The sequence below is a fragment of the Bidens hawaiensis genome, unplaced genomic scaffold (assembly GCF_021521415.1).
Source record: "Bidens hawaiensis isolate Kalapana, Puna unplaced genomic scaffold, B.hawaiensis_p1.1 tig00024293_1, whole genome shotgun sequence".
Classification (NCBI taxonomy): domain Eukaryota; kingdom Viridiplantae; phylum Streptophyta; class Magnoliopsida; order Asterales; family Asteraceae; genus Bidens; species Bidens hawaiensis.
This window is the reverse complement of record NW_027493830.1, coordinates 239,344-292,439: the sequence shown is the minus strand read 5'-3', so window position 1 is coordinate 292,439 and position 53,096 is coordinate 239,344. Positions and strand designations below refer to the sequence as shown.

The 53,096-nt window shown below is 35.4% G+C and overlaps 2 protein-coding genes and 1 pseudogene across 2 annotated transcripts; 1 reads left to right on the top strand and 2 right to left on the bottom strand.

Moving 5' to 3' along the window:
- The first annotated feature begins 4,760 nt into the window (after nt 1–4,760).
- On the top strand, nt 4,761–5,901 carry LOC143569037 (putative F-box protein At1g47790; annotated as a pseudogene).
- Nucleotides 5,902–23,384: 17,483 nt separating this feature from the next.
- LOC143569036 (protein ENHANCED DOWNY MILDEW 2-like) lies at nt 23,385–31,558 on the bottom strand. The gene is made up of 18 exons (XM_077055042.1): nt 30,820–31,558; nt 30,643–30,739; nt 29,755–29,805; nt 29,503–29,669; nt 28,945–29,059; nt 28,723–28,821; nt 27,766–28,013; nt 27,560–27,652; nt 26,439–27,029; nt 26,148–26,295; nt 25,932–26,033; nt 25,684–25,776; nt 25,524–25,565; nt 25,262–25,375; nt 24,940–25,011; nt 24,734–24,852; nt 24,412–24,481; nt 23,385–23,744 (listed from the first exon to the last, which is right to left on the bottom strand). Exons 1-18 carry the CDS (start codon nt 31,227–31,229, stop codon nt 23,385–23,387), a joined length of 2,991 nt encoding a protein of 996 aa, XP_076911157.1. The 5' UTR covers nt 31,230–31,558.
- Nucleotides 31,559–37,761: 6,203 nt separating this feature from the next.
- On the bottom strand, nt 37,762–44,808 carry LOC143569024 (fimbrin-1-like). Its single transcript, XM_077055032.1, has 14 exons — nt 44,722–44,808; nt 44,088–44,258; nt 42,940–43,172; nt 42,300–42,471; nt 41,988–42,026; nt 41,815–41,883; nt 41,618–41,734; nt 41,333–41,544; nt 40,542–40,697; nt 40,053–40,252; nt 39,259–39,410; nt 39,080–39,176; nt 38,127–38,218; nt 37,762–38,001 (listed from the first exon to the last, which is right to left on the bottom strand). The coding sequence occupies exons 1-14, from the start codon at nt 44,806–44,808 to the stop codon at nt 37,762–37,764; spliced, it is 2,037 nt and encodes a 678-aa protein (XP_076911147.1).
- Nucleotides 44,809–53,096: the final 8,288 nt, after the last annotated feature.

The window sequence follows — 53,096 nt, the reverse complement described above, 5'->3', positions numbered from 1 at the left end:
CGAAAAATCTGAGATGTTACAAAAGCATTCTCAACCGATCCCCAATCCCATCTCTTTAATTACATTAAAAAACAATGTATTTCTCTCTCCTTTTTAATTAAATAATAATTTTTTTTGTACCTCTCCACCCTATAATTTACAAAAAATTACTATCTTTTCTCAAATTTACAAAAAATCACTACATTTTTTCTCTCCACCCTATAATTTACACTCACAACCACTCAAAACCGCATCCTATAATTTACAAACTCCACTCATAAAATTTTGGGGGATTGGATAAGAATGCTCTTAGTAATTAATTTTTAATCTTTATTTTTTATTTTGTTACATTGTTAAATTAAGGGGATAATTCCCAAAAGAGAGATTCCTTTTATTTCCTCAAAATCTTAAAATTCTAGTTACATCCCCATGTTAATCCACGATGAGTTTGATCTTTCAATCAAAGAATGCCAGGTGGAACTAAAAAATGCTTCCCCACATGTTTTACTTGTCCCCATGTGACTCACTGGCCTACTCTTCCATTTCCCATACTCTGAAGCCCTATACAAAAAGCTGAACCACCCGTCATTGTTTTCTCAAATATCATCACTAACTATCCCTCAATGGCAAAATATGACTGGAAAAATAGTTACACAATTGGAACATCAAAGGAGTAATCCGTCACTGCAATAATCTCCGACGACGTAGATATCATAATTGGAACAGAACCTTGGTTAGGATTTCTGCAATTCGGAGCCATAACTGTTGCCGGGCATAATTCAATCGTCCTCCACTCCTCCGTGAGGCCTCCTGGTTTGAATGACACAAACATCAGAGAGTGTGTAAAGGCTGACGGTTTTATCGAAGACCTGCACCACCAGAAACCGTCGCCACCTCCGTCTGAATTAGTCTCTACAACCCAAACCCAACGACCCTTCTTGTTAGTCACCAAACGCGTCGACAGTGGTGAAGAAAGCAGGATAAAGCCAGAGCCGGCAATGGACAACGGGACTTTAACGTAACAGGTCAGAGATGCCGAGTTTCCTGCAACGTGGAGCGTTATCACTGGTGTTTCAAAACACATCGTTCACACAAAACAAGTTGTTGTTGACGACCAGTTTCATGGGGATAGTTTTGGAATTTTATTTTTCATGGGACATATATGGAAATTGAAGATGATAAAAGGGCATTTTGGGTATTTTTCCTAAATTAAGTGTGTTAATTTAATAAGTTGGGAATTAGGCAAGTAAATTAACTAAAAAAAGGTAGATCAATTTAATAGTTACTGAATTTTTTAGAGTAAAGTGTCATTTTCGTTCTTGTGTTTTGGTAAATAATGCGAATTTAGTCCAAAAAGTTTAATTTTTTGCATATGGACCATCCACGTTTCCCAATTCTTGGCAATTACATCCAAATCACTAACCCTGTTAAATTTAATCGTTAAGTCTGGGGTAGACATGTCTTTTCACTTTTTCTTTATTATATGAGCGAAGTACCAAAATCGTCCCTAAGGTTTGGTCGCATTTGCGAATTTCATCCAAAATATTTTTTTTCGCAATTAGACCCTCGATATTTCCCAACCGAAGCCAGTTTCGCCCAAATTTTCAACGTTAACTCAGGGGTGCTATTGTCCTTTTACATGTTTGTTTACATTATTATTACATTAAGCTAAAACCTTTATTTGACTAAAAATAAAGAAGAATAAACAAGCGGATACTATATTGGATTCAACATAGGAATTGTGAGATGTTATATATGTCATCGAACAAACACATAATAATAATAATGTAAACAAATATGTAAAAGGACAGTAACACCCTTGAGTTAATGTTCAATTTAGACCGAGTTAACAACTTGGATGAAATTGGCAACAGTTAGGAAAAATCGAGGGTTTAATTGCGACAAAAAATATTTTCGACGAAATTCGCAAATGTGACAAAACCTCAGGGAAGATTTTGGCATTTCACTCATATAATAAAGAAAGAGTGAAAAGGCATTTCTACCCCTGACTTGACGATTAAATTTAACGGGGTTAGTGATTTTGATGTAAATGACAAAAATTGAAAAACGTGGATGGTCCATATGCAAAAAATAAACTTTTTGTACTAAATTCGTATTATTTGTTAAATCATAAGGACGAAAATGACACTTTATTTGCTCGACAAATGAATAATGAATAATAATACATTTTTTTTACCTATGAGGATTAATGTGAGATTGATAAGTAACAAAACATTTAGATTTTTTATTAAAACTTAAAAGTGTAGATTTTGATTTGATTTCCTTGAATACTTATAATACAAATCTCAATATTAGTTTGGTTTCTACAAATTCTATATTTTAAAACATAGTTAACAAAACAAATTCTATATTTTAAAACATAGTTGACAAAAAATACATTTGTTTAAACATAAGGGAAAATTCTCAAAATAAGCATTTATGAAAACAAATTTCTAGTTTTAGATATTATTTGTAAAAAAATTCCAGAAATAGGTATTATAAACTACTCGTGACGAGTAGTTTGTAGGAACCAATTAGAACTTGACACGACTAAATAAACTAACCGTAACGAGCACGTTCACTAATTATTTACTCGTCACGACTAATAAGTTTCATGCCTTGTAACAAGGTTGTAAAAGTCGTTAGGCGGTCCTAGGCGATCGAATGGGGAGTCGCGACTACTCGGGAATAGTCGGGGATTACTCAGAAAATACCTACGGAGTACTCGGTCGAGGCTGGGAGTACTCAATCTAGGCAGGGAGTATTCGGGGAGTACTTGGCCACCTAGTCGGGAGTTTTACAACATTGCCTCGTAATCAACGCCCACGAGTAATTCGTAAGTCATTTAGTCGCGACGAGTAGATTATAAGGTTAAACTAGTCGCGGCGAGTTAACTACTAATAAACTACTCGTGTAGGGAATGTAAACCGGGTAAACTAGTCGTCGCGACTAAAGGACTTATGAATTACTCGTGGGCGTTGATTACGAGGCATGAAACTTATTTATTCGTGACGAGTAAATGATTATAGTGAACGTGATTGTTACGGTTAGTTTAAGGACACGCGACAAGTTTTAATTGGTTCACAAACTACTCGTCACGACTAGTTTATAATACCTATTTTTGGAATTTTTTACAAATGATACCTAAAACTAGAAATTTATTTTCATAAATACTTATTTTGGGAATTTTTTCATATAACAGAATGGTATGGAACTATGGATTAGAAATATTACGATAGAATATGGACTAAATTACGATCTTTGTGCCGCAAGGCCTCTCAATGGGCAAAGTGGCAGACCACCATTGGTTTATGTTTTTTAGGTTTTTTTATTCTAACGAATTTAAACGAAATGGAACATATATGCGTTGATCGCTGCCGCAACACCTCGTACCAACAACACTCGGATTTTACAAACTCACTGTCCCAACACTTATGACTGACAACGCTCAGGTTTTTACCGATCGACTAAACGTGGTTTTAATTATTTTATTTTTTATACGTTAATTTAACGAACGTTTGGGTTTTATTAACGTTGTTTATACCATAATGAACGTAATCACTACTACCGAATTCGCGTCGAATCTCCATCGTAATGCTCGGTGTTTACCTGCAAAAGTTTTATCAACGCCCGGGTTCTAATGCTCGGATTATACCAACACATAGGTTTTACAGATCGAATAAACCTTTTTAAATATAATTTTTTTCATATGTTAATCTTTTTATATGTTTTTCGACGAATTTATTTTTTTAGGTATGATTGTGGTACCGTTGCGAACGTAACCGATACCGACTGAGCACGCATTGACTCGCCGCTACAATGCTACCAACGTCTAAGTTTTACCGAATGAATAATATTTACAAGTATAATATTTATATATTATTAGTTATTTTAAAAAAAATATAAAGCTAAACTATATATCTTATGTTTCAATGAAACTTGGGATGAAATAAAATTATTCTTCTTTAAAGCCTCAAAGTTCTTGCAATTATGGATTCATGGCGTATACGTAATAAAGATTCCGTTCTCGTACATGATGTCAAATCTTGTTGGACAATAATTGTTTTGTACTTTTCTGTCTTTTGTGTCTTTTGAGAGTTGTGGGGTTTCATAACTTCATTTGGTGTTGACGTGTTGTAGTTTGGACAATAATTGCTTGTGCGGTTTTAAAGTTGATGGGTTTGAAAATAATGGAGTTGTAGTAAAGGGTCGGTATCTGATATAAATATTTATAAAATGTGTATTATAATAAATATTTGGTAGTTTTTATAAAACACTTTCAATTAATCACATTCAATTCCTTAATAACATAGATTGTATCTCTCGGATCCTCAGTGTTGATATCAAACAAACAAACATATCCAACAGAATAGACTCATACATTGTATCTCTCACTAAGATTATTGTTTTATATTAAGTTTTTTGATTTGGGTGGGCCAAGTTAATAGAAAATAAAACCAAGTTTCATGGTTCAACTTTTATTTTGAGAAATCATTGATTCATAAATAATAATCACTTCTAAGTCATATTGAGCCACATACTAGTCATACCCGGTTAAGATCAATAAGATCATAATAATAGACGTAGTTGTTTGTAATTTGTAAAATCCACGTACATGCCGACTAACCTTGACTTGGGTCAACGTCCAATTCTACCAGGTCCATTAATGTTAGCGTTAGCCTATAAAAGGCCATTGGATGGCATATGAAAGAAATGAATTCGGTATACATCATAGTCCGTCTACACAAAGTTTTTCTTCCATACCGAACCCCACAAGAAAAATGGAATCCCTAAAACGATGGTGTTCAAAATTCCTTATGTTTCGAAAACCCAAAACCCGAGAAGAACAACATTCGCTCCCTAGCGAAATCATCAACGAGATCCTCTCCAGGCTCCCCGTCAAATCCATACTCCGATTTAGATCCGTGTCCAAACCATGGCTCTCGCTCATAGCTGATCCCTCATTCACCAAACTCCAGTTCACTCGCGCCACCGCTAGCCACCCCACTGCCTTTTGCATGGTGGCTGCCAATAGAAGAAGTGGCGCTCGGTACTTTCTCTCTGCCTCTCAAGACGGTGGACCGGCCACTCATTCCCCGTTATATGGGCCATCACATCGTTATGGATTTAGCACAGAAGCCGAACACTTGAATGGGCTAGTATGTGCCACTCGTGGGACTGCTTTTGTTGAATGCACTGACGCTTTTGTTATTAACCCTAGTACACGTAAGATGTTTAGACTTCCTGCCCCTGCTGCTAATAAAATTCAACGTTTTGGCTACTTTTTAGAATCAAGAAATGAACACAAGATTTTGTGGATGCATGCTGTTGGGTCAACTACCACATTAATGGAGGTTATGGTTTTCTTTTTCTCTGATTACTCGTGGAGAAAGATCGATGCTACTTTCGACATCAGTCCTAATAACGACATCAAAAATAGCGTTTGTGTTAATAGTGTAATACATTTTCTACTTCTAACTACGCTTGAAATTCTGGCATTTGACTTGAAAACCGACGAGTTTTCAATTATTAAGCTTCCTTTGGATGAGGTGCATCCCCGTGATCGTTGTGACCCTTATGCGAGCTCATATATAATTATCCTTACCTCATAAAGATCAAGGGCTCTATAGGGGTTGTTTGTCATCATGGTACGGCGGAAACCAACAAAATGCATATCTGGATCGCCCTCTCCCAATGGATTCCGTTAAAAAGGACGAGATTGTCTTCTCCTTGAGGAGGTTGTCTAGGTATGTGATTAGTGCGCCTATTTACAACCTGAAAAATGGTTGTTTTAGATGGGTACAATTCACTCTTGAGCATCCATTACTGTATAAAACAGACACCTACTTCCATCAAATCAGTTGTTATGTTGAAAGCGTCATGCCTTTACAAAATGAGACGGTGATGTTCCCAATCCCATAGATCCAAGTTCAACCACGGGCAAATGTTATCTTTCAAAAAGTTGTCTCTACATTATACTATACTTTAATGATATTTTGTATTGACGTTCCAGTAATTAATATTGAACTTGTCCCGTTAGTATTGTACATTTAGTTAGAGAGCGTGTTACTGCAAGCTGAGGTTAGGCTTTTTACATTGCCATGATCTTTCAGATTTAGTACAAAAATTCTGACAGATAATTGCTCATTGTATGCATCAACCCTTCTTCATCCCATGCTTGAGAGAGACAATAAGAAACCAAAAAGATAGGCCAACATAAGATATTATTCTTCATTCCGAAAAACAAATACGTGATATTTCTTAAATTTAAAGCGTATATCTTTAAAAATTGCAGCAGTAATTCAATTCAAAATCATATAAATCTTATCTTACCTTGAGGTTGTTTGCAATTAAACCACTCAAATAAACTAAAATAGTGGATAGACAGAGTTTGAAGATGAGTGGAAATAACCAATAGTGGTGAACTAACCAATAGGATATCAGTTACGGATTACTAACGAGTAGTGGTGTTTACTGTTTGATTTAAAACCATGAAACCGGCCATCATTTTACTTTCATGGTTGGTTTTTCTATATTACTTTTGGTCGGTTGGTTTTTAAAACTTCAAATCATAGTGAACGGTTTGGTTTGCGTTTGTTTCCTAAAACTGGTCATATAAAACCAGAGTAGATGATTTTGAATACAATTTAAACTTTTAATATATTATAATTAAATATATTTAAGTACTTATATTACACTTAATTATAATAAAACTAAGCTAAGTAAAAGTACTTATATTACACTTAATTAAATATATTTAATTATAATTAAAGTAACCAGATCATTAACAACCCTACTATTGCTTTAAAATGCCACACTACTAAAATTGTAATCAAAACTAGATTCAAGAAAACAAAAGTTAGGGATGACATTTGAACCAAAATGATCAAAATATGTGGCATTGGTTTTAGTTACAAATTTTTAAAATTGGACCAATCCAAAAAACTGATTAATTTCCAAAATGTACGTGGATAAAGAAGTTGAGGTGTCAAGTAGAGATGCATAAATAGGGTTTTTCAAATAGTCGGTTCCGGATAAGAAATTGGGCTCGAGTATGAGCGGGTATTGAAAAATCGGGTATTGGCAATATCCAGGTCGGGTTCGGGTCCGGATATTGTCTCTAAAAATCAAACCCTATGCATCAAGTTCGGGTCAAGTATAGAACGAGGGTATTATAAAACCGGGTATTTGAATAACCATATTTCCGGGTATTTAAAAACCTTATTTTTGGGTTTTTATTTAAATACCATAATACCGGGTATTGAAAATAACCCTATTTTTTGTCGGGGGGGGGGGGGGGGGTTCGGGCTTTTTTCCGGGTATAAATTGAGTTTTTTTAAGGGGTTGCACTTGTTTGAGTATTTTTCATATATTTTTCGGGTATAGATCAAGAATTTGAAAAGCCCAGTTTCGGGTATCAGAAAAACCCGGTTCTGGGTATGGAACCAGTCCCAGTTTTCGGGTCTTACCGGGTACAATCGGGTCCGGTTCCAGGTACGAATTTTGCTAATGAAATGCATACCCTATCCGTACCCTACGGGTAAGATCGGGTACGGGTTCGGGTAACAGCCCGGGTATAAAAAACCCGATTCGAGTTATTTTTAAGGTTCGGTTCCGAATTCAGGTTTCTTTTCACCTCTAGTGTCAAGTGTGCAACAACATTCGTATCAAACTTTCATTTGTAAAGTTAATGGGCCGGTCTTACATAAAGTTTCAGTTACTCACAGATTGTTATTGTGCTAACCCAACATAAATTTAGATTATGTTCGTGAGAACAAAATTATATATATTAATTGTAAAGTTTCAGTTAATCACAGATTGTTACTGTGCTAACCCGATAGGTTTTCAAGCATCTGGTACAGTTCCTTAAAGCGTTAATGTTGGCAGCTTTGTATGTTTTGGGCGATGCTTCTGATTTGCATATTGAATTTATATCTTATTAAAGAAAAGTTTAGATTGCATCGAAACAGAAGGTAAGCGGGCAACAAGCTGCGCCGCTACCCCTTTTTGAATCAAAAAACCCAATCTTTTAAAAACTATATTTGCTGATCTTGGAGTCATAACATTACTATGCATAACCCGCTGAACACGGGTAAGTAGCTCCACAGCTTCAGGCTTCTGATTAATCCACCTTTCCACGAACAATTCTTCATTGTTCTGGTTATTCTCGCCATATGTTGTCACCATAATCCTTGATTCCCGCATGCTGTTTTTCTACCGATTGCTGCCACCATCGCCGATTGTTACCGGGTTCAGTTTATGATACTTATTGTTGTTTAATTATTAATTTTTGTAGTTGAGATCATGTATTAATATAAGTTCTCTAGCATCGATTGCATTTTAGATAGTTAGCAGTAAGATAAGGGCATCATTTTGGTGAATTTGTGATTGTCAAGGGTATAAGGAGCGGAGTTGTTTGATATGGAAGATGGATCCAAACTGTTAAACAGAGGTGGTAGTGAAGGAAATGCGGACGGAAAGATTGGTGAGGGATTTATTGATTGAAGTAAAATGAGACTTTTGCTTTGTGACAATGATACAAAGACTTTTGAAGAGGTTGTTTGTTGTTTTTGCTACTGCTTCAAGAGTGATGTTGTAACCAATCCTGATATGAAGTTAAGGTATTAAGATCACAGCCTCTGTATTTTTTCATAACTATTAGTTTGAGGCTTTGATTGGACTACACATTAACTGGGTTAGGTTCAGGTTCATCTTCAACTTTCGGGTTTCTGTTAGGCTGAACCTGCAAACACGAACCTCGTATGTTTTAAAATTATTTTGTTTTGTTTGGATTGGTTTACACATTAAGTGGTCGGGCTCAGGTTCATGTTCAGCTTTCGAGTTATGCCAGTTGCACCTGCCAACCACAAACACTGAACCGCATTTGTTTTAAAATTATTCAATTTTTTTGTTAGTTTTAGGTAAAGTTTAAAAGTTTAAAACTTAGTTTAGTTTTTTTAAAGTTTTAAGGTTTTAAAATATTATTTATAGATATGATAAAACTTTGGACAAAACTAGATCCCGAGCGTCAATTATCAGAGTATAGAAGTGAACTGAAAGGGGCATTATTGGAGTTATACAAAAAGAAATTAGATTACTAAAGGGTATAATTGGTGTTAAAAGTTTTGATGGTATATTGATAGATACTAAGATGTTTATAAGATACTCTAAAATTGTTGATAGATAAGGTTTGTTAAACGTCTTATACACACATGATGCTGAACAATATGTTACATGAAATTTATTTGTATGTTTTTGTGTTGATGGTTTCTTTTTTAGAAACTGAATTTTTCTTTACTTTCACATAAGCATCAAACAAAACTCCATCCCAGTCAAAGTGAGTTTTTTGAATGGATATTTCTACTAAAACGGTTACTTTGGAATCTGATCACTCGGCTAGCTACTATTGAAAGAGGTAAAAGTGGTAGAGGCTTACGATTGCGGTCGACAGCATAGCTACGCTTGGATATTAGGTTGACTTTCGATGCTGACAATAAAAATATCAGATTGTATTACTATAGGATCCGATATGTTAATTACTACTAAGACAATATTGATAGAAGTTGCACACGTTGCTGTTTCCTCTATATAAACCATGTATGTAATATTGATCAACCAAAACAAATGAAGTACAAGCAACTCTACAAAATATTACCATAGTTTGATCTGAATTAAATCCTAAACTAAAAACAGCTAAAAGTGACATTCAATTTGCAACTAATTCACACTTCTCCCCCGTCATAAACTCAAAGGGATTTTCAGGAAGCATACGAATCAGATCATCATCATGCGCATCCGCAACGTCTTCAAAACTTTTCACACTTGATTTCTTCTCCATCAACTTTTCAAATGCTAGTGGTGAGGAAGGCTTGGGGTCCTCAATGTAACATCCTCGGAAGAAAGGATGATGAAGCGCTTCCATAGCTGTGGCCGCGTGTATGGAGACCATGAAAGAAGTGAACCGATCAGATTAACCGCTTCAGAGCTTGCCATCGGTAACGAATTAGATAACCGCGCACCTGGAAAATTTGGACACTCATACTTCATGTTTCTTGCAAGTTCAAGTCCCTCAAACTAGGAACATTTTGTCGAGGCGCCTAACACATAGCAGATTCTATGGAATACGCGTGGATCGGAAGAACCTTGAAACAATGGTTTGTGAATAATTCAGCCATTATCGCACCCATCGCCCACATATCAACAGCCGAATTATAAGTCTCAGAATGCAGAAACAGTTGGTATAAGAACACGATAACTAACAGTAATCAAAAGACTCATATCTGGAACTTGTTTATAACTTTGAAAAAGTGCATACATCGAATGAAAACAAACAGAACTATAAATAGCCAAATAAAGTAACTGACCCACTACTGCACTACTTAGACTCCTAAAGAACTGGACAAATAAAAGTCTTAGCCATAGCCTTATTCACATGATAATACTGGAAAGAAATGGCCACGTCGGAAATAAATTCGAAGTCATACCCACGTGCACAACTAACTGCATCAAGTTCCATAAAACACTCTTCAAGTTTGAATCATTAATTAATATCTCCCCTTGATTCAAACTCTTTAACTCCCAACCAATGCCTGTAGTATACGAAGTTCTCGCTTGTCACACCCCGACCAATGAAGGCGGAAACGTCGAGGCGCGACATGATTGCTCATTGCACAATGACACTATAAAGTTACAATATTTAAACAACTCATTTAAATCCATATCATCATAAATAACATAACAATTGTACATACAAAATGCCAAATAGATAGATAAACAAATAACTTATTCTTTTATTTTCTAATATCCTAAAGCCAAGATAATAAGTTTCTTCAAGTAATCCAATCAAGCTAACATCAAACCTGTAACATTGCATAAAATAGAGTTTGTCAACACGAAGGTTGGTGAGCAATTTTCATAGTTTTGGACAATAAGTATATAGTATGAAATCCACAACTAGTATATGAAAACAATAAATAATAGCAACAATTTAGATAATAAAACCGTCAATAAGAATACATCGACGACAATAATGAATCGTCAATAAGAATACATTGACGACACCTTTCTATATGGGGATACCATATATACTCGGAATTAACGTATGATCATACTTTGATAAGGCTACCCGCCTTAGCATTCAAGAGGCTACCCGCCTTAGCATTCAAGAATTTGCACATAATCATGTAAAACATATAACACCAAATCGAACATTTATTTAAGTAAACATATACAATACGTGTTGTGGTTTAAGACTGAAGTATAAATCATTTGAATTTGAATAAGTATGCAATGCCACCCCCAAAACGAAAGATGGAAAACGGGGGATGAAAAAGTACTCACATTAACAAGTAACTTGAAAGATAGTGTCGTGAATAATCGGAGAGATCGGTTTAACGAGCAAGACCTATATTAAACGGGTCTTGTGTTAGTAGGTAGTCTTGGAAGGGTTTAAAATAAAATACATGACAAATAAAGTAAATAAATAAAGTTTAGGATTTAAAATGTAAATATTTGAGAAGTTAAAGAAACGAGTTTTGTAAAATAAGTTTACTCGAAACCGGGTCTCGTTATTCTATTCATTAGTTTTTTTCTTTTTTTTTACTCAACCTATGTTAAGTAATAATGTGGGTTAAAATGCGATATTGCAAAACCCTTGATTATAAGAATACCCAAAATGAGGTTTAAACGAGTGTTCGGGTTTGTCGGTTCGAGACTTGATAATTGACCAAGCTCACAGTTAACTTCCCAAGATAATAAATGTTATGAGATAACTCAATAAAATCAAAATAGACTTAACCAAGTATGTAGTTCTATCGTGAAGAACCTTAACGTTCGTTAAGCGAGTATACGACCTTATCGGTTCGAACTTGTTATAAGATCAAGTTGGTTACCGACATGCCAAGTATGTTTAGAAACTAACTAAAATTGATTTAAAATATAATCTTGAAGAAAAATATGAGTTTTGGTGGCTAAAAACACACTTGTGTGTCTTAAGCGAGTGAACTCGGTTTAGTTCGGTTTTTGGTTCGGTCTTTGACTCGGAATAAGACCGAGGATGGTTACCACATACCCAATTACCATGGAACTTGTGAAATAACTTATAAATAATAATACTCAAGTTTTACATTCAAAAAGTTAACAATAAAGCTTTTAAACAAAAGTTCAGTTTTTGGTTCGGTCCTTGACTCGGAATAAGACCGAGGATGGTTACCACATACCCAATTACCGTGAAACTTGTAAAATAACTTATAAATAATAATACTCAAGTTTTACATTCAAAAAGTTAACAATAATGCTTTTAAACAAAAGTTCGGTTTTTGGTTCGGTTCTCAACTCGGGATGAAACCGAGGCTAGTCACCACATACCCAATACCATGGAACTTGACAAATATGAACAATAAACTAAAATATGTAGAAGTTAAGCAAGTATAACAAGTTATATGGTTAGATTTGTTAAATATATAAACAAAGACTACAAAGTCCTCCATGTGACCTTGCCTTACTAGCCCGACATTTCAACTGGCCGAGACCGGAGAAATGAAAGACCGAAGGTAAAAAAGGAGTGTATATTATATATATATGTTGTAACATCAAGCTTTAAGTATTGAGAAGTTAGTTAAAATGAAAGATTAGCTTATGAAGAACAACCTTAGAATTCAAGAATTTGAGAGAGAAATGAAAAAATGAGCAAGCACAAATGAAGAAGATGGGTGTGTGTATATAGGGTAAGTTGAACGGGTCTTTCATAAAGGGTGTTTCATGAAAATGGGTTGGTTATAGACCCAAGAAGCACAAACTACAAATGGGTCCTTCAAGTCTCCATTTTGGTAGTTTTAGTCCCTGGAGTTCGTTTTGAGCGTTTTCGGGGAATTTTAAGAACCGAAAAGGGTGTTTTTTTATCCAACAACTATAAAACAAAATTTAACATACAATTCATCATTTTGATAATATCGAAAGGTTCGGGATACAAAACGGGTCGGGTTTACATTAAGAATACAAGTATAAAATAACCCGAAATTGACAAATGTCACAGTATCCCCTACTTTAGGAAATTTCGTCCCGAAATTAAGATGATGTAAATAAATATGGATATTTCTCCTTCATCGAGTCTTCTCTTTCCCATGTAAACTCCGCGCCACGCCGTGATTCCCATCGAACTTTAACTAACTTAATGCGACTTCGCTTGGTTTTCTTTTCATTACGGTCCATGATTTCAACGGGTCGTTCAACCATAATCATTGATTCATTGACTTGTACTTCGTCGAGAGGTATATGGAGACTACCTTCAGCTAAGCACTTCTTGAGATTTGAAACATGAAAGGTTGGATGAACACCGGTGAGTTCTTCCGGTAGTTCGAGTCGGTAGGCTACTTTTCCGACTCGCTCAAGAATCTTGAATGGGCCTACGAAACGGGGAGCTAGTTTTCCTTTATTTCCAAAACGAACAACTCCTTTCCAAGGGGATACCTTGAGAAGGACGAGATCGTTAACATTGAATTCGATCGGTTTTCGCCGTTTGTTGGCGTAGCTCTTTTGTCGACTTCTAGCGGCAAGTAGGTTCTTGCGAATTTGGTCGATACGATCGGTGGCTTCTTGGACCATTTCGGGTCCGGTAATTTGAGCTTCACCGATTTCGTTCCAACTAATCGGGGAATGACATTTGCGACCGTAGAGAGCTTCGAAAGGAGGCATACCGATGCTAGAATGGAAACTGTTATTGTAAGAGAATTCAATGTAAGGAATGTGAGAATCTCAATTCCCACCGAAATCGAGTACACACGCTCGAAGCATGTCCTCAAGTGTTTGAATCGTACGTTCGGATTGTCCATCCGTTTGAGGATGATAAGCGGTGCTAAGATCAAGACAAGTTCCCAAGGTTTCTTGAAGTGATCGCCAAAAATGAAACGTGAATCGAGCATCGCGATCGGAGATGATAGTCAAAGGTAAACCGTGGCGACACACGATTTCACGAACGTAGATTTGGGAAAGTTGCTCAATAGAGTATTTTTCTCGAATTGGAATAAAGTGAGCGGACTTGGTTAATCGGTCAATAATCACCCAAATGCTATCGTTGCCTTTTTGTGTAGTGGGTAGTTTCATTATAAAGTCCATAGCAATGTCTTCCCATTTCCATATAGGGATTGGTGGTTGCTTGAGTAACCCAAAGGGTTTTTGATGTTCGGCTTTGACTTTAGAGCAAGTAAGACATTTCGAAACGTACGTTGCTACGTCTTTCTTCATACCCGGCCACTAAAAGGTAGAACGAAGATCGAAATACATTTTATCCGCACCGGGATGAACAGAATATCGTAACTTGTGAGCTTCATCGAGTATGCAAGTACGAAGGTCATCGCGATGGGGAACCCATAAACGATTGAGATAATACAATAAGCCATCGGGTTTTATTTCGAGTTAAAGCTCGGCTCCACATGACATTTCGTTGTACATGTTGCCTTCGTCAACGGAGGTACGTTGGGCTTGATAGATTTTGCTTGGAGATCGGTTTGAACGGTGACGCTAAGAAGCAAGACGGATTTGACATTAACCTTTCGACTAAGGGCATCGGCCACGACATTCGCTTTACCGGGATGGTAGCAAATTTCGCAATCGTAGTCACTAAGTAACTCAGCCCATCTTCGTTGTCTCATGTTGAGATCTTTTGGTCAAAAATGTGTTGAAGGCTTTTGTGATCGGTAAAAACCACACATTTCGTTCCGTAAAGGTAATGTCTCCAAATTTTGAGTGCGAAAACGACGGCACCAAGTTCAAGATCGTGAGTCGTGTAGTTCTTCTCATTGACCTTGAGTTGCCTTGAAGCATACGCGATAACTTGACCTCGTTGCATGAGAACGCAACAGAGACCTTGATGAGAAGCATTGCAAAATACTACAAAGTCGTCATTTCCATCAGGAAGGGTTAGAACGGGAGCATTGCAAAGCATGTGTTTAAGAGTATTAAATGCTTCTTCTTGTTTGGATCCCCATTCATAAGGCTGTCCTTTGTGAGTTAGGGAAGTGAGGGGTAAAGAGATCTTGGAAAAATTTTGGATGAAACGCCGATAATATTCGGCCAAACCGAGGAAAGATCGAATTTCCGTGGGTGTAGTCGGAGTCTTCCAATCTTTGACGGCTTCGATTTTTGCGGGATCAACATGAATACCCTTGTCGTTGACGATGTGTCCCAAAAATTGAACTTCCTCTAGCCAAAATTAACATTTTAAGAATTTGGCGTAAAGTCGTTCTTTTCTTAAGACTTCGAGAATGGAACGCAAGTGATGCTCATGCTCGGCTTTGGATTTAGAGAAGATGAGAATGTCATCAATAAAGACAATAACGAATTTATCTAGAAACGGTTTGCAAACGCGGTTCATGAGATCCATAAATATCGCGTGTGCATTGGTTAACCCGAAGGGCATGACCAAAAATTCGAAATGTCCATATCGAGTACGGAATGCGGTTTTCGGAATGTCTTCTTCGCGAACACGCAACTGATGATATCCCGATCGAAGATCTATTTTGGAGAAACACGTTGCGCCTTGGAGTTGATCGAAGAGGTCGTCAATTCGTGGCAAAGGATAACGATTTTTGATAGTAAGTTTATTGAGTTCACGATAACCGATGCACATGCGAAATGAGCCATCTTTCTTTTTCACAAAGAGGACGGGAGCGCCCCAAGGAGAGGAGCTTGGACGAATAAAGCCTTTGTCGGAAAGTTCTTCGAGTTGGTTTGATAACTCTTGCATTTCCGACGGGGCTAAACGGTAAGGAGCCTTGGCCACGGGCATTGCGCCGGGCACAAGATCGATTCGAAATTCAACCGGACGAATGGGTGGAAGACCGGTAACATCATCTGGAAAGACGTCGAGGAAATCACAAACAATGGAGATATCTTGGATTTTTCTTTCCTTGTGGTCTTTTACCACCGCTTGGGCTAGGAACGGAACATACTTTTGGCGTAAGTATTTTTGCGATTGTGAACACGACATGAGATTGAGCCTTTTAGGAAACATTTTGCCGTAGATCTTGAGAGTTTTACCGTTGACAAGCGGAATCCGAATGACTTTATCATAACAAACGACTTCGGCACGGTGCAAAGATAACCAATCCATGCCAACTATGACATCGAAACTTCCCATTTGCATCGGAATGAGATCGATGGAGAATTTACGCTTACAAAGAGTGAGAGAACAATTACGAAGGACCGAGTTTATGGTGATAGAATTTCCATTGGCGACTTCGACAGAAAAGGATCGAGAAAGTTTAGTGCGAGGTACGGCAAGAGTAGATTCAAACTTTAATGAAATAAAACTTCTATCGACACCCGTATCAAATAATATAGAAGCCAAATGCTAGTTCACTAAAAACATACCGTTCACAACATCGTTTGCCACTTGAGCTTGATTAGCATTCATCATAAAAGCCTGTCCTTGGTTACCGGGATTTCCTTGAGGTGCATGAGGTGGTGGAGGAGGAGGTGCTTGGATGGCTTGCATGGGTTGGATGAGTGGTACATTTAGTTGGGGAAGTTGAGGTTGGTAGGTTTGGACTTGGTGGGCTTGGGTTTGATAGTAGGGTATGGTTACGGTTTAGGCTTGGTTTGCAAAAGTGAGTCGTGGGCAATTGTTGCGGAAATGATTTGGGTCACCACAGTTAAAGCAAGCTCGGGGTTGTTGAGGAGGGTTTTGCGGGTAAGGTGCAAAGCGGTTTTGGGTGTTTTGTGGAGTGGTTCTTGGTTTGTTGGGTTGAGTACGTTGTGTGGAATGACATGTGTTATTTAGATGGCCAAAACGGTTACAAATGGTGCAATGGCGACAAGGTAAGTGAGATGGGTGATGAAGTTGAAAATTGTTGCATAGTGGAAAAGTACCGGTATAGGGTTTTCGATTTTGTGGGGGAGCTTGGGGTTGTTGTTGCGGTTGCGGTTGGGTAACGGCATAGTTTCGGTGGTTTTGTTTGGGTTTCTTTTTGTTGTTGTGGCGGGAAGAGTTTGAGTAGTTGATGGCTTGAGGTGGTGGGTCAACTTTGGCTTGAGGTGCGGGTTCGGTTTTGCTTTTATCACTTTTCTTCTTGATGGTTAGGGTACCCGCCTTAACATGGTTCTCCGATAGCGCACCGGCTAGAGTAATTGCATCCTCAAGGTTCTCGGGTTTGCTACTCATGACTGAGTCCCGAATTAGCATGGGTAAACCCCCGATGTATTTGTCGATTTTACGTTCGAGCGGGGTAACCAAATGAGGTACAAGGGTGCTCAATTCATGAAAACGGAGCGAGTAAGCGGCATTATCACTACTTTCTTGTTTCAATTCCCAAAATTTGGCTTCAAGCTTTTGGAGCTCGTGTTTGGGACAAAACTTCTTCATCATGAGTTCCTTAAGTTCGGTCCATGGAAGCGCCATGGCAATTTCCGCCCCTTGGAGATGCATAACACTACCCCACCACGTAAGAGCAGTTTCCCCAAACATGCTCGAAGCGAAATTAGTTTTCTTCGCTTCGGGGCACTCGCTATGTCGGAACACACTTTCCATCTTTTCAAACCATTGCAACAAGGTAGTCACACAGTTCGTACCAAGGAATTTGGTTGGGTTAGCACCGGTAAATTGTTTATACAAGTAGGGATCGGGTGTGGGTTCAACGGGTGCTACAACGGGTGGAGGTTGGTTTGCTTGCAAGTGAGTTAGGAGTTTGGGAATCATAGCGGCGACTTGTTCGGCTACTAAAGCGGCCATCTTGCGTCTGGAGTCCTTGCGGTAGTGGCGTCGTAGCGGAGGCATTCTAAAAATTATAAAGAATTGTAGTGAGTTTGAGGGCATTGAGTTTAAAATAGAAGATGCATGTAACAATTTTTTTTTACGTGAATCCTAGTGTCATAAGGATGAGAATGTTAATAGAAATAAAGTTTATACATAAACCAAATGATAAAAACGTATATATAAGTATATGTTTCAAAGTTTTGAGAATTTAAAATTTGGATGTTTTGAAGTGTTGAAATTTGTATATAGTCGGAAAAATCGTACATGAACCACCATGATTTGATATTCCGAAAAAAAAAATAACAAAATTTCTTGTAAACATATATATAGTTGGGAAAATCGTACATGAACCACCATGATTTGATATCCCGGCAATAAAAACTTATGTAAAAGTAATATATATGGAGTCGAACATGTGCACATATCACCGCGTCTTTCATGTTGTTGACTCAAATCATGATAATAACATACAATAAAACAGAGATACAACGAGATGTTAAAAACACTTGTCCACGTATCACCGTGGCTTTTATGTTTTCAACACCAAAAATAAGGAGGCGACCGGAACGCTCGCATACGACAACTTAGAGTGTCGGCTCATATAACTCGAGTTGCTTGACCTAGAAACCAACACTAAACCCAATCTTCCCAGGTAAGTAAATCACCTTCGATTCTTGGAATCTTTTTGTCAAATGATCGAATCAAATGTTTCATTCCCTATGGTCGTCACAAAACAAATTATAGAACATAGCTTTAAGGAGATTGTAAACAACGAGATCCAAGTTAAGCTTGTGATCCATAAAACACAATATAAAAACTAATGTTTTTTTTAAGGTAAAAATACCTTAGAATACTATTGAAAGTGTGTGTATGTGTACATTTATGATGAGATAGATTTTTAAACAAGTTTATAAATAATTAATAAATGCAATAAACAATCAAGTAGGGTAAACACGTATGAGCACACGTATAGGGACCCTAGCGCATAAACTATACTAGGCTGTTACGTCTAACCACCTATCCTATATTCGATGGCTTTGATACCAATCTGTCACACCCCGACCAATGAAGGCGGAAACGTCGAGGCGCGACATGATTGCTCATTGCACAATGACACTATAAAGTTACAATATTTAAACAACTCATTTAAATCCATATCATCATAAATAACACAACAATTGTTCATACAAAATGCCAAATAGATAGATAAACAAATAACTTATTCTTTTATTTTCTAATATCCTAAAGCCAAGATAATAAGTTTCTTCAAGTAATCCAATCAAGCTAACATCAAACCTGTAACATTGCATAAAATAGAGTTTGTCAACATGAAGGTTGTTGAGCAATTTTCATAGTTTTGGACAATAAGTATATAGTATGAAATCCACAACTAGTATATGAAAACAATAAATAATAGCAACAATTTAGATAATAAAACCGTCAATAAGAATACATTGACGACAATAATGAAATCGTCAATAAGAATACATTGACGACACCTTTCTATATGGGGATACCATATATACTCGGAATTAACGTATGATCATACTTTGATAAGGCTACCCGCCTTAGCATTCAAGAATTTGCACATAATCATGTAAAACATATAACACCAAATCGAGCATTTATTTAAGTAAACATATACAATACGTGTTGTGGTTTAAGACTGAAGTATAAATCATTTAAATTTGAATAAGTATGCAATGCCACCCCCAAAACGAAAGATGGAAAACGGGGGATGAAAAAGTACTCACATTACAAGTAACTTGAAAGATAGTGTCGTGAATAATCGGAGAGATCGGTTTAACGAGCAAGACCTATATTAAACGGGTCTTGTGTTAGTAGGTAGTCTTGGAAGGGTTTAAAATAAAATACATGACAAATAAAGTAAATAAATAAATTTTAGGATTTAAAATGTAAATATTTGAGAAGTTAAAGAAACGAGTTTTGTAAAATAAGTTTACTCGAAACCGGGTCTCGGTATTCTATTCATTAGTTTTTTTCTTTTTTTTACTCAACCTATGTTAAGTAATAATGTGGGTTAAAATGCGATATTGCAAAACCCTTGGTTATAAGAATACCAAAACGAGGTTTAACGAGTGTTCGGGTTTGTCGGTTCGAGATTTGATAATTGACCAAGCTCACAGTTAACATCCCAAGATAATAAATTTTATGAGATAACTCAATAAAATCAAAATAGACATAACCAAGTATGTAGTTCTATCGTGAAGAACCTTAACGTTCGTTAAGCGAGTATACGACCTTATCGGTTCGAACTTGTTATAAGATCAAGTTGGTTACCGACATGCCAAGTATGTTTAGAATTTAACTAAAATTAATTTAAAATATAATCTTGAAGAAAAATATGAGTTTTGGTGGCTAAAAACACACTTGTGTGTCTTAAGCGAGTGAACTCGGTTTAGTTCGGTTTTTTGGTTCGGTCCTTGACTCGGAATAAGACCGAGGATGGTTACCATATACCCAATTACCATGGAACTTGTAGAATAACTTATAAATAATAATACTCAAGTTTTACATTCAAAAAGTTAACAATAAAGCTTTTTAAACAAAAGTTCGGTTTTTGGTTCGGTCCTTGACTCGGAATAAGGCCGAGGATGGTTACCATATACCCAATTACCATGGAACTTGTAAAATAATAATACTCAAGTTTTACATTCAAAAATTTAACAATAATGCTTTTAAACGAAAGTTCGGTTTTTGGTTCGGTTCTCAACTCGGGATGAAACCGAGGCTAGTCACCACATACCCAATACCATGGAACTTGACAAATATGAACAATAAACTAAAATATGTAGAAGTTAAGCAAGTATAACAAGTTATATGGTTAGATTTGTTAAATATATAAACAAGGACTACAAAGTCCTCCATGTGACCTTGCCTTACTAGCCCGACATTTCAACCGGCCGAGACCGGAGATATGAAAGACCGAAGGTAAACAAGGAGTGTATATTATATATATGTTGTAACATCAAGCTTTAAGTAGTGAGAAGTTAGTTAAAATGAAAGATTAGCTTATGAAGAACAACCTTAGAATTCAAGAATTTGAGAGAGAAATGAAGAAATGAGCAAGCACAAATGAAGAAGATGGGTGTGTATATATAGGGTAAGTTGAATGGGTCTTTCATAAAGGGTGTTTCATGAAAATGGGTTGGTTATAGACCTAAGAAAGCACAAACTACAAATGGGTCCTTCAAATCTCCATTTTGGTAGTTTTAGTCCCTGGAGTTCGTTTTGAGCGTTTTCGGGGAATTTTAAGAACCGAAAAGGGTGTTTTTTTTATCCAACAACTATAAAACAAATATTTAACATACAATTCATCACTTTGATAATATCGAAAGGTTCGGGATACAAAATGGGTCGGGTTTACATTAAGAATACAAGTATAAAATAACCCGAAATTGACAAATGTCACAATAATGATTTGATTTCAACTTGTATTATTTCTTTTGAACTTGTGTTACTTGGCTTATAAATGAATTAATGTTATTATAGTCACCAAATAGTGTCATGTGTGTTTGAACAATATGTACGTCACACTCGGGCGTTTCCGCTTAAGCCGGGGTGTTACAATTTACTAAATATCATATTTTCTTAAATTTATTTAACCTACCACATTAGCTCTCCATCTTTGTTTTTATCTCAATTACAAACTATTATTTTCTTTCACCACATATATTATAGACGTGATGATAATAATTTTTTATAGTTAGAGTATTACTATTAATTAAAATCTAAGTATATAGATAGAGACGGAGATAGAGAAGCTGATAGAGATACAAAATCTGAAAATCTACATATTTCAGATATAAATATAGATATAGAGATGCTAATGTGAAAAGCAAACTTAATTTGATAAATTTGTAACCAAAGGGTCTTGATATAGTCATATTAAAATTTTGGATGAGGCTTCATCTTTTCAAGTAGTAAAGGTTTAAATCTCGTAATGATAAGAAAAACAGGAAATTTTTTAAAAAGTTGCTAGCTTGTAGTTTTTATTTTTAATTTTTTTTACAGTAATATCCTTTATATGGCTGTTTATATAAACCACGCTGAAACCGAATAGTCAAAAAGAAAATTTTAACTTGTGAATCATATTTGTTGTATTCGGTCTCCCGTTTATCAATTTATCTCATGTAAAATAATTATTATTAGGTTTACAACGAGTTCAATTGAACACTTTGGTTAGCATACCTGATTACAAATTTATGTTGCATAACCGCTCTCATACTTACTTCTTATTATATATTTATTTTTTGTATTCGCTAATCATTGCGCGTTAGATTGGTGATTTTCTTGGGGGAGGGGGGGCGAAATAGTTACCCATCAAGTTTGTTTTCCAATACGGTTGCAACGTCAAGTTCTGTAACCTTCGAAAAGGATTAATTGGCAAAACCACATGAGGTGAGACTCCAATTCACGAGCTTTCATAAGAAAAGTTAATGTGGCCGCCGAATCAACCGGTCTTTGATGCCTTGTGTTTGTCTATTGTTAATCAAGATATAGTTGTATTATTTGATATTTGTTATTAATATATATATTAAATAGGAGATTGAATCCTCCTCACAAATTTATTATTCAATTTACTATTTAAGAATTTAACATTTTATTAATTAGTGTAATCATTAAATCACTAGTCATAATTCTATAAATAAAAATAATAGTTTTTCTTTTCTTTATTTTATTTTTTTAAAAATATTTAAAAAACTATATTTTTAAAAACTAAACTTTAACAAGTATCGGCTTTACATGTTTTATTAGTCGGTTAAACGATTTTCTTAAACGTGTGAGGGTTTCATATCCACGTTTCAAAAAACCTCGCCTTTAAAATATTTTTTTTGCCCTACTAATTTATGTTTACGAATTTTTGTTGGTACTGTTGATACTAACCAAATTTGTGTTAGTTCGCATATGTAATGTGCCGGTTTTTTTGGTTCTACATATGATAATTTGTTGTAGTTTGGCATTGACGAGTTTATTTCTTTTGTTTAGTTTCGATGTCGCAACTTGATATAGACTGACTTCGCGTCGACTTGCAACGGGTTTATCGTTTAACTTTTTTACTTGTCTTTTTTTGTTCGGTTTCATTGTCCCATCGTAAAGCGCGGGGTCCTAGTTTAAAATATTTTTTTTTTGCCTTATATGATGTTCTCCACCACTGATCCGGTAGTCCTTGGACGCTGTTTCAACATAGGTTCTTAGTTTGGCTAGGTTATTACACTTTAATCTAGTTTGATCAGTTATTTAGGTTTCAGTTAAATTATTTTTTTTTTCTCACCCATAATTTGAGCATGTAACCCTCACACGCCATTTAAGAAAATTTAATAGATACGTGACACAGGCACTTACATATGAGGCGCCACAATATACGTAAGGTATATGGAACTCTCAATACAAAGCCATAAAAACATACTTTGCTAAAACGTTAGGTTAGTCCACTACCCGAACGTGTTTAATACGATATGGTATTCCATACCCATAGGATCCATAGACATACTTACCCAAAACTCAAAATACCATAATCCATCGGTAGAAAAGTACACGGATCACTCGTCCAACCAACGACCAAACGAGTTCTGCTGAGAATATAGGTGGTTTGGACCTGGTACAAACCCAAAAGAACCCATATGATATGACCCTATCCATTTAGAGGTGGACCATAACCACCAACACCACGACTTCCCATAGGCGGTTCATGCCGTCCCACTCCACTCATTCTCGCACGCTTCATCTCTGGTCCATAGATCTGATAAGTTTTTTTGTCCCAGTTATGTGTGGTTCGTTTTAACTTGTTACAACCTAGAAGGCCCAATGCAGGCCCGAATGCACTGGGTTGTAGTGGTTCTTGAACTCGGGGTATGTGGCCATGTTTCTGGGCTATAGTCATGTGTTTATTGGTCCAATCGGGCCGACTCCAAAGGTATAGTGGTGGTGCAATGTTGTTCCATTGATCTACTTGCTTGCCATTCACATCAGCAGATCCAGGAAAATAAAATGACTGGAAACAATAATATAATAAACATTATTACAAACATTATCTATAAGAATGAAGAACTAGCTTTACAATTGTTCAAATTTCATGGCTGTTTCAGATCCGACGCTTATAATGGCAGGTCAAGGGGATTCGCTAACCAGGGGTGCGAACAAGCCCAGCCGCTCGTGAGCTACTCGAGATCGGCTCGCTAAAAGCTCAAATTGAGCCGCATATTAAGACCGAGCCTGAAAATAAGCTTGTTTAATAAATGAATCCAAGCCCAAGCTTTACTTATCGAGCTCAAGTTGGCTCCCGAGCTTAAACAAGCTTATTATAAATATAACTGCTATTTATTTAATATTTAACTATTAAATATATATTTATTTAATAGTATAAAACTATAATAAAGACAAGTAAATAATTCATATCATGGTATATAAAAATTATAACTAAAATATATATAAAAATAATTATAAATATACATAAAATAGTTATTAAATAATACACAAGCCGATCTCGGGCTCCAGCAAGTTAAATGAGTCGAGCTTGGGCTTGACTTGGCTCGCTTGTACCCCTACCAATGACCACGTTCACCATCATTCTTTGATATTTCTAAAAAATCTAAGGGTCTTTTTAAACATGAGCTGGACCCCTAGAAAAATACGGGCAGCCAATAGGATTAAATACATACCTTGCCAGCTAACAAGTCAACATCCTCCCATATCATATCATATAGGGGTCTCCTCCTTGCACTATCTAATCTGGTAAAATATATGAATATGAGTATGCATAAATGAATATACATATGTGTCTCTACACGTATGTGCGTATTACCGGTGAGAATACACCCTTTTCATGAGAACCACCAAGGTCACTTTTTACCATGTTAAGGTGATAAAAGTTCCACCTCCACACTACAACAGATATGAAAAATTATTGCATGATACTAGCCCACCCACATGTACATGCATGTGACACGTTGGGGGGGGGGGATGAGTTGTGGAGGTATCTACCTTTCTGTTTCTGGAGGAACAATGAGAATAATAAGCTTGGGCTTAAATAGAAGAGCTTTATCTATAAACTTGTTTGCAAGAGCAGAATTCACCCCAAATGGAGGGTTGAGTCCCATGATCTGCTTGCTCAACAAACATTAATAATGTTAAAAAGTATGACAACGATTTAAAAAAATACTTATCACATGAAAACAATATCGTCTTACCAAACGAGACCCGGAAGGCAATTCATTCGGGGAAACCGTCATCCAATCCCTCTTCTCAAAGTTGAAATCCCTCTGCATTCAGGCGAATAAATATTATAGAACCCGCCAAGAATTTTATAAAAAAAAAACAAAGACTAAAACTTAAAGAAATATATATACCAAATGAAGTGGACAAGAGTAAAATTGGAGATTAACTAGAACATAAACCTCAAATCATTTGAGTTAGAAAGTTAAATAACTATCGAAAATTATAATCTCTGTACCCATATCCAATAACTAATTATCTACAAAAATAGAATTCAAACGTGCTAGTATAACCTACCTTCGGTTGTGCAATATCATAATTTTTATATAAGCAATTCTTTTTCCCCATTTCATCAAGCCGTTTCTTCACAAGGTAACTAAAGTCATTAGCCCCACAGCAAAAATCAACTACCTACACAAGGATAAAAAAAACCTTATATATCCAGAAAAGAATATGTTATTGGCAACTACGGTTGTGTCATATCATATCATTAACTTAATGTAGGTAAAAAAAAATGAAATATATATAAAAAAAATACATATTCTTGGCGACTTCTTACCATGTCACCGTCTTCAATATACCATTGAAGCTTATCAACTATCTGCACATTCAAAATTAACACAGATAAGAACCGCACTGCCATTAGTGATTAGACAATCACAAGTGAAAATAAGAAAGTAATGATTATAAATGAGTGTAAATAGAGCAATAGTCGGTACCTTTTCCAGCTTTTCTACTTTTGTAAAATGGCGACCGAAAGATGTGTATCGCGTTCCATGCAGAAATGGTGCAAGGTACACTCTGAGTCTATCCTACATGGCACAAACAGAAACCATGGAAAGTGTACTCAGAATTCAAAATGTATTTATCAAACCAAACAGCATATTTATAGAGATAAGGCAATATAAAATCAGAAAAATTACTAAAGAAGAAAGAAAGAGAAAAAAAATCATGTTTTGAAATCTACCTTCCACCTCATTAATTGATCAATGACACTAGGGTCACAGACAGCCTTTGCATCTTCTATACTGCATCCTTCATTAAGCTTCTGTGCAGCCACATTAACAGCCTGCAGTAATAAAGTAGTTTAGTTAACTATTTTATCTTAGCCTATTTGACCCATTAAGCATAAAACATAACCCATAATGACCGGTTGGTATGCAAACGGGTCAGGAAAAGATACCTCCACAGCCCCTTCCACCCTCGCTAAAATAATTGTTTTATCCACTGTTGATGAATGTGCATGTGTAGATGGTACTTTTTCTTGATGGTATTTCTTTACCTCATCCAGTGTAACAGAAGAAGTAACTTCTTTCACTAAATCCAATATTCTACAATGTAAAAAGTGGGTTTTAAGTATTATAAGTTCATAACCCACAAAAACTGATGGTTTAATCCAGTTCAACCTGTTTGGCTCATTTTAAATGTTTTCTTTAATAGCTAATAGGGAGAAAATGAAGAGACAAAAGAATACCTCTGTTTAGACTTGCCATCTAAAGGAGTTAAAATTTCGGTCTGTTGAGACTTGGCTACCACAATTTGCTTGTAGTCATCAACTGAAGTGTTATCTTTCTCCAATTTGTTCGATGCTGTCTCGTTATAAAAATCAAATAATCTACTCCCTAAGGTTGGTTGACCAGGCTTCTTGACTTTTGTTGGCAAATTCCTCCTCAAAGGGTTCTTAGAGGTATCTGCAACTCTCTTTTTCTTAAAAGATTCTGGATAAGATGAAGGTTCTGCTATCCTTTTGAAAGAGCCTTCTGCTTTGATGGTAGAAGATTTTTCAGCACCTTCTTTTGACTTCAAAACAGACTTCTTGGATGAGTGTTCTGATAATGAAGGTTCTGCTCTCTTTTTGGAAGAGCCTTCCGGTTTAATTGCAGAAGATTTTTCAACACCTATTTTTGACTTCAAAACTGACTTCTTGGATGAGTTTTCTGAATTGCCATCTGTTAAGTTGACCGTGATTTTCTTCATGTTTGGTTGCTGTGTCTTTATATAGAGAATATTCTGAACTATTATGGTTCTTGCAGGACAGTCGAGTTCAGGATCAATCTTGTGGTCTCTGATAAGTCCCAAAATGAAATTAGCTCAAAGTAATTGGTCATACAAGTTGGTTCGGGTTGGGTTGACCCGAAGCATTCATCTTCTACAATCTTTTATTGTGTTATCAGTTATTAGTGTAACACATGCTTACCTAAACCCAATTGTGTTCAAAATTTCCGTAAAAATCTCATTTGTTGAATTTTTTTAGCACATTTTTTTATTGAATTAAATGCTTTAGGGGAGTTTTCTTTAAAAAAATGTAACTTTGAGCATCTTTCAGCCATATATACTCGTATCCCTTTTAGCTAACTAATTTTATTGTATTCAACTCAAATCATTCATAAGTAAACAATCAAAATAGCTTCGGGTGGAAAGTAGCAGTGTAAATGAGGTTTTAGAATTTTATTTACTAAACTACACTCTGGCCAACTTTCAACCCATTTTCTCCTTTTTATCATTTTAAGCTAATTAGTTTTGTTTAAGAATTGGCTCATTCATGGATGAACAGGTTTGAAACTGCTGCCCTTAGTTAAGAGGTTACAAACTTACAAGCAATATATCAATGCACGAGATTTAGGTAAAAGTCCATTCCAAGCTCTGACTTCATCATCATCACCAGTTTGATGATCAAACATAATATCACTGCAAAAGACCAAATAACACAACAGGAATGATGAAAACTTAAAACAAGACTATGATGAAAAGTTGAAAACACCTTATGAAAAGAATGTATGAGATGAAACAGAAAAAACTACCATGGTAAACACTTCCTGTGATATGATTTTGGACACCGCCTGCAAGTAGCAAATTGCAAATTTTCCACCTTTTCGTCTTCTGTTTTCTTACAAGCAGCACATTTGTGAGCTGGACATAAAAAGGGTTCCCCTGCAGCAATTTTTTCTTTTAGAGCCTGTTGTTCTGCTTTATCATTTCTGTGGAGAAACTTTGCTGCACACTGTGGGTGATAAAAATGGCCACAAGTTGCAGAACAACAACGAAATACCTACAAAAAGAAAAAAAAAGTGGAAAGACCAAAAGAGTATCACAACAATAAATTAACACACTAATTCAGTGTAGACTGTAGAATTAGACTTCAAACTCCAATATTCACATTAAACTCTGTAATTGTTAACAATAGTAATATAGTAGTAGACAAATTACACAAAATTTGGTGTAATACTATTCATTACACCAAAAAAATTTAAAAAGTTGACTTGACACTTAAATTTTATGAGATTTTATTTTGAACCCTTCATGTATAATGAGTGCAACTGCAAGCATTTAACAATTTTTAAAAAAATATGTTATTACAAAAATTCATTAATGCCCCTTTAGAATTATGACATTTTATGTGTTCTTAACAATCATTTATGATTGTCATTTATAAGTTTTTATAGCTAATTTAACAAAAGAAATGAGATACATAATTATGTAATTAGAATTAGTTGGTGTACATCTTGGGGCTCAAGGAATTCCAAAATGACTCATTTCTTACAGTAAACTCGTGTAAAAATTGGTGCTGACATTGTAGATGCTCTAATATCACTTCTTCTAGTTGATTAAAACGCATAATGCAAATAAATATAATTTTCAAGTAAATATAACAATAACAAATCAAGAAACAAAAGCTCTCTCAAGCAGAGCATGTAAACATACACTAAAGATGATCAAGAACAGACCATTAAAATAGATTTTCCTCAAGTATTGCATACCTCTGTATTCGATGATTTATCAGAAGATCCTAGTTTAGCACAAACAAAGCACTGGTGTATACGATACTTACAATTCTCGCATTTGTATTGCGGTACACCCTGCAAAAGGATACATATAGAAGATGACTAAAAAAATAGCCAACATAAAAACAGAAGAGACTGTAAAGAACAATTAAGAAAACCACACAATTACAAAATTCATATCATCCAAAACTAATATACAGTTAACAGACCCACCAATTCTTTAGATGTTAAACAAAGAGATTCACACGTGGAATCTTGTGCCTCCTCAGAATCCGGGGTTGCATGAAACGACCTAAAGCATTCCCCTTCACAACTGCAATGGATCACAAAGTCCATCAGTAAAACCATGAAATGAAAATAACACATGTAATAGCCTCCTAGTAGAACAGATAAATTTTAATGCCGGTCAAAATGTTCGGTTTGACCCTTCAGCATTTCTGTTCCTTTTCCATTAAACTGTATTAAGAACTAGAAGTATTAAATGCGATTATAGAACTATATTATAAATGCATTGCTTTACTTTAACAAAATGGTCTAAGATGTTATAAGCGTACAAATATACTCGGGGTGATATTCGACAGTCTATCAAAACATTGGTTTCTACAAAGTCTCTTCAATATGGTTGATATGCCACATGTATAACAAATGAAGTTACTAAGCATACATTTGTAAATAAGGAATTCATTCACCACAAAAGATGGGAGAAAAAAGATGACAATAATTGTTATTAGTTGGTAACAAAACAAATAAGCTTACCAGGTAAGTACACCACCATTATCACATATTGCACAAACTGAATCGAAATGATCATCTTCCTTATCAGATTCGCTATCTTCAATCTGATTAGTGATGGTGTCATCATCTTGCACTTCACCATTCATATCGTTCACTATAAAGCTAGGTTTTGCAGCAGTTTTAACATCCTGCAAACCAATAACTTCAAGAATGTGAAAACATCATAATAAAGCAATGAGGGAGATACGGAGACAAACCAGAGCCATAATATACCTCATCAGGGGATATTCTCTTTCCGGGATTATCCAAAAATGTAGCCAAAAACTGTTCCACGCATTATAATTAAACACAAACCAAGTTTAGAAGATAAATAATAACCAAACTATACAACACTGATATCAAGTCGTAACATCTAGTACTAGAAGTTCACAATTCATGAATAAAATAGCCATAGATTGGGGACATAAATTAATCAACAATATATACTCCAAAAAATGCCATCTTGCACTCTTGCTTATATCAGACATTCAATTAATGTTGATTGGAAATCTGGAATAAAAATCATGTACCAAACTCCTTTCAGGTTATAATCCTGAGCTAGAGGTTTCATCTATATTAGATACATCAAGTCCCTAATACCATTTGCCGTCAACTTACTACCAAAGGTCCAAAACCTGTGATTAGACCGGGTTGGGTTGATCCAAACCACTTATTGTTCAAAAAGATTGATCTTTTGTAAACTATTAATGCGTCAAATATGAGTACTAAATTATTTTATTTTTATAGTAATCTAAATTTTTATTTGAGTAATTTAGAGTATTCTGTGCACTAAAATAACTTTGGGAAACGTCCTACACGTTCGAACTATTTCTTTTTAAGCTATTTTATTGACTTCACCAGTTAGACCCATTAGAGACAAAATATAACCCAAACTACCCTTTCACAAGTGGCTTGCTAACAATGTTAAAAGACAAATGACATAATTAATCCTATCCAAATCCTCCCCTCCATAAAAATATTAAGTGTGATGACTAAAGTTGGCTTGAAAGGTCAGTATGATTCAAGATTAATAAAGAAAGACAAAGGTGAACTGCCCTAAACAAGTAATCATCCAAAATATGTTTAGTAACCAAAACAACACAACAAATAAACAAGACAAACCTTGGATTTTGCCAATGTTTCATCCCTCTTTACAGCTTCTCTAATGAAGCTTCTATGATGTGTGAGATCATTCTCTGACGGGTTTACATCATACGAACTGCAAAATGGAAATAAAAAATCCTAAAGAATTCATACAAATAAAGATTAAAAGCCTATTAACACCGTAACTAGAGATACCTGAAAACTTTCGAGAGGTGATTCCATAAAGATTCCCCTGATGCTTCTGCATTGCTTTTCAAAAACCAGAGGCAATGCACAGAGATCAATATTGTCCAGATTAATTTTTCATAACATTTTTTAGGCTTTCTTAGCTTGATCCAGTGATTATCTTTGAAAAGCACTGAAATCTCAGGAATGGTCGTCAAGATATCATACTTCCATGCTTTCACCTGCTGGTAAAACTTTCTCAGACCGTTGTCAACAAACCCATTCAAAAAAATGGGCCCTGAATTAGCACTTGATCTCTCATTTTCATTCCAATGCACAGGTAACTTTAAAAATGAAACGGGTCTGTCATCTTTATCATAAAAAATATAATCCAGGATAACATTTGGAAGTGTGTTTTCCTCATCATCTGAAGACGCCATGTTCTAAACTTCCCTCAGTACATTAGCAATGAGAAAATCACTTAAAACACGTTAAATATTTCACACATACGAACATCCAAGTCAAAAAAGCACAGTTAAATTTGATAAAAAAAAATAAATAAATAACCCCAATGACCATTTTTAAACCAAACAATGAATTATTCAAAACTAAATTTAGCATTAATTTTGGTAAGATGGTGAAATCAGCAAACAATGGTCCAGTTTAGTGTGTATGAAGTATATAATTAATCTTTCAAAAGAAAAATGTAAGCAAGACACAAAATCCACCCAGGTTTTATAAGTTGCACGGTTTGGTTTCCTATAATAATGTAACATTGTGATAAAAAAAAAAAAAAAAAAAATTGGTAGCATCAAGACTCAAGAAAATCAACTTACACCACCATAGGAGCCACATGCTAACAAACACAAACATGAAATAGTTCAAAAGTAGATATGATACACAAATAACACCTGAGAAAGCTTTATAATACACACTACTAGTGATTAAGACCGATAAAGGCAATGTAAGAGTCTTTCAATCGAGTTGGTTTAAATGGTTGGCCTTCAAATGTGAAAACAAGGGGGCAAGAGATCACAACATTGCACCGAAGCATTCAGTTATCAGTGTTAACAAGTGGACATTGAGCTTTTATTAACAATTTATGGTTGCTACTCGTATTTTTCCAATAGTTTTCAAGACCCGATCAATAATCAAACACAAGCAAAACGAATAACTCTTGTTTATAATATCAATCAGAAAATATAACTAAAAAAACTAATTACAATCTGTCACTGTCAAACCCTAACTTGGTTGCATCTCATGTGTTATATGATGTGTAACCAACCATACCTTGGTTTATATATAAACAACTATGACAGAGTTGTCAATGTTGGTCCCTCAAGTTGTGACAACAAGTTTAATATAGCATAGGGTTTATTCAACAACATATGTAATGAAATGTAACGTGATGTAATGCATGAATAGTAAAACAACAACCACAAATGTCTGGAACCACGAGTAACTACTAACGTCACAACAGAGGAAATGAAGAATATGAATGAGTAGTTGAATAATCGTTGATCATCAAAACCGAGTAAGAGTAAGAAGTATCGAGTTTTCACGAAGCCCTAATTTTCAGAGCTAGCATAGGATTGGATGAAATGTGGTTTGAGTATCGTAAATTAAGGCTTCAGTGTTGAGTCGGAAACCTTTAGAAACGACGTACAGTTGTATATAAGCAGACGCGTAAGGTAAGATAAGATGATCCCTTCAGTGTTTGTAAAGGCTTTTGGATATGGAAAAGTGAATCGTCGAAGAATCCGGGGGGTTACCGAGAGCGATGAATGAATATGAATATGTCGCCTTCAGGACTACGCTCTACTCTCTAGACTGGAGAAACCGCCAGAAATGAGTTTTTTATATTTTTTTAATTTAGAAGGACCACAATCATCATTATTCACATATTTTTGAAATTGAACATCCAAACCCCTCGGAAAATGTTTGTTTGTTTTTTTCCTAATTGTAAGGGAACCGTTCTGCTCGGTTCGGTTTGTAAACGAGCAAAGGTCTGCTTGGTTCGTTCGGCTCGAATATTTTGAATTTATCTTATATATAATTGTATATGAACAAATATATAATAAATATACTAGGAGGGTGCCCGCGCGATGCGGCGGGTGTTTAAACGCAGACCCTGTTAATCACGTAACACTTATGAGTGTTTATGGTTATGGTTTGGTTTAAAATTGTGAAACAATTTAAACCGGATATCGGTGTGGTTTCACAGTTGATATTTTTACTTTTGGTCGGTTGGTCAGTTTCAAAATTTTCAAACCATATCATTGGTTTGGTTTACGGTTTATATCGAAAACCGGCCATATGAAACCAGACTAGACTGTAAGTGTTGAATGCATTTTAATTTCTTTTATTATTTAGTATTAGATATGTTTTGTTATATATATTAGATATAGTTAAAATACAATTGAAAAAAGTAATTTTAAATACATGTAAACTTGGATATAACAACTTTATATTAATCTAATTCCAGTATGATTTGTAATGATGTTTGTTCTTGCTATTATTTCGTGTCTTTGGTCTTTCATTTATATGGCTAAAATTATCATTTTAAATATTATGATCCTCTAAGGTATAATATCTTGTTGATGTTTAGTTAGGATTGATGGTACAATTAAATTAATAATTATTTTAAACATTTATTATCATAGGTTAAACTGTGAAACCAAACCGGAACCATACCGTAAGTTACAGTTTGGTTTCAATTTTCAATGACTCAGTTTTGGTTTTGGACGCCAAAAAACCATACTAACGTTAGGCTCACAAGTTTAACTTAAAAACCATTAGAATCGGCATTGAATGCCCCTACATAACATATTAATTTGTTTAAATTTTAAAAATTATAACAATGTCAAATTCAAATAAAAGAAAATAAAATGTTCGTTTTTATTGTATAATTTTTCTACAAAAATATTAACGTATGAAAAAGTTGTTGTCGTTTAAAAATCATGGATGAGAAGTTAGTTTAAAACTAAATTAAAAACATAATATGGTTAAAGATGAGGGGGTAAACTTGTATGTTGAATAAGTTATGGTTATGTTTAAAAGACAAGTTTACCTCTGTTAAAACATGTTTTTTATGCATTAAAATTTGTAAAACTTTTAAAATCAAGTGTCTTAGTTTACCTTTTTCTCATGTATTATATATAGTATAGATATAAATAAACTTGGATATTACAGCTTTATATTAATATAATTCCAGTATGATTTGTAGTAATGTTTGTTCTTGTTATTATTTCGTGTCTTGGGTCTTTTATTTATATGGCTAAAATTATCATTTTTCATATTATGATCCCCTAAGGTATCATATCTTGTTGATGCTTAGTTAGGATTGATGGTATAGGTAAATTAATAATTATTTTAAACATTTTTTTTATCATAGCTTAAACTGTGAAACCAAACCGGAACCATACCGTAAGTAACAGTTTGGTTTCAATTTTCAATGACTGAGTTTTTGTTTTGGACGACAAAAAACGATACTAACGTTAGGCTCACAAGTTTAACTTATAAACCATCAGAATAGGCATTGAAAGCCCCTACATAACATATTAATTTGTTTAAAATTTAAAAATTATTACATTATCATATTCAAAATAAAGAGAATAAAATGTTCGTTTTTATGATATAATTTTTCTACAAAAATATTAACGTATGAGAAAGTTATTGTCGTTTAAAAATCATGGGTGGGAAGTTAGTTAAAACTAAAATTAAAAACATAATATGGTTAATGATGAGGGGGTAAACTTGTAAGTTTGATAAATTATGGTTATGTTTAAAAGACAAGTTTACCCCTATTAACACATGTACTTTATGCATTAGAATTTGTAAAACTTTTAAAATCAAGTGTCTTAATTTACCCTTGTCTCATGTATTATATATAGTATAGATAAACAACACACATAAAATATAAGTATACAATTTTTTTAAACATTTTAAAATTTTTCCTATTATGTCAATTTTATAGTTTTATTAGTTTGATTCAAGTTTTAAGCATATTAAAAATTTGTTTACATGTTCATTATATCTCACTTCAAACTTCTTTCTCTTAAAAATTTACAACATATTATAAATTTGTCTAAAAACTACTAATTTGTTTATAAAATATATTATCTACAGCATTCAAACATGTTTCTTATTGAAAATTTTAAAGTGAAAAAAGAAATAAACAATGCTTGAAATCGCTCGATGTTCGATCAAAAAATGCTCGATTCGATTTTTGCTTGTTTCGTTTTTCGCTCGGTTCGAATTTCAGCCGCTCAATTCGGTTCGGTTGTAAACAAGCAAGCCTTTGCTTGGTTTGTCTCAGCTCGTGAACAGCCCTGGTTTGAAACCTAAGAGTTTATTCCGAAAAGCATACCCTGGCTTCCGGGGTTCTCCTCATGCTCTTGGTCACTTGACACCAGTTGCGTCATCCACAATAGTCGAAACTCTCTAGCGTGACGCAGACAAGATAAAACTTCCATGTGGCTTGGATTCAAACTGTCATAGCCAATTGAGTTGGCTAGAAAGTTGAATTTTTATATCTATATAAATGTTTATAAATTGATTTCTATATAGTATTTACTATGTTTTTAATCTTTGGCACCCATAAAAGTTATATATAAATAAAAAAGCATATGAAATGGCATTTGGCTTTGCTTTAACAATACGCTAGATAATATTTTGCATTTCAAAGAAGGGGGGTTTAATGCAGCCAAAAAAAAGGTACAAACACCAAAAAGGTGTCTACACGATGCGATGATAAACACATGCATAGGTAATTACATAATATGTTAACTTTCTTTAACTAGAAAAAATCTATAGTAATGTTTAAAGAGCCTAAAAGTATAAGAGACAAATATGCCAATTAGATACTCTGACCACATGCGTTGAGTATTACATATAGCATCAAAGGCTATATTACTTAAAATTTAAAATGGTTACGGTGCTCCATTATATGCGTTAGGATAATACAAATAGACTCTATTTTAGAAACTGTAGCGGGGAGCTGGCAAAAATTGGGACTCGTAACAAGGGAGAGAGGTTGGGACGGAACCCGTGGTAGCAATGAGGGTGAGTGAGGGATAACGAAAATGAAGTGAGTCAAATGGGAGATTGCATCGTGGCAATATAGCATTTATCCTTAAGCAGCTTGGCAAGGCTAACAACCAATTGAAATGTGGTGGCCGGGTTTAAAACTACAAACTCTTGTTGGATGTCCTTGCGAAGACCGGAAAGGAAACGATTGAGCAAGGCGTCTGATGGTTCCTGATTCCTTCAAACTCCTTAACATAGAACATATATAGGAAGTGATGGTGGTGATTTGTTGTAGTTTTTACAAAGTAGCCTAGTGACTATAGAACGAAGAAGGGCCGATGGTGGTGGTTTGTTGAAGGTTGAACAAAGTAGCTAGTGTCTTGGATTTTATAAGAGTTGTTTGGAACTTTCAGGTTGAAACTATCTAGTGGTTCTCCAAATATTTCTATCGGATAAAACTCAACGAGATCAAGAACTTCGTATGTAGTTTTTGAGGGTGAATTAAGCAAACCAAAGAATGAGCATGATTAGTAGTTTAGGGCTTGATAAATGCCTTAAGTAGTTACCAATTTGAATTTCAAAAGTAGTTAAAATTCCCACCAATTTGATATAACAACAATAGTCAAAATTAAAAATTTCCAACAAAGAGACAAAATCCTTGGGCAATATGAATCTATTGTTACAATGCTTTAAACAGAGAATGCAATCCTAATCTATAGACTTAAAATACGTGACTTATAATATCAAGTGAGAACTTGAAGAATAATTCGCTTATGGTAATGCGATTACTTAAAGTTTACATAGAGGATCTACGCGATTGGTAAATAGGGGTCTTTGATTGTTCTTATGATGTGTGTGTGTTTGTGTTAGCCAACCTATTTGATTATCAATACAGTTATACATCTTTATCATTTCTGTTTGTTTGATTGATTTTACTCCACATATCCGTCTCGGTTTCAATTCGAGAGCATTTTGTTTGGATACGGGCTTTATAGTGAGAAGGGATCATGCAAACATACCAAGTCTTGGGTCTTTACTGGGTCGTGCGACTTTGCAAGGCTGCTATGCTTGTAGACTTGTAGTCCCAGGTCCAGGATCATATCACCCTTATTCAACGAGAGGGTAATCGATGTGGTTTCTTCTAGAAAAAATTGAACATAAAGTAGCCAAAGAATCAAAGATGCATATATCCCTATAAGTATTCATACTTCAAACAAATACCAATTAGCTTATCAACCGAACATATAACAAGGGAGAGATAGAGAACCAAAAATGACAAAGACAATCGACCCAAAATCGAATAAGTGCTGAATCGCTTGGAACGACCGAGGGGTTTCCACCAGAATCGCCAAAATGTCGAGGGTTTGGGGGGTTTGAATGACATTGAATGGTCATGTATACAAGGTATACAGGAGCGTCCGAGGGTTTTGATCGAGTTTACCTTGAATAAGTCGATGGTCTTGATCGATGTTGGATGGCCGAGGTTTGATCGACGATGCCTCTTTAATCAAAGATCAATGTGATTTTAGTTGAGAATTTTGCGGAAGATTGAAAAAATGTGACATGACACGTCATAAAGGTAACCTGGAAACATGATAATTGCGCTAGATAGACACAAGTAATAAAGTTGGGTGACTTTGTAAAGAGAATTAAAGATTGTGTGACTTTAATAAAATATAAGAGAAACTTGATTACAATTATGTGAAGTCTCCCTCTATATGCCTATGAATCTCAACCTGACATAATGCCAGTGCAATACAAACTGCGTTTAAAACAACTGTAAAAGGCAAGTTTAAACTCCAAACATTACTTACATGGAAGAATAAAGATTTAACAACCCCCACACCACCCAAAAAACTGACCTTGACCTTTTGTACTCTCATCAAATCTACAGCTTTAGCCTATTTAATTATCTGTTCACAAATGTATGTAGACCAACAAGATTTACAGTGAAGCAATATCTTCAAGATTTGAAGCATATGTGGTATCTGAGGCTGCATCATCAATGGTCATGTTGAAATGTTCATTCGCGAAAATGTCTTCGTCGCCATTGATAGAAGGCCCTGGTGATAAATCGGGTGTGGCTGGAATAGATGACGTTGCGGATTCAGGTTCTTCGTCGGTCTGTTGAAGGTAAAAATACATAATGCTAGCTGTCAGCATGAGCATCATTTTCGGGTGCACCTGTCGAAACAACCGCCACATAAAGCTTTAAACCACTATATTAGAAGTTTAGTTTATTATTATTTTTGTAATAATAGGATTTTGAGGCAGTTCCAATGATAATTTACATAAAGGCTGCAATATACCTCCATGATGTCTTCAGGCAACAAGAAGATTGAGCAACCAAGCTTTCGGGCAACACTGATGATGTAAGTTGCATTCAACTTCTTCTCTTCATCTAGATCCACAATTAACAAATGATAATCAAATTTCAGCATCATGAAAAGATGGTGGTTGAGAATCAAAAACATAGTTGATGTATTAAGAATCAAAAACATAATATCATCATCATCATCATCATCATCATCATCATCATCATCGTACTCAGTATATCCCACCAATAGCAAAGCCTAGTAGGGTCTGAGGAGTGTAAGATGTAGGCAGCCTTACCTCTACCCCATAGGGATAGAGAGGCTGCTTCCGGTGAGACCCCCGGCTCGATAGTAGTTTTGCATCAAGCCTTGGACATAAGGCACATAGCACTCAATCATCGGGACACCGGCTGATCGGTGCATGTACCCTTATCTTTCAGCTATCAACGCCACTACATGATGCCTGATTAACCGTCCGTCACTTTTAACGTTATTTTCACGAGATTAGTAAAATAACGTCAAAATTAGTGCAATTTCACTTTTGCCCACCCGAGGGTTCACACATATATACATCATATGTGCGCACCGCAAGCAGGGCTAATCAAAAACATAATATTACAAATAATAATCTAAATAATTGGATAAAACACGTGTTAGGAAGTTGGAATAGATTTGAGTGATATTCCGTTTCCCTTTTAGCTAGTTTTTTGATTTTTGGGGCCAACATTGCCACGTCTATGATTAGTCATAAATGGGTCATTTCTAGAATTGGCCAAAATGGGCTGGGGCGGGTTGACCTGCAAACACTTCACCCATTTTTAATATTTTGTGTACATAATTGATGTACAACCATATTCAACATATATCAACTATTCATAAAATTCAAAAAAAAAAAAAAGAACAAACATCTAACATACTGAGCAGGGTTAAAAGGTAAAAAACCATACCAGTTATACCCTTGGTTACAAGGTTCCAATTGACAACCCGAGGCTCCACTGCAGTGAGAAGCTCAAGGAAGAAAATCCCACTAGAAAGGGTTTTATCCTGCAAAAACCATCAACAAAAAAATGTAATCAGTTAACAATATTATGGCAATGATAGATAAATAAACTTGTTTTTAACAGACCTTGTAATTCTCCATTTGTGAAGTTCTGCCTGTGGATTTTATTTTTCGATTCGCCCATCTCAAAATATAATCATCAGTTATCTCTTGGGAGCGAGTTCTCAAGTGCTTTAAAAGCTGAATCATATTATACCTCATCAACTGCCATAAGTAAGCTGAAACAAAAGATGCATATTATTATACACGTTAAAAATGCTTCTCTTTCATGTAGAGGTGGCAATACAGATAGTGGTAACAGGCTTGGGTCAAACGGGTCAATTTCTGTAGGGCAAGGCGGGCTGAAACACCTTTTTGTCCACTCCTCAAAATCTCTATATAATCTAGTGTGATCTTATATGATAACAAAAACAATATTGTTACAATACTCGCTTAAATCTTTGAATAAAGTGTTGTTTAATAATGGTAACAACCAACCAACCTTAAACATTTTGGAGGTTTAACCCTTCAACACTACTTTAAATAAAAGTTTAAATAGCAGATTTTAATAATCATTTAACATAGATTCAATGGGATATAAAAAATAATATAGGGGTTAAAGCACTCAATAAAAGAAAGTAAGGGACTTAATTGATAAAATGATGAAAGTCAGTTGGTTAACCCTAAGAAAGTTGAAGTAGTAAACAACTAAAATCTTGAAAGTTGGTTGGTTTTTGCCACCATTAACCCTAAAACTATTTTTTATTTGACCCGTTTGAGATAAAACAAAAACCTGAATCAAACTATTCATAAGTAAACAAGTCAAAATTGCCACCTCTACTTTTGTGCAATAATACGAGTGGAAGATCATGGGTTGTCACCTAGTATGAGCTTCTTGTTTCCTTCTACAATATCAGGACCTTGTATGTTCACAAGGGAGAATCTTAAATATTTTCCAATCCTAATTGCTTGATTACAATTTTCAACTTTTCTAAATGGCATCTTGATAGGTGGTTTAGTTGTTTGCTTCCAATTAACCGAGCCTGGAGAAACTTTATCTAGAATTTCTAGAAGAATCCACCTGCATGAACTAATTAAGAGTCACACTCAATTGTCTCTGATTTCAATATGCAACAAAAATCGAACACAATGTTGTAAACATGTAGTTAACAATAACAATTTTTTGATAAATACTTTTCTTTAGTAATCATAAATTAGTTATTTAGTTGTTATCCATAGCCTTAAGGGCTATGTTGATCAAATCCCTTAAAAGAATTATGTGCATTAAGTTTTTGTAGCATATGAAATCTAAAATGCGTGTACATAACGGCAAATGACTAGTGTATGTTTGTATCGAAACGTATGCGTACCCATTTCTGACATCTTCAAACACATTTTCAATATATGAAGCAATTCCAAGACTATTAATCCAAAGTCTGAAACATCGTTCTTCCCTGGACACTTCTTCATCAACTTGCATCATCTCAGCATAACAAACCTTGCTATTATCATTAGATAGCCCATTCCTACACATATATTATCTTTATAAGTGACTTTGTGCCTAGTTTCAGTCACTTCATATGCAAAATGCCAACTACAGAAAATGATAGTTTTTATATAGATACGTAAAATTTCCAATTTATATAAAGATGAAATTCATCGGTTACAAACGACCTAAACAATACGCAACATTATATAATCAGTCGTATGCACAAAAATGTACAGTGACTAGAACAAGATAAATGATAAGGCACGCTGGTAGTTTATGAAAAAAATATTAATATATGGTAAATAAAATGCATGTTCTTTGGGTTACAATATATAAATCAACCAATATAAAGTAACAAGACAAAAAATTATTAAAACAAAATAGGAAGATAGACAAATATCACATAAAGGGAAACAACATTCTTGGTAGTTATACTTAAATACTATTCTTTTTAAACCAAAAATAAAAAAGATGGTTGTTAGCAAAATATTTAAATTATTCATGGAATTCAAAAGGCGGAGAAGAGAAGATATTGAGGTTCACACCAACTCGACTGTTTTGGCTCGTTGAAACATTTACACAATTTGACCCATTACTAAGCCCGCCCTACACGCACAATTTTTTTTGCTACATATAGCATCTTAATGAATGAAATAGATAGGCATCTCAAACCTCTCATGGAATAACTGCGCAACAAATGCCAGATTCAAGTTTGTTGACCCGTCAACGATATCTTTAGGAGTCAAAAATTTTTTACATTTAACTTTTTCAGCATGTTCAAGTACCAATTGGGCCCGTTCAACTGGGTCCTTGGTATCGAGTGTGGCCGGGTTGCAGTGTTCTGGTGCAAGAACATTAAGCAGATAAGCATAAGCTTCTCCATCCTACAAATGTAGCAAATGGCACTATTATACGAAGAACAAAAAAGTTAGTAAACAATGATTATAAAGTGGTTACCTTTACATCTGCTGAGAAATTTGTTACAGTTTTAGTGTAACCGGCTTTCTTAAGATGAAAGTTCATCCATTTAAGTAAGACTTTCTCAGGAGATGATGTTACGAGCTCCTCGGGATCCTAGAAAAAATGTACATATGATTAAACGAACGGATGATGAATATGAAAAACAAGAAAGACAAAGAATAGTTAAGAATTACATCATCATCATCCAGCAATTCAAGAAGCTGAGGTGTCTTTTTGAGGCTGAGATCTGCCAGAAGTTGGATCTGATGGGCCCACCATTACAACAGTAAGTTATAAACATCAGCAATGAAGAACTAAAAAAAAGTTACAAAAAATAAGATGCCTTGCTCCAAATGAAAGGACCAACCTTTATGATTTGAGATATTAGTCCGAGTACCAAATGAGGCTGCAAGTTAATTTGAGGAAATAAAAGTGAGACTATATAAACTAAAAGCCTCAACTAAGGGTGTTCGGATGTGCATATATACAAAGTGATTATTCAGTTTTGGTGTATGGATAGATGCATTAAAACTAGACTTTAAAGTTACACCTTGTTGTGCTCGATTTAAGTTAAAACACAACCCCTGTTTATAAGCAAACACGTAAAAAATTCCACCAATAAAGCCCGCATCCAAACGCCCTCTAAAATAATAAAGAAAAAAGGAGCCAAACAGCTTACTTTTCCCTCAGCCAGATCTTGACTGCCAACATTAACCAACGTGCAACCGATAGCCTTTGCAGAATTAAGGCAAAGAGTATGGTTTTCATTTCTTTCCCAAAGATTAAGTTCCTTTTTAGTGTTAATAGCCCGATCATCTATTGTGTTGGGCACCGCGAGATTAATAAGTTTACTGCATTAAAACCAAAATAAGATATGATAATAACAATAATAATATACAAAAGAGCAAATTGCAGTTTTCGTCCTTGTGGCTTGTCAAAAGTAGCTATTACAATCCAGTTGTTTAAAACTTGCTTTGTGGGTCCCTGATCTTTCATTCTCTTTGCAATTAAGTCAAGTCCACTAACACCATCGTTATTTTTTTTCCCAAAATGACCAAAACACACTTGAACTGATAAGCGGGTTGGTCCCATTTCAGTCCAAGGGTAATTTAGTCGTTTTTTAAAAGTTGGACGGTGTTGGTGGACTGGACTTGCTTGCAATGAGAATGAAAGATCAGGGTCAGAAAAAATAATCTTTAAGCTATTGGACTAATATAGCTATTTTTATCAATTTACTCTCATATAAAAACTACCAAAAACCAGTTGGCTCCTAAAGGGCATGAGAAAGCAGAGTACAACAGCAGACCCTGATTAAATACCATAGAAGAACTCCGTCTTTAACAAGCTCATACAGTTGATTGGTGGATGGATCAATAGGAAGAAACTGCTTCATAAATGGATCGTCTCTTAGATAGCTATTAATATGAGCAACATAAACTTCTTTCTCAGAATTCTGCACAGTGTGTACTGTTGTGGACTTTTGGAGAAAAGAAGACGCGTTCTTCGAATTTCCTATTTTTTTAGTAGCTTGAGCTTGTAAATTTAGGTAAGCCTGCACGTATAATTCAGTTGCTTAAAAGTTGATCCAAAGAAAAAAAAACTTGCAGCTATTCAAAAGGCAAACTGCACAGAATAGAAATGAAATTTACATTTTTTATAAGTTAAACAACCAACTTTATATTAGGCACAAACAAAACTGAAATAACAAGAACAGTTGCTCGACGCGAAGTTTATCAAAGATGAAAACTGGGATTAACTTAGAAAGCCATAGCCTCCAGTCCATGATCAGTCCATGGCCCATTAAATAATAGACTCAAACTTGAAAAACAAGATACCCTAAATCAACTTATATAGGAAACTCAAGAAAGTCTCAACATGTTAATGCTAAAATACAACTCCAGAAGTAAACTTAAGCGAAAATAGAATAAATCGAAATAAAATAAATTACCTAACTAACCAAAAGACTAAACTGCGCTTAAATTATTCAACCCTTAATTTCCTAACAGCTTCTTTGTTTTGCCAAATAGTTTACCAGCTGGCAGTTTCACAAGTGAACAACCCGATTAAGTCAAACAAATTTCACAACATATGCCACATGACATATACTTGGCACTAAAATGACCGATAATATGTCACGTTAACAATTTTGAAAATGAACGGAAAAAAATGGCGTACTACCGGTTAGGTATTAAAATGTAACTTGGTTGTAAAATATGAAAGAAAATGTAAAAGGGTTTCCATTTTACATCTAATTAAATAAAAGTGGTTACAAACCGAAAGCGCTAAATAACCTAAATTAGTGTCCCCAAGGCGACATCATGGTGATATGTCCACAAAAATGGTTAAGGTTCAAATCTTGTAGGGTGTAGGCTATGGTGTATTTATCCTAGGAAAAGCTAGGAATTGTTGTTCAAAATAAAAAACAACCTAAATTAATATAAATAAATTAACTTAATAGCAAAATTACCTTAAGAAACCCATCAAAATCGAGTTTGGTGCCTTCGTCTATACCAGGCTCACATAATATTTCCCTTATTTCGTCCTCCTTGAATATTACATTGAACGGCTTCAACTTGGAAAGCAATGGTGGCAAGTCACCAATGGTAACTTGACCATTTGCCTTCTTTATATGTAGAAACTACACATCGACCAAACAAACATGACTTATATGTCAAACATGGGATTGAAAATGATAAAGTCAAGTAAAATTCAACATTAGGGAGAGTGGAAAGCTAGCTAGTGATGAAACCAGCGATGTTGACGGTTCAATTCGGCCATTTTGACAAAGTTTTGGGGCCAAACCGTTAGTTAAGGTCTCGACTAGGCTTACGATACTTTATCGGCTTGGTTTTGACGGTTTGAACGGACTTATTTCACAATTCTTAGTTTAGGTTAAATAAATTAAAATGATAAAGATGGCTAATGATTAAAATATATATACATAACTACATATTTCAAAAAGGAGTGTGCGCATATATATATTAGAAAGGTGCCCATGCAGACACACTGGTAATCATGTAACATGTTATTTCCTACTGGGACATGTATTTGGTATAGGAAGGAATTGAAGGGCATGAATAATAATATGATTACATACGTACCCTGGATTTAAGGTTGCGAAGTTGAGCCTGGGAGAATTGACTCTGAATAGATTGATCGGAAACACGAATACCCTCAAATCTAGACATTTTCTTCTACTTCCCAAAGTTCACAAATTTTTGCAAACCCAGGAAAGAATCAATTCAAATCAAATCAAATCAAATGAAATCAATCACCACAAAGCAATCCAATCTACGACAACCGCAATCTAAAAAAAGCAAACCCCATGAATCAGCATTCGAGATATATTTACGAAAGTCATTGAGACACTTGATCAAACACATTACCTGCAGAATCAGGCATTCGTAAATGAAATCCCAATTACGATTAATTACTTAAATAAATTGATTCCAGAAACGGCATGCATGTTGGTGATTCATGGGGGCATGAATGATCGAGAGGACACCAGATAACGTACAAATGCGCCTCTAATTTTGATCGTCGTTTTGTTTTGTTAATTTTAACAAACAAACAAACTGCATGCATGCATGTCGATGATTAATGTTCGTTAACGCGGAACCCTGGGAGATTTCTACACGTGTCCCCTTTTCCTATATCTTTGTGTACGTGTTGATGGAAAAACAATTACGTACGTATGCATATATACTATAGTTAGCATAGTGTATTAATTCATTTTTATTTGTGCATCATCATTTACGTAACACATGATATGGGTTCCATTGCATAATTTTGGAGAAACTATGTTGTCTTAATTAAACCCTTTATTTAAGATTCCTAGTCTACTCACGTGTCAAGCGGACTTGTATAATCCACTTATTGAAAAAGCAAACTCTAGCAAAAGACCAAAATAGTTAGCAAAAGGACTTGTATAATGGGAAAATTCATTTTCCAAAATGGGTTTTGACTTTTACCCAAACTTTTGAAAGTATTCTCGAAATACCCACCACAAACAAGAGTCAACGAGTATTTTACAAAACTAGTCAGGACAACTATTTTAGGCTAAGAAAATTGACGGGACGAGTATTTTGTAGCACTAAACTGTTTGGAACGACTATTTTAGGTAAAAAATAGTTGAGATGAGTTTTTTATGAAACTTTTTGTTCTTTTTTGAATATTATATTGTTATATTTAATTTTACTCATAAATAGTTTTTATTTTATAACTTTTCAAATATAAAATTGTACAAAATTCCAAATACATCGTTGAGGTGTGCCTTTTTTTATCTACGCGCTAACAAAATTTTAGTTAAAACCAAACGTGTCAAACGAACTTTAATACAAATTTGACCCACTAGGTTTTTAATAAAATTTATGTCAACGTGTATATTAAAAAAACACGTCTCAATGGTGTATTTTAAATTTTATAAAACTTTACATTTTTAAAGTTATAAAAGAAAAAATAATTATAAGTAAAATTAAATATAATAATATAACATTTAGAAATATATCAAAAAATTCATAAAAAAATTCGTCCTATCTATTTTTACCTAAAATTATCATGCTGACCAGCTAGTGTTACAAAATACTCATCCCGGCTATTTTCTTAGCCTAAAATAGTCGTCTCAACCAGTTTTGTAAAATACTAGTTGACTCTAAGAATCTAGTCCTCCCGAGTTGTTTGTGATGGACGGTTCGCAAATAAAGGGTAAAACTTGAAACCGATTTCTGAAAATGGTATTTTCAAAATTTTCTCCTTTTATAATCCATTCTCAATTTGAGACTCTCTTTTTTTATTCTAGAGTTTGCTTGTTCAAGAAGCGAATTATACAAGTCCGCTTGACAGGTGAACGGACTAAAAATCTCAAGTACATATGCGAGTTCCAATGTGCCATATCATTTGTTGGTTATGAAAATTGGTTTGAGTTCGCTTGTTCAAAAAGCGAACTACCTATTTGTGCCTGTTTTTTAGAAACCCACCTACAAGCACTTAACAATTTCCTAACCCACCTAATTACACAAAAAATTACGTAAGTCCCACCCTCATCTCAAGGTAAAGATAATCACATTCTATGCTATATACTTTTATGCATAATATCCTTTGCTCATTTTTATTCTCTACATACATATACTTATTCTCGCACCAGAGGGCGGTCACAAGGAGAAATCCCTTCTGCCCGTGACGAGACTCATGTGCTATTTTTTGCATCTTATGAGTCTGAGAAGATGAGAAATGAAGTCGAATCACCAACAAGGCGCATCTGAACTGGATGAGTCGCTCTCTTGCACAACTTTGATACTTTAGCTTTTAGGTAATAAGTCTCGTAGCAACAATCATCATTCGTGCATTAAATTTTACTTTATGTATCATCATTTATGGTCAATAATATGTGATGCTAAGTTTTTTTACATATGTATATATTTTATCACATTAGTTAGATATAACTTTGAAGTATAAATGTAATACAGAGATTATAATAGAAAGGAAAAACTTATTGTTTCTATTACTGAAAGGGGTATAAATATATTGATTTACATGAGATAAAACTGGAGCTATACAAGCTAAACTCAACAACCTATTCTTAACTAAGTTAGAGATAAGCATGAACATATTCAAACTTAAATATACAAGTAAATGGTGGTATAACAAGGCGTGATATTTTCATTCCTTAACATTCCCCCGCAAGATGGACGGTCCAGATGTGAGACCAATCTTGGAAATAAGTAAATGGAACCGTGGTCGTAATAATGGCTTAGTGAGAACGTCAGCGAGTGTCATCTCCGGAGATGTGGTTAGCTCGTAAGGAACCGGTCTGAACCTTTTCTTGTACAAAATGGAAATCCAATGCTAAGTGTTTCATACGAGAATGAAAAACTGGATGTGTCGAGTAAATAGTAGCACTGAGATTATCATAGTAAATGGTAGGAACAATGGAAGAGTGAAAACCAAGCTCAGATGGTAGTGACATTGTCCATTGTACTTCTGTTGTGGTAGAAGCAACTGCTCTAAATTCGGTCTCTGTTGAGCTGCCGGCCAAGGTACTTTGACATTTAGAGCTCCATGAAATTGGATTGGCACCGAGATACACTACATAACCCGTGGTAATTCTGTAATTATCCTTATCACCAACCCAATCCGCGTCTGTGAAAGCATGTAAGTGTAGAGGTGAACTTTTACAAAGGAGTATACCATGATGCAAAGTGCCTTGTAGATGGTGTAGGAGCCGTTTCAAGGCTGACCAATGTTGTGATGCTAATGTTGTGATGCTGGGGCATGCATGAATTGGGACAACCGGTTAACTGTGAAGGCTACACCCGGTCTAGTAAGAGATAAATATTGTAAGGCTCCTACAAGAGTTCGATACTCTGTTAGATTAGGATGAGAAATTCCACCGTGCAATGTTAGCGGTTTAGAGCATGTGATCGGTGTGGAGATGGAATTGCAATCACTCATATTTGCTTTGTGAAGGATGTCAGAAATATACTTCTTTTGAGAAAGAAGTATTCCATGTGGATGAGGTAAGACCTCAACACCAAGAAAGTAAGATAAAGGACCGAGATCTTTTAAAGAAAATTTGGCAGATAAGAGATTGATAAATTGAGAGATGAGAGTGGTGTATGGACCTGTAATGATAATGTCATCGACATAAACAAGAATGTATATAGGAATGGAGCCGACCGTAAGGGTAAAAAGAGAAGAATATGAGATTGTTGATTTAAAACCATGAGAAAAAAGAAAGGATTTTAGTTCGTCGTACCAGGCACGAGAGGCTTGTCTAAGACCATAGATTGCTTTGTTTAATTTGCATACATGAGTAGGAAAATATGGGTTGATAAAACCCAAAGGTTGAGCCATGAAAACTTCTTCATTTAATGTGCCTTGAAGACAAGCATTATTAATGCCGAGTTGGCGCAAGGACCAGCCGTGAGAAATGGCTAGGGAGAGTATAAGACGAAGAGTTGCGGGTTTGATAACCGGACTAAAAGTTTCTATGTAATCGATCCCAACCGTTGAGTGAAGCCTTTGGCAACTAAACATGCTTTTAATCGGTCAACTGAACCATCGGGTTTAAACTTAGTTCGATAGACCCATTTGCAACCGACAAGGTTGGGAGTAAGTGTAAATGGGACTAGAGTCCAAGTGTGAATTCCTTCAAGAGCATCAAACTCTTCCTGCATGGCTCGACACTAAGATGGGTGTTTTAATGCATGAGAAATAGTTGGTGGTTCAGTGGGAACATAGGGTGTGTTGGTGTATGGAACAAAATCTGAATTATGATAACGAGAATTTGGTTTTGGTTTAGAACGAGTAATGGGTTTGGGAGGGTGGTAGTTTGTGGGTTGTGAAGAAGACAAAGTATTAATGTCTTAGATAGGTGAAGAAAGAGATGAAGATGATGTGTTTGATGAATTAGGTGATAAAGGTGATGAAGAAATGCCATTATGTGTTGAAAGTGATGGATCACTATGTGCACTTTGATCATCAGAGGAGTGAGCAATAGGTGAAGCAATGGGTGGGATGATAAAGGTATGTTTGTGGCAGTAGAGGTGGTTGTAGGAGTAGGTACAGAATGTTGGGGTATTTTTTGTCCATGAGAAAGTGCAACATATATTATCCTACATGAGTTATTATTATTATTAATTATTATTTATTTAGTAATAAAAGTAAAAAGAAAATTATTATTGTTTCTTGTTCACGGATGAATTAAAAGAACCAAAACTGGTTCTTTGGTTTTTGGCCCGTGACCACAACTTGGTGGGCTTTTGAGTGAAGGACAAGAAACAAAATTGCATATAAAGGATTCTTTTGTTTGTGGAGATTGTTATCCTGCCACTGTACGCAAGAAAATATTGGAGAATAATTGGTGAAGTCCTCTTTCGACTGCCGACAACAGATCAGGAGAGAAGGAAATTAGTGCTCCAGTTTTTTTGGTGTTTTGAAGATAAAAGACGTTTCAGAGATTGATATATTCTCTCGTGATGATACCTCTTACTCGTTAGTCTTTTATATTTAATTCCATATACTTGAAGATTGTTTGTACCAAGTATATGATGATTTGTGTATACCTCTAGTTTTACCTAGAGAAGACTTTGTATTGCTATTATTGATGATAGTGAATTTGAAGCGGCTCTAGTAGTCCCATGGTTTTTACTTTCGCCTTTAGAGGTTTTTCACGCTAAAATTTTTGTGTCCTTTGTTGCATTTAAATTACCTATTTGTTTGAATCCTTATTGGTTCATTCGGGTCGGGAAAAAGTTTAGTTAAACGAAGATTAATTCAACCATTTTTGTTTACCGTTTGTGGCTAGGTGGTCGTTTTTCCCAACACAGAATTTATAGGATTGGTGGAGATGCTAGGTTGTGAAATAAGTAAGGTGATGAGTACCTAGTCATTTAGGCTGACTAAAGAGTTGGTAGTGGATTTTGTGAGTTGTTCAAAAGAAAGCTTATGTTCAATAAAAACAACATAACGTGAAGAATAAATTTTTGAAGATAGTGGATCTACAGAATAATATGCACTTTGAGTTGGAGAGTATCCAACAAATATACAAAGAGTGGATTTTGAATGTAGTTTATGAGGGGAATAAGGCCTAAGCCATGGGTAACATAAACATCCAAAACTACAAAGTTTGGTATAGTTTGGTTGTTTTTGAAATAATTTGAGAAAGGAAAATGAGTTGTTTAGAGTGGGTGTAGGTAGTCTATTTACCAAATAGGCGGCTGTGACGAACGCAAATGGCCAGAATGTTACAGGTAGTGTAGCATGAAATAAGAGAGTTAAACCAGTTTCAACAATAAGTCGGTGTCGGCGTTTGGCATATCCATTGTGTTATGGGGTATGTGGTGGTGATGTGAGATACCACAAAAGTTTAAATGTGGTAAAAGTTTCACATATTCACCTCCGTTATCATAAACTAATTGTTTGATTTTTCGCTCAAAGTAATTTTCAACTAGCTTTTGGAACCGAGTGAATGTGGAGAGGGAATCGGACTTGCGTTTTAGTGGGTAAAGCCATATGTATTTTGTGAAGTGATCAACAAATATGATATAATATTTGTAATTATCAAATAAAGTAACCGGTGAACATCGTACATCCGAAAAAATTAAATCAAACGGTGCACTAGATTAAAGTGAAGAATCCAAAAATGGCAAACGGTGACTTTTATTAATGTGACAAGAATTACAATTGTCATTGAAACTAGAATTAAAAGAAGCAATAGATGATAAAAGTTTGAAAACTTTATTATGCGGATGTCCAAAACGATGATGCCAAGTGGAGTCGGGGCTTTGCATAGTGAAGACAGATGGCGGCGGTGAGGATGAGGAGCAAAGCTCATACATTCCTTTTGTTGCCGTTCCCCGGAGGATTTGGAGTTTCGAAGCCCGATCCTTGATAACAAAAACACAAGAGTAGAATTTCATAGTTAGATTGTTATCACAAAATAATCTGGAAATAGATATTATGCCATTAGATAAAGAAGGAGCACATAACACATTATTAAGAATAAGTGGTGTATGAAGAGTGTTAATAGCAAGAGAGCCTATATGAGTGATTTTGAGACACGAACCATCACCGATGACTAGTTCTTCAGTTCCATCATATGGGGCATGATGAGAGAGATTGCTTAAATCATTTGAGACATGATGAGAAGCACCGCTATCAAAAAGATAATTTGCAGAGGTTCCACCGTTTGTGTTGTTTATAACTTGTGCATTTTTAGCCTATGAGCCTCGGTTAAAATTAGGAACGAAAATCATTGGATGCACTTTTTTGAAGTGTGAGCAGTTTGCAAAAGAGTGACCCTTTTGGTGACACCATTGGTATTTGCCAAGATAGGGTCTTTGACTGGTTGATAGGGTGACGGTGGGGAGCAGACCTGCAGAATGGTTAGTGGACCTGTTTTGAGATATTGCTTAATTACCTTGTTTGTTTGCCCACTGCCTACTATTGTTTCTGTCTGGCCAATTTATGTAACTTGTGATATCAAAGTACGAAACCCGTTATATATTTATGGTCAAAATAATATTTAATATCGGCGACTAGTCCGGACACGAGACGAGAGCTTCGGCATGCGCGTTTAGCTTCATCGGAGGAGAACTTCTAGATTATGTGTAAGGCTATAAATAGATACTTTGTTGTTCTTATATACTTTGTTGTTCTTATTTGTGTGTGTTTTCCATGGTGTAAATCATCCACCCAAGGGGAGCTCACCTTGGGTGGGTCGGTTCGTTTATTAATATATCAAATCTTTAACCGACAACGAGATCGTTCATTTATTTTATCTTTATATTATTTATGTTCGGTCGTTTGTTTCATTGCACCCGTCTTGAGCGGTTATTAAGAACAAAGCCGTTCGTTGTCGGATCCGGTTTCGGGACCTACAATTGGTATCAGAGCGGGTCGAATCTTATGATTCAACTTTGTTCTTGATATTCGGGTTCTTTTTCCGTTATTACCCGAACCGAGACGTTAAAGATCCGTTGAAGTTTGAAAATAAAATTTGAAGATCTTGGAAATAAAGGTGCTCGAATTTCGTCTCTGTAGATCTAGGAGTTTCACGGTTTTAAAGAGAGTGATGTCGATTTCCAGTAGATGGTGGCCGGAGGTTTTTCCGAGCTATCATGAAATAGTAGCAGCGGAGGCAGCGGCTCCGGAGTGGAATTCATGATTACACGGCTGATATTGATGGTGACCGGAATACTACGCTTCCGATATGGAGATCTTTCACAGTTCCGACTAGGTGAATTCATGATTACACAGCGGCGGCGGTGGCGTAACATGGAAATGGTGTTGAGAGATGTTACCGGCTGTTTGGATAGTGAACTGATCGGAGCAAGTTTCTGGCGGTGAAGATGGGTCGCCAGTGACATATAGTGGTGGTTCATACCGGGAGGATGGTGATTGAATGTTATGTAATCGGAAATCATTTTTCCGGTGAACGATTTTCCGGCTAGAATATCACATGTGGTTGTGTTGTTGGCGGTTGATGTTACTGGCATGATGAAGGACCGGTGCAAGGGAGAATGTGGCGGCGGTGGATGGTGACTTAGAACCGTGACAGCGGGTTTCCGGTGATCAGTTTTCCGGTGAGTAGGTCACCGGTGGTTCCATTGTTGTTTGGTGGCTGGCATGTTACATTTAGGGTTTGTTTATTTTTCTCCTGATTTTCTTTTGTTATTAAATATGGCTGCTAATTTTCTTTTGGGCCTGATCAAAACTAATATATGCTGAGGCTATGTGGGCTGCATTTCATTAACTTCCACCATGGGCTGCTGTTTTTAATTATCTTTGGGCTGTTGGGCTGCATTTCATTAAATTATACCATGGGCTGCTGTTTTTAATTATCTTGGGATGTTTAGAAGTCGTTTATTTTTCGAGTTGACCAAACTGAAGAAAGTCAAAATTTGTTCGGGTTTCGTCTTGTTTAACCATGTTCAAAGCTTGTTATTTCTAAGGCGTTCGAGAAGTTGGATCCGAA

What these genes read in the sequence shown, in the direction of transcription:
- LOC143569036 (XM_077055042.1), bottom strand. Translation starts at nt 31,229, where the DNA reads ATGGCGTCTTCAGATGATGAGGAAAACACACTTCCAAATGTTATCCTG. An exon ending in AGAGAATATCCCCTGATGAG is followed by an intron (nt 29,670 to 29,754) that starts GTATATTATGGC and finishes ATTGGTTTGCAG; the next exon opens with GATGTTAAAACTGCTGCAAA. An exon ending in GATGGCAAGTCTAAACAGAG is followed by an intron (nt 26,296 to 26,438) that starts GTATTCTTTTGT and finishes TTTACATTGTAG; the next exon opens with AATATTGGATTTAGTGAAAG.
- LOC143569024 (XM_077055032.1), bottom strand. Translation starts at nt 44,808, where the DNA reads ATGTCTAGATTTGAGGGTATTCGTGTTTCCGATCAATCTATTCAGAGT. An exon ending in AAAGACGGAGTTCTTCTATG is followed by an intron (nt 42,472 to 42,939) that starts GTATTTAATCAG and finishes GTTTTAATGCAG; the next exon opens with TAAACTTATTAATCTCGCGG. An exon ending in CACAAATGGAGAATTACAAG is followed by an intron (nt 39,177 to 39,258) that starts GTCTGTTAAAAA and finishes TGGTTTTTGCAG; the next exon opens with GATAAAACCCTTTCTAGTGG.